Here is a 66,242-nt window from a genome sequence, read left to right on the forward strand (position 1 = left end):
CATCAACTGGAGAAAGGGAGGATCTATCAGTCAGTTTCGCCCTCCAAGGCTTGGCCCTGTGTTAGTGTCCTGGAGCTGCTGGAGGGTGGGGTGATAAAACCACAGAGATTCGTTTGCTCCGTGCTGGAGGCCACAGTCTGAAATCACCGTGTGGGCAGGTGTGTGCCCCCTCCAAAGGCTCCAGGAGGGATGCCTCTCTGCATCCGGCTTCTGGAGGCTCAGGGGGTCCTGGGCTTGGGGCGGCATCACTCTTGTTTCTGCCTCCGTGGTTATCATCCAGCTCTCGTGTGTCTTCCCTCATCTCTTACAAGGGCAGTTGGATTCAGGGACCACCTTAATCCAGATGACCTCATCTAGAGATTCCTAACTTAATTACATCCACATAAGCTTTCCCCCAAATAACTCCCATTCACAGACCCTGCTGGGCATATTTGAGGCCACCATTCAGCCCACCACAGCCACATGTCTAGATTTTTATGGGATCCTCAGGGGCTGGAGGACAGCTACATAATGGGGTACATCTCATCAGGCTGTAGCTCACCTCCCAGCTGGGCTTGGCTGGCCCTCAGGGGACTGGTGGGATGGAGGGGACACGGTCCAGGCCACCCCCACATGGCTGTGCTGCAGAGCCAGGGCTGGGCGACAGACGCCTTTATGGGGCAGCTAGCCTGTGTAACATGACCCGGGGTGGGGACAAGAAACGGCTCGTTTGTACTTTCCAAAATAAATGTAAATTTTTCCTAAACGTGAGATTCCAAAAGACTCACTGCATTCTCCAGTGCTGCTGAGTTGTGGGTCTAGGACCCCAAAGAAACTGGACAGAAGTGGGGTTCGCTCCTCCCCTGCTCTGCATGGCTGAACTGGAGGAGGAGGACTGTGCATCCAGGGTGAGGCCCACAGGACCCTCCGAAAGGCCCTCCCGCCCCCAGTCAGGCACAGCCAGGGACCATGGGGGAGGGTCTTCCTTCTGCTGCCCCCAGCTCTTTGGGATCAACTGCTGAGAATGCCCACACTAAGTTTGGGGGCCCAGGAACAGCCCAGGAGCCAGGGGGGAGGAGTGGGAAGGGGACTGGGTCCTAGGTGGACATGAGCTCCTGCCTGTGTGGACAGTCAATTGGAACAGAGTACGGGTGTCCCAGGGGCCTGGCACAGGCAGCCCTCTGAGTACAGAGTTGGCTGGCCTCTTAGTGGTCCTCACCTTTCAAAACCCACCCCATAAATATAAGTATAAATATAAATAAATATAAATATAAACATAAATATATTTTTTTGTAAATCAGGGGCTATTTAGTTTGTCAGTGTGCGTGGCCAGCGTGGGGTCTCCTGCTACAAGAGGATCTTCACTCTCAGGTCTTCTGGACGATTTGGCCCTGAGCCTGAACTAGCATTGTCCCCCCCCCACCCCATGACTACCACTCACCCCAGTTTTATAAGCAAGATTTGCATCCCAGACACAGTGTGTTATTTGGGGAATTACCGAGGGCAATGAGCACGTCATTAGCACCGTAATCAACACCGGACACCTTCCCACCGGGGCTGCCACATCTTGTCAACAGGTGTGATCTGGCAACGGCCCTGGGAGGCCTGGCACAGAGCACAATTAGCAGCTAATGAGGCTTGCACCGGGCCAGGAGCTGGGAGGGGAGGAAGGTCAGAGAGAGCTCCGTGGCCCTTCAGTGGTCCTCCCTCTGCTCCTGCCCAGGCAGGGCTGCAGGAAGCGGCAGAGAGAGCAGGTCACGGAGCGGGCCTCATGGTGCGTTGGGCATGCTCAAGGTGTTTGGGAGAGCAGGTGCTCTGCACAGGCACGCCAGATGGGCCCTGCCCCGGCCCCTCCAGGCCTAAACAGGGGACTCGGAGACTATACCTCTGTGGGGACAGTGGGCCAAGCAGGACCAGCGGGCAGGCTGAGAGCAAAGCCTTCTTCTTTGCCCAACTACGTGATGGAGGGTCTCTGCCCGTGAGCCACCTGGGCTGCTTGCTGGGGAGAGCAGGCGCAGAGCTGGCCAAGGCTGAGCCCCAGGCACACATCGACAGGCTTGTGCAGGGCGACCCTCTCCAGGGGACTTGCTCAGCCTGCCTGACTGGGGTGAGTGGCAGCAGGTTAACTGTTCTGGGCGTTTCCCCAGCCCTTGGTGTTCGCACACCATGGTCATGGCTGCCCTATCAAAGCATCAAGGCTGGGCTCGCACTCAGTTTTACTCAGACCTCAGGCCATGGAGGGGGCCATTTGGGCATCTGAGGGAACATGTGTCTTGTGACCGAATCGTGAGGTGGGGCAGGGGGCCCCCCTGGGAGCCTCCAGCTCCAGGGCCTCCACCCAGGTCCAGGACCCTGGGTGCCACTCGGTTACTGGAAGCCTGGCTGGTTTTCTCTGTGTGATGTTTTCACTGGTTGTGAAGGTCACGCCTGGCCTGCTGTCAGTGACAGGGTCCCCCTGGAAATGGTACCTTCAGGCCCCAGCAGCCCAGCCTCGGGAGCTCCCAGCCTGTGAGATTGTGGGCTCTCCCCCGGGGACCCCTCCCCAGGCTTCCTTCTCTTTACCCCACAGTCTCCGTAGGGCTGCCCCGCAACTCACCCCGTCCAGCCGCAGCAGCTGGGAGTAGGCCAGGGCCCCCTGTGCCCTGCAGAACAGGAGGTCTTTCTCTGCTGGGGCTCAGGAAACTCCAGGGGGAGCCAACCGCCTTGCTGTGGGCAGGGGTCAGTCAGGAAGCCACTCTGTGCCGGGATGGTGTCCTCCCATTGCTCCAGCCCCACGTTTGCTGAGGTCCTGGCTCTCGCCCCGTCTCTGGTCTGTGTTCTTCATGGTGGGGGTTGAGCTGGCGGCCTGGGACCACCTCCTGTCCTAGCAGTGCTCACACACCTCCGGGTCAGCCCCTGCACTCCAGCCCTGACCCCCCCGGGGACCTACGTGCCATAGGAGGGGGTCAAGGCAGTAAGGTGGATGGGTTTGTGTGTGTATGGCATGCATTGTCTCAGAGGCGGCACCATGCCAGGAGCCAGAGGACACTGGGGAAGCAAAGTCACCCTCCGACGACCACAGGGCCAGCCCTGGCGAGGCCCGGTCATGCACCCTCTGAAGCTGGCCTGGAGCTAAGTAAGGTTATCATGGGCATCAAGGGGGCTTAAGAAGGATCAGCCACATAGGGTTGGCAGTGTAAGGGCGGGTACAGGTCAAGCCTGGGGGCAGGGTGGGAGGAGCTGGGAGAGTCACCACAGGTGCCCAGGCCGAAGTGGCCTCAGACCACCCCAAGGAACCTGCCAGGGGTCAGCTGGGCAAATGGCAGCCCTCTCTCCCTGCACCCATGCCAAGGCCCACCAGGGAAGCTCCATGGAGAGCCAATCCAGGACTGGCCATGTCCAGCTCCCCGAGGCTATGGGGCTAGCAGCCAGCTGGACTGGCACGAGTCTACCCAGGACCTCGCGCAGGTACTGCCCCATCTGCTTGGCCATATCCCAACGCTAACGCCTGGCATCTGTCCTCCCAGCAGTGAGCGAGCCACCTGCCCCTCCCCAGGCACCAACCCTGCCAAGTCCCCCTCCCCTTGCTGTTCCCTCCCTTGGCTCAAACCACTGAGCCTCCGGTTCCAGTGCAGCAGAGGGCGGGTTGGTGAACTCAGCTTCCCCGGTGCTCACCCAGCACAGTGGGAAGTTCGTGCCACTGGGCACACGGACAGGGGTGAGCGCGAAGGCCCCGGGGGCTCTTCTCAGCCCACGGTGGTTCAGATCCGTGGGGAGGGACGGCCTCCAAGCCTGGGCCTTGGAGCAGGGCCTTCGGGGTCCAGGCCTGGTTTCTGATCCCATCTGTGCCCCTGAGCCCTGCACACCTGCTCCCCTGTGACTGTCCCAGGACTCCAGACTGTGTGTGTGTGTGTGTGGGGGGGGAGGCTGCGGTCAGAGGGTTAGGGTGTCCCTACTCATCTGTTTTCACCCCTAGATGCCTCGTAGGTCAGGAAGTTTCTGTGGCCCCTCACTCTGAATGGAGTCATTGGGAAGTCCTGTCTAGGCCCAGCTCCTAGGTCCCCCCCCCACTCACTCCTACAACGGATGGACGGTGTCACAGGAGCTGGGCCAGGAAGGCACCGCCCACAGGCAGCAGGAAGAGCCCTGTGCAAGCCTGGACCCGGGCTCGATGCCCTGACTGCGCTGCCTGGGAGGCAGGGCCCCGGATGTGAGGGAGAGCTCCACAGGAGGCAGCGGGGGCGGCAGCGGGAGCTGGGCCTATGAAACAGAGGTCAGCTGGGCAAATGGCAGCCCTCTCTCCCTGTACCCAACAACTCAGGACAGCCACTCATGTCATCAGCATGTCTGAGAGCAGGCCAGGGCACTGAGGAGTGTCTGGGGGGTGGGGGTCAGCCCCTCCCGGGCCAGCAGGGTGAGGGTCAGCAGGGCCCAGCCAGGGACCTGTCAGCCCCAGGATTGTGCCCCCTCCCTATCACTGCCATACTGGGGTGTCCTGGGCTCTACACCTGGCTGTGCGTGAGCCTCCTCTGCTCCTTCAAGAAGGCACTGAAGGCTGCATCCAGGACAGTCGTGGCGGGGGTGGTTTGGTGAGGGTCCAGAAGCCTAGAGGGCATGCTAGTCCTGGGGGTTCAGTGGCAATTCTCACAGGCTCCTCGGGGCCTCGCAGCCCAGAGTGTGGGCAGCAGTGGAAGCAGGCAGGCAGGCACTCACGCTGGATGGCTGCTTTGCCCAGCCTGTGTCTGTCTCGTGTCCTGGCCCACAACCTTCACCCTGTGTGCCCACCTTGGATGAAGCACCCGTCGGGGGGATGTGCATGGTCTCCAGTTGGGAGCAGTTGGTCATGGAGGCCAGGAAGAGGGTCAGCGGCCCTCAGAACCAGCCCCTGAGGTCAGTGGTGGCCACGGTGAGGTGGAATCTGACATAAGGCCGTGGAACATGGCCTCCAGGATGATGGTGCAGGCCCCTGGGAGGAGGGGAGAAGGGCTGACCTCCTAGAGGTGGGAAGACTAGGCTAACCAAGGAAGGCTTCCTGGAAGAGGCAGTTTGGAGCAGGGATCCAATGACAGGTCTGCTCCAGGCTCCAGGACAGTGGACTCTCGTCTCCTTTTCTATTTTGCCTACATTGGGAGGCAGATTTTTCCCCCCCAGAAACCAGAGCTGGAGCCCGTCTACTGAGCTCGAGGCACAGCTCCTGCCCGCTGAGAGCATGGTCCTGCTGGGGAGCTGGCTGGTGGCCCGTGGCCTCATGGGGATTATCACATTAGAGTCAAATTGTGTCCACACCAGCAATCAAACTGGCAAAGCCAGATTTCTTAGGCATGAGGTATTCTGATGAGGAACAGACTTAGCCATGTGAAAATAAAAGAAAAAAAGTTTTTTAAAAATGTGCAGTATAAACAGCCTCAAAGTTGTTTTGTTCACACAGAGTGAAAAGGCCAGCCATCGCTTGGGGGCAGGTTCTTGTAGCCACCCTCTGACAGAGAGCAAGGACAAACAGGGATCGTGTATGAGGGATGAAAGCTGTGTAAGAAGCAGCTGTGCCCAGCTGGTGTGGCTCAGTGGTTGAGCATCGACCTATGAACCAGGTGGCCATGGTTCTATTCCTGGTCAGGGCACATAGTGGGTTGAGGGCTCGATCCCTTGTGTGAGGTATGCAGGAGGCAGCTGATCAATAATTCTCTCTCATCGTTGATGTTTCTATCTCTATCTCCCTTCTCTGTAATCAATAATAATCCTATATAATGAAAGGCTAATATGCAAATTGACCAAATGGTGGAAAAACCAGTTGCTATGACACACACTGACCACCAGGGGGAAGACACTCAATGCAGGAGCTGCCCCTGGTGGTCAGTGCGCTTCCACAGGGGGAGCGCCACTCATCCAGAAGCCAGGTTCACTGCTGGTGAGCACAGTGGCAGTAGCGGAAGCCTTTCAGGGGTCCCGGACTGCGAGTGGGCGCAGGTCAGGCTGAGGGACCATCTGTCCTCCCTGTCCTCCAGTGCACAAATATCTTGCACCAGGCCTCTAGTACTATCTAATAAAAGAGTGATATGCAAATTGACTGTCATTCCAAAACACAAGATGGCTGCCCCCATATGGACACAAGATGACCACCACAGATGGCCAGCAGGGAAGGGCAGTTGGGAGGGACCAGGCCTGCAAGGGAGGGCAGTTAGGGGTAACCAGGTCTGCAAGGGAGGATGGTTGGGGTGACCAAGCCTGCAGGAGAGGGCAGTTAGGGGCAAACAGGCTGGCAGGGGAGCAGTTGGGAGCCAACAGTCCTGGATTGTGAGATGGATGTCCAACTGCCCATTTAGGCCCGATCCTACTGGGATCGGGCCTAAATGGGCCGTGGACATCCGTCAAGGGGTCCCATATTGGAGATGATGCAGGCTGGGCTGAGGGACACACCTTCCATTCACAAATGTGCATCGGGCCTCTGGTAATAATAATAAAAAGCCAGCTGTGTTCCTGAGTGCATCCTGCAAAATGCTAAACCAAGACCGGAAAGAAGCTCACCTCCAGGTTGCAAAGTTGCTGGAGTGGGAGGTGGGAACCAGGGCAACCGTCTTCTTTCCATAGTCCAAAGTTTCACCCCTCCTTTCATGATTATCACTTACATTTGCTTATTAAACCTATTGTTGGGTCTGTCTCTCCACACGGCCAGCACCTGTTATTGCCCACCTTTCTAATTTTGTAAATCTCCTTCTTTGAGTCTGAATTTCTGTGGCTACTACCAAGGTTGAGCCTGTCTCCATAAACTACCAGCCATCCAGTCTTCTTATGAGAATTCCTGCTTGTTTCCTTGACCCCTTTTCTACCAGTTTCCTGGTTTTGTTGTTGTTATTGATTTGCTTTTCTCACTCACCAAGCCATGAGTACTTTTAGTCAATGGAATTCTCTTCTCCCTGTTAGCTGCCAATTTGTCAATCAAATAGAAATCTTAAATTCTGATGAAGTCAAATTTACCCACACTTAGCAGTGTTGTGACTGTATTGGCATCTTTCTTCATCCCACCATGTCTTTTTCTATCCGTAGAGTTCCCTCTATCATACGTAGGCCTTCAATGCATTTGGTATTGACCTATACATGATGTCAGCTAGGGGTCTGCTCTAGTTTCCTTGACACAACGGGTCATATTTTTCAACACCATCTGCCCCACAGATCTGTCCCTCCTGGCACCCCATCATTGTTTCACAGAACCATCCTTCTCACGTATGAGGCTTTTTTTTTTTTTTTGCTTGAAATCTTTTGTCTGCCCCTTTGTCTGTTCCTATGTTAATTAAAGTGGCTTTGTCTTAATATTTGAGAGCTTGCTACTTCTTTTTAGATCATAGATATTTCTTCTCTTTATTTTTGAATGAATTTATTGTGTTCCTGGAAAAAAAATAACCATCTGAAGGTTTTTTATTGAGATTGAATTGAATTTATAGAATAATTTTAGGAGCACTGTCCTCTTTATCATGCCAGGTTGTTCCATATAAAGGTATTCTGCATTATTAGTGAAATAGATTTCTAGGACTTTGTGCGTTTCATTTGTTATTAGAAATGACATGTTTTTAAATTTTATTTATTATTTTGTTATTTATTATTTTATTTATTATTTTCTCTTTGTTGACAGAAAGAAACACTACTATGTTTTATGGTGGTAAAATATACATATACTAAAATTTATCATTTTAATCATTTTAAAGTGTATAATTTGGTGGCATAAGCACAGTCACAGTGTTGTACCACTGTCACCACCATCCATCTCCAGAACTTTTACACCTTCTCAAACAGCAACTCTGCCTCTTAAACATGGCTCCCTCTTTTCCCTTGCCTCTCCAGGCCCTGGCAGCCTCTGCTATACTTTCTGTCTGTATGGGTTTCCCTCACTTGGACATTTCATATAAATGGAATCACACAATATTTGTCCTTTTGTGTCTGGCTTTTTCCACTGAGCATAATGTTTTCACGATTCGTCCATGTAGTAGCAGGTATTGGAATTCTGTTCTTTTTTATGGCTGAATAATAAATATTCCATTGGAGGCATATGCCATATTTTGTTTACCCCAGTCAACGTGGGTTGTTTCCCCCTTTATTTATTGTGAATAACACTTCTATGAAGGCGGGTGTACAAGTATCTGTTGAGTCCCTGCTTTCAGATATTTCAACCATCTAAAATTGCTGAGTCATGTGGTAATTCTGTGTTTAAATGTGTGAGGTGCTCTGGCTGGTTTCGTTCAGTGGATAGAGCGTCAGCCTGGGGACTGAAGGGTTCTGGGTTTGATTCCGGTCAAAGGCACATGCCTGGGTTGTGGGTTGGATCTCAGTGGAGGCTGTGCATATTAAAAAAAAAAAAAAAATATTTGAGGAACCACCAAACTATTTTTAGTGGTTGAAACTTTTCACATTCCCACCAGCAATTCACAAGAGCTTAACTTTCTCATATCCTCACCAAGACTTATTATGCTATTGATTTTTAAATCAATTTTATTGTGGTTTAATTTATGTGCAATAAAGACATCCATTTAAAATGAAAAATTCAGGAGCATTTGAGATCTTGTTTCTAGGCATATGTCATCAGTTTGGCTCAGTAAACTCAGTAAAAATTCTCTATAGGTTTGGATGTTCCTTTCTTTTAAATTTTATTTTATTGTTTAAAATATTACAAATAGTAGTACATATGTCTCCTTTTTTCCACCCGATTGACCTTCCCCCGGCTCCCCTACCCCCAGACATGCCCTCCTCCCCACCCCGCCAGTGTCGTGCATCCAGTGGTTATGCTTACAAGTCCTTCGGTTGATCTCTTACACCTCCCCCCGCCCCCCAACCCTCCCAGCGTTCCCGCTGTAGTTTGACAGTCTGTTTGATGCTTCTCTGCCTCTGCATCTATTTTTGTTCATCAGTTTATAATGTTCTTCGGATGTTTTGAATGTCACAGCTTACTTGGCGTAGTACAGCAGGGTTTGGAAGGAGCCCACGAAGAACCACCCTGTGGACCTGGATCTGGTGCTAGGTACCAGCGAGGGCCCATTGTGCTCCACTGGTTCCCGCTTTGCAGCAAGTGAGCTTGGCTGACTTTCTCTTGGAACTGCAGCCTTCTTAGCCTCCAGCAGCAGGCCACGACTTTATGTGAGCTGTTCTTAGAAAACCCTTGAGGTGGAAAGGGTTGAAATAACCCAGGGAAAGGGGAAAAAATTGGTAGCTGCTTTTATTGTAATGTTGGTGTTTATATATATATATATTTATTGATTCCAGAGAGGAAGGGAGAGGGAGAGAAAGATAGAAACGTTAATGATGAGAGAGAACCACTGGTTGGCTGCCTCCTGCATGCCCCCTACTGGGGATAGAGCTCACAACCCCTGCATGTGCCCTGACCAGAATCAAACTTGGGACCTTTCAATCCACAGGCCGATGCTCTATCCACTAAGCAGAACCATCCAGGACTTTAATTTTGGCTTTTTAATTGAATTACTCACTAAGAATCTGAACAAAATCTTTGCTGGTAAATGAGAGGCTGAACTTTAGCTCAGAAAGAGAAAGGATACTTGGTTCCCTAGTCCAGATAGCCAACAGAGTGATAATATTGTTCAGACCCCCAAGTTCGGGTGGCAGAGATGGGGGCTAGGAGTTGACCTGCACGGCAGCACTGTCCATCCCAGAGAAGCTGGTGGGAGCCCTGGGGCGAGGGGCAGGGTGCCCTGGAGTGGGTGCATCCTGAGAGAGGGGCCCTGCCTGGGAAAGCATCGCGGTTTGGGGGGCAGCTGGTAAGCTCTTGCTCGGGTATTCTTAGGTGACTAAGAATCACTGAGTTGTTTGAGGAAAAATCTCTGGGGCGCAGAGCAGTCCTTGGGGATGTTCACTGCGTTGGCTCATCCGGAGGAGTGCCCGTAAGGGCTGGTTTTCCCAGTAGTTTATTCAGACTCTGCAGTTCTCATGGGAAGTCATGCCTCCCAGGCCAATGGGGCCCACAATCCAGCCTCCTGTTAATATTAAATCGGCCAGGAGGAGGCTTCTTTGATACTTCTCCACTAATCTTTTGTGCACACAGTTAGAAAAAGCCAGCTGTAAGATGACTGGAAAGCATACTCAATTGGTCTCACAAAGCTTCAGAAAGAGGATGAGATACATGGATCAACTTATGATGTCCTTTAGGTGTCAGCACAATTCTTTGAGGTATTAGAAGGCTGCCTTTATTTATATATTTATTTATTCCTCACTCAAGGATATTTTTTTCCCAATGATTTTTAAAAGTATGATTTTTATTAATTTGTAGAGAGGGAGAAGAAGGGAGAGAGAGAGAGATGGGAACATCCATGAGAGAGGAACATCATTGATGGGCTGCATCCTGCACAACCCCTGACTGGGAATGGAACCATGACCTCCTGGTTCATAGGTCAAAGCTCAACCACTGAGCCACTCTGGTTGGGCCACTGTCCTTATTTTAAAGTTTTTAAAAAATATATTTTATTGATTTTTCACAGAGAGGAAGAGAGAGGGATAGAGAATTAGAAACATTGATGAGAGAGAATTATCGACCAGCTGCCTCTTGCACACCCCCTACTGGGGATGTGCCCGCAACCAAGGTACATGCCCTTGACCGGAATCGAACCCGGGACCTTTCAGTCCGCAGGCCGACGCTCTATCCACTGAGCCAAACCGGGGCCGGCACATTGTCCTTATTTATTTATTTATTTATTTATTTATTTATTTATTTATTTTAAATATATTTTATTGTTTTTGTACAGAGAGGAAGGGAGAGAGATAGAGAGCTAGAAACATCGATGAGAGAGAGTCATTGATCAGCTGCCTCCTGCACACCCCCGACTGGGGATATGCCCGCAACCAAGGAACATGCCCCTGACCGGAATCGAACCTGGGTCCCTTCAGTCCCCAAGCTGACGCTCTATCCATTGAGCCAAACCGGTTTTGGCCATTGTCCTTATTTTAAAAGAGGGAAGGTCATTTGGCACTCGACTTATCAAGGACAAATATAAATTGTATATGCCTGCAAAACAAAATTTGGATACAACTATTCTGTTTCTGTTGGTCTGTGTATGTCTATTGTATGTTGTAGACGTGAGATAATTTTCTACCTGTAGATGGTATTATTAAAATTAATTTAAAGGCAAGCACTCGTAAGAATTGAATATTTTAAAATTCTCAGAAATATAGAAAGTAACTCAGATGCTTTTCAAGTTCACGTGATCTAAGATTAATCCTTAGTAAATAAAAGCTAGCTTAAATTTGATGGTTGAAATAAACCAGACTTGTCTTTATTTTGGTTGGGTTTTATAGAAATAACCCATGTTAATATTGACTTTGATGTTATTAACATATTTCTAGAGGTTATAAAATTCCTCTATAAATCTACCAAGCTAAAGAATGCTAATTGATTATTCCTTAGCTTTCATTAGACATTAAGGTTTTAAGGATTCAAATATCAACATATGTGTGAATAACTGCAGTGTTTCCAGAGGGCCCCTGGAACATTGTAAGATTTGTTTTATAACATTGTAAAATAAGTGATGAAAACGCCTAGGATAGGTGCACAGTGGTGGTAAATTAAACGAATGAGTCATGGTGTTGGTGACTGCTCCTTGGTTCTTCCTGGCTCTCTGGTATTATCATAGTGCACTTAAGCTGGACTTATGAGCTGACATTATTTTTTACCAGTGTGGTTCAGTGGTTAGAGCGTCGACCTATATACTGAAGGGTCCCGGGTTCAATTTCAGTCAAGGGCTGAACCTGTCACTAAAGCTCTCTTCTCTCTGACTTTCCCACTTTTGTTGCTTCTTCTACATTAAGCTCTTTCTTTGTTTCACACCCCTGGCTGTAAACATACTCACAAATCACCTGGACTTGTGTTGTGAAATCTTTCCTACACAATGTCAAAAACGCATATACTACCACCAGACCCTAGACAGACGGCCCCGAGCCCAGACCCCACTCAGTAATAATACAATTCACCTTCCCCCCGCCTTGCAAACAATCCAATTTAAAAAAGGGGCAGAGGATCTGAATAGATACTTCTCCAAAGAAGACATACAGATGGCCAATAGACATGAAAAGATGCTCAATGTCATTATCATCAGAGAGATGTAAATTATAACCACAATGAGATAGCACCTCGCACCTGGTTAGAATGGCTATCATCAATAAGTGTTGGAAAGGATATGGAGAAAAGGGCACTCTGGTGCACTGTTGGTGGGAATGCACATTGATTCAGCCACCATGGAAAACAGTATGGAGGCTCCTAAAATAATTAAAATTGGAAGTATTGTACTTTATGATACAGCAATTCCACTTTTGGGTAATGTTTCTGAAGAAACCCAAAACACTAATTCAAAAGAATATATGCACCCCAGTGTTCATTGCAGTGTTGTTCACAATAGCTAAGAAATGGAAGCATCTGGAGTTCCCATTAATAGACGAGTGGATAAAGAGTCATGGTTCATATATACAATGGACTATTACTCGGCCAAGAAAAAAAGAAAAAAGAAATCTTACCATTACCTCTGGGATGGACCCAGAGGGTATTATGCTAAGTGAAGTAATTCAGAGAAAAATAAATACTATTTGATTTTACTTATATGTGGAAACTAAAGAGCAAAATAAATGAACAAACAAAATAGAAATCAACTCATAGACACAGAGATCAGACTGATAGCTGCCAGAGGGGAGGGGAGATGGAGGAGCTGGGTAAAGGGATTAAGATGCACAAAACAGTCACGGGTCTGTAAAGTACAGCATAGGAAATCTTGTCAATAATGTAATAAATAGCCGAAACCAGTTTGGCTCAGTGGTAGAGTGTCGGTTTGCGGACTGAAAGGTCCCAGGTTCGATTCCGGTCAAGGGCATGTATGTTGGTTGCAGGCACATCCCCGGTAGGGGGTGTGCAAGAGGCAGCTGGTCAGTGTTTCTCTCTCATCAACGTTTCTAGCTCTCTATCTCTCTCACTTCCTCTCTGTAAAAAATCAATAAAATATATTTTAAAAAATAATAATGTAATAAATATGTATGGTGCCAGGTGGGTACTTGAAATATTGGGGGGACCAGTTTGTAAAGTGTATGATTGTCTAACCAGTATGCTGTACACCTGAAACTAATACAAAATAATATTGAATGAAAGCTAATTTAAAAAGAAAAAAAGAAAATGCCATACAAAACTGATCATATTAGTTTGTACTCCCAGCAGCTGTATTTGAGAGTTCCAGTTGTTCCACATTCGTGTCAGCACTTGTCATTGTCAATCCTTTTAAATTTAGCCATTTTGGTGGGGGTGTAGTGGTATTTCGCTGTGGATTTGATTTGCATTTCCCTAAGGAGTGATGATGATGTTGGGCATCTTTTCATGTGCTGATTGGTCATCCAAACGTCATCTTTTGTGAAGTGTCTGTTCAAACCTTTGGCCTGTTTTTAAAAACAGCTTTACTGAGCCTTATGCATTTTCTTCAGTGCTTTACTGAACGGTCCAGGTTCCATTCCAGCCAAGGTCACATGCCCAGGTTGTGGGCTCAATCCCCAGTAGGGGGCAGGCAGGAGGCAGCCAATCAATGATTCTCTCTCATCATTGATGTTTCCATCTCTCTCTCCCTCGCCCTCTCCCTTCCTCTCTCAAATCAATAAAAATATATTAAACAAACAAACAGCTTTACTGAGATAGTCACATAATATACAACTCACCCACTTAACGTGTACAGCTCAATGTTTGTCAGTATATTCACAGAGAAGACCCTCTTTTAACCTGACTTATCGAACCCTGATTATCTTTGGGATTTAACCTTTGCTTTAGACTTGGTAATGTTTTTTAATGAAGTCAACCTAAAATTACCAGGGAAAATAGCACTTTATGCAAAACACGTAATGTACTACTGTCATGTTAACAACGGGTGCCCTGTGAGTCACCAGTGACATGCTTTATACACTTCCTGTGCTGTCAGAGTTAAAACAAGTGAACTCTTCATTCCCATGCCCGTCTGCAGAGGCTGTATCTTTTGAGCTCAAACAATTGTTCTTGATGCAAGCACAAAGGAAATTTCCACATTTTAAAATCCATTTAGCTGAGAAGCTCCCACCTAACCCTCAATTAGAAGTGATTAATCCTGCTATTAAGGCCATCCAGTGAATTTTAAAAATTCCAGATTTAAAATTTTTGATTTCTGAAATTTCCCATTTGGTCCTTTAAGAAAATATTTTCCTTTCCCCTACCTCTCCATCCACAAACGCTAATTTTCCATGACCTCTGTGGGTGTGGTTGCAATGCGTGTAGTTGCAATAGCTTCTTTAAACTCCTTGCCTGGTAATTCTAATAACTGACCCGCCTTGGCATTGGCCCTTGAGGATGGGACACAATCTCCTGGCTTTTCCTGTGCTGAGTACTTTTGGATTTTCTCACAAACATGTGACTCTTATGTTGTATAGACACTGAATTGTATTCCTGTGAAGACTATTCCTGCTTTTGCTTTGTTCCGGTGGGCCATATCTTTAACTGTGAATTCTGCCACTCCCGAGGTGGGCAGAGGCCAGCCTTGGCTCATTTTTCATCTCTGCCTGAGCTGTTTCCAGTCCGCCTGCAGGCTCATGACTCAGGGGTCAGCAAGAGGCGCAGGTAAAGTCTGAGCATCCACCCCACAGTGGCCACACCTCCGGCTGTCTTCACGGCAAAGCCACGCCTCACTCAGAGAACCACTCCGTGCTGGCATCTCTCCCCAAATGTCAACCCCCCTCAGCATCTGACTTTTGTTCACTCCCGAGGGCCCTGGGAAAACTGTTCTTTCACAGTTTGTCCAGAACCTCTCAGTTGTTGTCCGGGACAGGACTTGAAGGCACTTACTCCTCTATGGACTTCTAGTTGACTCTACTGGGCAGCCTGGTTGGGTTTTGTGCAGACGCACTTTGGAGATAGTGAGGGCTCAGCTCCAGACCACTGCAATAAAGCGAGTCATAATATTTTTGCTGGGGAAGGGTCTTGGTTTCAATTTTTATTTATTTTTTGTTTTTTTTGGTTTTTTTTTTAAATATATATATATTTTTATTGATTTTGTACAGAGAGGAAGGGAGAGAGATAGAGAGTTAGAAACATCGATGAGAGAGAGTCATCGATCAGCTGCCTCTTGCACACCCCCTACTGGGGATATGCCCGCAACCAAGGTACATGCCCTTGACCGGAATCGAACCCGGGTCCCTTCAGTCCCCAAGCCGATGCTCTATCCATTGAGCCAAACCGGTCTCGGCTTGGTTTCAATTTGTAAAAAATAAAAATAAAAATAAAAATAAAATAGCAGCACCTGTGAAGCCAAATAAAACTACACATGCCTGTTTAGTCAGCATTGGTTTAATTGCATGTGTATTTCTAGCCCATGGAAAAGGTCAGGGATGGGCCAGCTGCACATACTCAGCTCGGCAAGAAGAAACCCCTGCAGGTGTGTAACCCAGAGAAGTCCGCACAGGGAGTTCCCGTTCACAGAACCATCGAGGGGTTGGAGGGGAAACGAGGGAGTCGTTTCCCCTCCATTAAGGCTGCACGCTTGAGGCTGTGATCTAAAGTCAGGAATCTCTGAGCGGTCACTGGAGTCCAGCCAGCACAGAGGTGCACGTTGTCCATCCCCAGAGGCCAGCAGCCACAGCATCAGGAGGGTGCCTTCCTCCCCACATCTGGGGACAGCCCTCCCCCCACAGTGCCGGGCAGGTGGGCTCCCACCGGCCCCGCCGAGAGCAGGCTGTGTGCTCGCTGGAGCTGGTCGGTTGGATTTGTCTCCCCCAACCCCTGGATCCTTGTAACTCTCCCCCCGCCCCTTCACCCAACCACCCCACTGCACTACCAAGAGCCCAGAACTCATTAGAAAGAAGCCACATTGTGGCCAATACTCTGGGAGTCACATCCTGGCTGAGTGGCCACCGCCTCGAATGGCTTGGTGGCTGCCTGTGGAGACTGGCCATTCGCTGAGCCTCGGTGTCTTCACCTGAGCGGCAGGGGAGTGAGAGCCCGCGGAGCAAGGCCGTGGCTCCCGACACATGCCCGGGGCTCCCTCCCACACCCACCAAGGGAAGGGCCGAGGCAGCTCCCCACCCCGCACCTCTCCTCCTGGGGCGGCCCCTCCGCAGGGTCCCCACCCACACGTTCCTGGAGCATGAGCAGCGCTGCTCTCTGCTGCACCGGTAACGCCTCACTCGCTTCCCTGACAGACCCAGAGGCTGCTGGCCCCTTGAGCACCCACTTCCCAGCTGAGGAAACCACGGCGAAGGAGGCTCAGGTTTGGTCCATCGCTCTGGAACCCCAGAGTCACTTCAGGCAGGCCCTACCTGGGCCCTGGGGAGGGCATGGGGTTTTGCCAGGGTCACCTGGTACCCAGCCACAGCCTCAGTGTGGGGGTTGGGGTGGATAGCAGCTTGGGCAGGGTGTGGGTAGTGTGTGGGCAGGCCTGCGAGGTGAGAGCCAGGAAACCTATCATCAGTGCCTCCCGAACTTCCAGCCAAGCTGCTCTGGGTGGGAGCAGGGAGTAAGCAGAGGCTGGTACTGGGGCCCACCCAGGAGGGGAACCTGGCCAGCCCCAAGCAAGAAGGCTGGGGGAGGGGGGCAGCCTTTGCCTCTGCCACCACGAATGCCTCACCCTAGTCCTTATCGCACTTGGGAGGCAGCGCCATGCCCCACCCCACCTCTCATGCTCCACTCAGAGGTGCTACCCTGAGGGTCAGCTCTGTCCCAGCACCAGCTGCTCCCGACATGCTGTGTGACCTGGGCTGGCTGCACAGCATCTCCGTCTGAGACCTCTCCTAAGCCTGCCAGCTGCTCTCTGCCCTCCCTCTCCCGGGAATGTGGTCTGACTTCATATTCCATCGCTTAAGGGGACGAGGTTGGGCTGGTGGGAGATTCTGCAGGTGGGTGGGACAGGTGGGGCAGGAGAGAGCCTCTGCCAGTGCCCTGGAGCCAGGCACCCGCCAGAGGCTCTGAGCGCATGGCTCTCAGGATGTGGGGAGGAGTTGGCCATTCCTCCATCACAGTCCCCTCCACCTCACACTCTACTACTCTGAGGGGCTTGTGGTCCCCTCAACCCCCGAGGGCGGTTGCTCTGGTGGCAGGGGCAGGGGCTGGAGGGCGAGGGCAGAGCCAGTCCTCTCTGTGGCTGGGTCCTACACCAGGGTCGTGGACAGGACCTGTATCTCCCTTGCTCAGCCTCTGACGAGGGCTCCCAGGCAGGGGGTACCAAGTAAGCATGCAGGAGGCTCTTGAGAAACAGGTGACCAGGAGGAGGCTGGTCTTAGAGGACTCATAGGACCATGTTCGGTTCTACCCTGTCCTGCCCCCGCTGGGGCCCTGTCACCCACAAGTACCTGGGCCCGGACTGGCTGCAGCACCGTGATGCCTGCTCGTGGCATCCTGGCCAGTTTGGAAGCTGCAGCCTTAAGACAGCTGAGATGTCTCTGTGGCCCCAACCTGACCTGGGGTGGGGAGGGCAGGATGCTGATTCCAGGGCCCATGGCGGCTGGCAGAGGCTCCCAGGGTGGCCCACCCGGGGTGCCGGGGGCTCCTGGTTCAGGGGGTTGGGTGGGGGCTGAGGGGAGGAGCAGGGGGAGGTGCGGCTCTTGCCTGGCCCCACCCACTGCCCATTTTCTGGTTTGCTTTTCTCCTTCCTCCTCTGGGGCCTGGTGGGGGAGGCAGAGGGATTCCCTGGGGCCTGGCCACTCCTCAGGACACTCCCTGCAGGCTGGCTTTGCACAGCTGAAAGGGGTTGCTGAAGCATGAATGTGCCCCCCCCCCCCCCCCATTTATGAGCCAGGGGTGGGGCTGACACAGGACTGGGCAAAGGTTTGGGGGAGGGGATGGCTCCCCTCCACTGGGCCCCAGGCAGCCTCCAGCCCTGGGCCTCCCTGGGCAAGAACAGAGGTGGTTTGGTCTCCTTCAGGCCCCACCCTACCCTGGGACCACCCTCCTCACCACCTCCTCACATGGGTGCAAGGGTGTCTCCACCCCCACCGGAAGGCCTACCCACTCACTGCCCCACCCAGGGGCTGGAAGGCGGGAGGTGGCATCGCCCTTTGGCACCCACCCAGGCCTCTGTTTTGAGAGGGACTTTCAGACTGGAAACCACCAGCCCTGTCCACCTGTCTGGGCCCTGGGCTTGCACAAAGCCCAGCACCTGTGGCTGTGGGTGCGGCAGGGTGTGGAGGGGCAGATGGCCGTGCCCCAGGTTGAGGGGGGGGACTCAGCAGGACCCCCAGTCCTGACCTGCTTAGTTCCCCTGGTGCAAATGGGGAAACTGAGGCCCTGCCCCCTTCTGCCCGCCCTGCGCTGCAGAAGGAGAGATGGACCAGCTGTTTGCCTGCCCCGGGAGGCAGGGTTCCAGCTGGGGGCAGGGGTGACTCAGATCCCACACCCCTGGCAGGAGGGGCCGTTTCTCGGAGAGGGGCTGGCCGGGCGGGCCAGGTGACTGCTTGGTCTCCAGAGTGGCCCGGAGGTGGCCCGGACACGGCTGCAGGGGCCTGAGACCCCATCACTGGCTGTGGGCGGGCGAGCGGTGGGACATCAGCGTGGCTGTCCTCCACAGACCATGGCCTTGCGGAGTGCTCGGTCCACCTTGGGGCCTCTCGGGACCCCCGCCCACGGCCTCCTGCTCCTGCTTCTCAGCCTCGGTGAGTACGGGGGTGGGGAGGGGGTAGGGGATGGGCTGCTGCCAAGGGCTGAGATGGAGGGCAGCCAAGGGTTCTTCGGGGATCGGGATCTCAGGAAAGGCCGGTGCCTCAGGTCCCAGGCAGATGTCTCAAACCTCCCGGCGTCCTGAATCTCAGCAGTGCCGAGTTCCCGGCAGGCTGTCAGCTGTGTGCCTTCCTGTGGTGCCCGCAGGGTTGGAGGCTGGCGCAGGCGGTGATGTTATGGGGACTCAGGCCAAAGTGAGGGGATTGGGGGACAGGTGTCTGACTGCCCTGAGCATGGTGTCCCAGGAAGAGGCTGTGGGAGGCCTGGGCTCCCTGGTGCGGGGCTGGACCTGGCCGGGTACGGGAGCCTGGCCTTCCGTTCCCGCCCCTGTGGGGTGTATTTGGGGCTGGGGGTAGGGAAGGGATGGCTTTGCCCCCTTCCTCCCCAGGGTAGGGCCTGCAGCAGGCACACCCAGCAGCCCCCAACCACCCGCTCAAACGTTGTGTCCCTGCCCTGCAGGGTGGGTGCAACTCTCCTGGGCCCAGACTGCAGCTACAGGACAGGTAAGGGCGCTCTGGGGAGGCAGGGCGGGTGCTCTGGCCTCAGGCGGTGTCCTTAGGTGCTGGGTTGTGTGGCTCAGCCGAACCCCTGCTCTGTCCTCAGGGTGTCGTGACCCCACGGCTGCCACACGCCTCCCAGGACCTGTCCCGGCAGCAGTCTGAACCGGCCGTCCTTCTCCCGAGGGCTCTGCAGGGCACGGAGCGTGAGCACAGGGCCCAGCCCGGCCAGGGTCAGGACACCTGAGGGTGGGGGCTGGCGTGTGGGCTCACCTGCTGGTGCTGGGGCCCCTTCTGGCCGCTCCGCTGGTTCAGTTGTGACAGTTTTGGAGAATGGACGGGCTCTCCCCGTGGAGCCAGTGGTTAAACGGAGGCCTGAGCGGGTCATGTGCTGCCCAGGGTCTCAGCCTGGGCGTGGGAGGAAGCGGAGGCAGACCGGAAAACCCCGACCCCTGCCTGCCCCTCAGAGAAGGCCTGTCCCGCGGGGAAAGAGGTCCACGTGGTGGATGAGAACCTCGTCCTCTACACGGAGCGGGAGCTGGAGGCCTGTGTGGACGGGGCCCGGCTGGCGGAGCAGATGGGCCGGGTGAACGAGATTCCCTTCACCTACCAGCAGCTCGCCGTTTTGAAGCGCAAACTGGACCAGGTAGCTCCTGACTTGGGTCCCCGCCGCCTGCTTGCGGTGCCACAGCCTTTCCCCTGGGACCGGCCGTGGCCCTCACGGTCAATTTCCCGGGCAGGTCTACCCACAGGGGTACCCCGAGTCCCTGATCCAGCACCTGAGCTACTTCTTCCTTGAGCTCACCCCCGAGGACATCCACAAGTGGAATGTAACGTCCCTGGAGACGGTGAAGTCCCTGCTTAAAATCAGCAAAGGGCGGAAAATGGATGCGCAGGTGACCACCCATTGGGAGGGGAGCACCGCAGCGGGGGAGGGGGGTGCAGGCCCGAGAGGATGTGTCTCTTCCTGCCCCCGGGCATCTCACTGGGATCCTCCCGCAGGTGGCTGCCCTGATTGCCCGCTATGTGGCGGGCGGGGGCCAGCTGGACAGGGCCACCCTGGACCTGCTGGCCAGCTTTCACCCCGCCTACCTCTGCTCCCTCAGCCCCGAGCAGCTGGCCTACGTGCAACAAGATGTGGTTTGGTGAGTGCCCGGGGCCTGCTGGTGGGACGGCGTGCTGTGCTCCCAGCTCACCGCTTGGCCCCCGCGCTGCCTCCCCAGGGTGGTCAGGCCTCAGGACCTGGACGCGTGCCGCCCACGGCAGATGGACGTTCTCTATCACAAGGCCCGCGCCGCTTTCCAGAACATGAGCGGCTCTGCCTATTTTGCAAGGATCAAGCCCTTCCTGGGTGAGCCAGGAGGACGTGGGGTGGGAGTGGGGATGCCTGAGGGCCCCCTCGGTGCTGCCAGCTTCTCACCTCCCTGGGCTTCCCTCTAGTGGTGTGACCAGGGGTCAGGATGTCCTCCATTACCCTCTAAGCCAGTGGTCGGCAAACTCATTAGTCCACAGAGCCAAATGTCAACAGGACAACGATTGAAATTTCTTTTTGAGAGCCAAAATTTTTAAACTTCTTCTAACGCCACTTCTTCAAAATAGACTGGCCCAGGCCATGGTGTTTTGTGGAAGAGCCACACTCAAGGGGCCAAAGAGCTGCATTGTGGCTTGCGAGCCGCAGTTTGCAGACCACTGCTCTAAGCACAGACAGGCTGAGGCCCTGTGTGTTCTGACCCCGGCTCAGGCACCTGGCCAGCTCCAGCCTCCACCCTGACTGGGAGAGTCAGGGGGTCACCAGGCACATCAGGGGAGTCCCAGTACAGGAAGGGGGCTCCTCCTGGCTTGTGGTCAGAGGGTGAGGGTGGGGGGACGTTGTGAGTCTTATGCGTGGGCCCCTCTCCCCGAGCGCAGGTGGGGCCTCCTCGGAGGACCTGCGGGCTCTTGTTCAGCAGAACGTGAGCATGGACGTGGCCACATTCAAGAAGCTGCGGAAAGAGGCCTTGTTGGTGCGGCCCCCAGAGGGGTGGGGCCCTCGGAGGGAGGGTTGTGGGAAGGGAGGGACCACGGAGAAGGGCTTGTCTTGGAACGGGGGTCTTGCGAGGGCAGGGCCCTGAGAGGGTGGGGTCTTGGGAGGGGCAGCCATTGAGCCAAGGCTTCGAGACGGAGTCTGGGAACACTGGGTGGTTTGGGCACAGCAGAGGCCAGCAGCCTCTGCACAGAGGCGGGGAGGCCCTGACAGTCGCCTGGGGCCTCTGGCAGCCGCTGACCGTTGCCGAGGTGCAGAAACTTCTGGGCCCAAACCTGGCCGGCCTGAAGGCAGAGGAGGCGAGCAGCCCCGTGCGGGACTGGATCTTGCGGCAGCGGCAGCAGGACCTGGACAGCCTGGGGCTGGGGCTCCGCGGTGGCACCCCCAATGGCTACCTGGTCCTAGACCTCAGCTTCCGAGGTGGGCGGGGCGGCCGGCGGGCGGGGCTGGGGCAGACGAGGTGGAGGGTCTGAGTCGCTCCCTCTCTGTGCAGAGGCCCTCTTGGGGGGCTCCCACCTCGTTGGACCCGGGTCTGCGTTCACCGTGACCCCGGCTCTGCTCCTGGCTTTGCTGCTGAACTGAGCACGCGGCTCTGGATGCTGAACGGGCCCTGCCGTGGAGATTCCCGCTGGTGGGAGCGGCCTGGGTGGTCCCTGCTCCATCCCAGGGGGTTGGGGCTCAATAAAAGAGAACCCCTCCCCCCTCCAAAGAGGTGACCTGTGGTGCTGGGGATGGGGGGCCAGGGTGGGGGTGAGGGAGGCCCTTCTGGCTATAGTGTTCTGAGGGGCAGGGTGGGGCTGACAGCGGTGGTGTCCTGGGCCCTGGTGGCTGTGTGTTTGCGGAGGAGGGGCTGACTGGCTGAGGTGCTCTCAGGGGTGGGGCTGGGGACATGGCTCCCTGAGTTTCAGTTCTTCTGTTTGTACTTGGAAAGGAGGGGAAGCAGGGCAGGGACTCCAAGCAGGAGGAGGGGAGTGTGAGGTGGGATCTGGGGCTTTCCTGATGCTGTTCCACTGCCCCAGCTCGTCCAGGGCCGACGTGTTCAGGCTGTCGAGCCAGGAGCTGGTGGTTGGGTGGCTGCGTGCCTTCTGCAGGTCCCCCACGTTTTGGCCCAGCCGTGTTCTCACATTGTCAACGCTTAGGTTCTTCGAGGGAAGTGGGGGCGAGGGGAGGAGGGACCCAGAGTCATGAAGGGGCCCAGCTTTAGGACCAAGGGGAGGCCAGCAAACCCAGGGGGCCTTGGTGACTCCCCCGGAGACAGCTAAGAGGGTCTCTGTGCCGCTCCTCGGGGCCAGAGCAAAGGGACACACGCAGGAAGATCACCTTGTCCTTTATTAGTCAGCAAAGTAAAAGGAGACAAAAAGCCAGCGAAGTAAGTGCCATGGAGCCCACTCCCCAGCCCCAGTTCTTTGTCCTGAAGACCAGCGGGCGGGGCATGTCTCCCTCAGCCGGCAGGGGGGCAGGGGCTGGGACCCAGTTGTCACAGCTCTGCCCAGGCCCCCTGTGCAGCTCCAGGTGCTGGGAGCCGGGCGTGGCAGGCTCCTGCCCTGCAGCGAGGCTTTCCGTGCCTGGGGCTTGCCCCTTAGCCTGGGCTGGCGGCCAGTCACCTACCAGCACAGCCCCGTCTTCAGAGGACATTGTGAGTCCCAACAGGCCGCAGGGCACCCCGATACAGCAGCCACAGGAGGCTGGAGGGCAGAGCCACAGCAAGTGGCAGGGGCCCCAGGTGGGCTGGTGGGCTGCCTGAAGGTGCAACATGGAGAGAATGCCCATCAGTCCTCGCTGGGAGCTGCACCCAGGGCCATCCCCTCCCCCTGGGCTCCAGGCTCACACTATCCCTACGGGCAGGCGGGCGGGGAAGACCATGTGTGGCCACTCTCTGGGCCCCAGCAGATCTCAACGCTCCCCGCTCCCTGGGCTTCGGCCTCTGCTTTCTGCAGGTCAGCGGGTTTTGGAGGAGGTGATTGCACCCTGCGATAACTCAGTGGGTGATGCAGGGTGAAGCCAGTGTCGCACAAATGTCAACTGAGAGGCAAATGGGAGAACTGTTGGCCAACAGAGTCTGAGATCGGGCACAAGGAGCCATTCGGGGTCCACGGAGGCCCTGGGCAGACAAGGCCAAGTAGGGGCAGGGGAAGGCCTGCCGGGGGGGGGGGGGGGGAGGGCTGGGTGTGGGGCTGTACCTGAGGTGCGGGCGTCCTCCCCAGGCCCTTCCCGTGTGGAAGTCAGATGGGATGTCCAGGGGGTGTTGTGAGTCCTGGTGGGACTGGTGGGGCCGGCGGGGCCCCTGTCCAGGCCCAGCTCGTCCAGGGCCGACCTGTTCAGGCTGCGGAGCCAGGAGCTGATGGTTGGGTGGCTGCGTGCCTTCTGCAGGTCCCCCACATTCTGGCCCAGCAGTGTTCTCACATTGTCAACGCTTAGGTTCTTCGAGGGAAGTGGGGTCAGGGGGGGAGGGACCGAGAGTCATGAAGGGGCCCAGCTTTAGGGCCCAGCTTTAGGACCAAGGGGAGACCCGGCAGGAATGAGCAGGGGCGAGATGCGGCAGAACCAGCCTGAAGGATTGACCTAGGGCCCAGGGCTCCCTGGGTTGGCCAGCCTGCCCACGCCACCCCAGGGACAGCCCCCGGGGCCCACCTGCAGCACGTGGGGGTTCAGGTTGGTGAAGGTGTGGATGTCCATGGAGACGTTGGCCTGGGCCAGGCGCTGCAGCTCCTCGGTGGGGGCACCGCCTGGGGAAGGGAGGGCTGAGGAGGGGGCGGGGCTTCCGGAGGAAGGGGGTCTGCACACGGGGCGGGTGGGGTCTTACCAAGGAAGGGGCGGATGAAGTCGTAGTAGGCAGCTGTGATCCTGGTGCTGCTGAAGGCCTCTCGGGCCTTGACGAAGAGCTCGTTCTTCCTGCTCTGAGGGCAGGAGGAGGTGTCCAGGGCCCCGGCCAGCCTGGGGAGGGGAGACAGACAGGCAGGCTGGGAGCCCCTCCTCCTAGGGATGGCTGGCCCTGGCCCTCTCTCCCTAAACCACAGGTGTCCTTTGGCCTGCTCTACTGGGCTGTCTTCCCAGAACTTGTGTCCACCCCAAACCTCAGAATGTGATCTTATTTGGAAAGAGGCTCTTCGCTACGTAGCGATATAATCAAAGTAAGATGAGGTCCCACTGGGTTAGGGTGGGCCCTAAGACCTAATGGCTGGTGTCATAAAAGAAGGAAATTTAGACATAGACACGGCGGGAGATAGTGATGACAGAGGCAGAGAGAGGGTGATGAGGTCATAAGCCAAGAAAGGCCAAGGGCTGCCAGCAACACAAGAAGCCTGGCCCTCTTAACTCCAGACTCCTGGCCTCCAGGCTGCGAGAGAATACATCTCTGTTCTCTTCAAACTCAGTTTGAGCTCTGACGGATATGGCTCAGTGGTTGGAGCACTGGCCTGCGCACCAGAGGGTTTGCTGATTCCATTCCTTGTCAAGGGCACACACCTGGGTTGTGGGGCGAGTGCAGGAGGCAACCAACGGATATGTCTCTCTCACATTAATGTTTCTCTCTCTCTCCCCCTCTCTTCCCTCCTTCTTCCTTGCCTTGCATTCTCTCTGAAAATCAATGGAAAAAGTATCCTTGGGTGAGGAATAACCAGAAATAAATTTTAAAGAACTCAGTTTGGCAGCTGTAGGAAACTAAGACACCTGGGGTGGGCGGCCTGGCCCAGACCCCTCCTGAGCCTCAGCCTGCCCCTCAAATTCTGCCTGGTGAGGCGCTGGCTGACCCGGGTGCAGCGAGCCTGTCGCTGGGCGGGCTCACCGGAACTCCGAGGGCTGGATGGCCTGGATCTGCCGGGGGCTCATCCAGCAGAGGCGGCCGCCCCCGATGGCCACCAGCAGGGCGCTCGTGATGTTGCCTTTGTGGTCCAGGAACTTCTGCAGGATGGCCTGGGGGCAGTGCTGGGTCAGCGGGACTGGGATTGCTGGCCTCATGGTCGGCGGGTTCCCCTACCCCCAGCCTCACCACCTTCCTGCACCCTCTCCAAGCATGCTCAGGCCTCGCAGAGGGGATGGGCCCCACCCACCCAAGCACGGTCCTCCCACTGGTCAGCAGTGTGTTGAGAGCAGCCAGGGGCAGTGCTGCAGGTCCTGCCCTCACCTCCGTCTGGTTCTCCAGGGCCACGTCCGAGGCCAGCAGGGCCACGACGGTGTCCCTGGAGGTGATGTTCCACTGGCTGATCTCCACGACAGAGTACAGGTAGACCAGCGAGCTGATGAGCCGGAGCTGCTCCTCGGGGACGCCCCTTGGGTAGATCTGAGGTGGGCAAGAGGGTCATGCCCACCCCTAGCGCCCGCCACCCACCTGCCTCCCCCCAGTGTCCAGTGTATACCCGAGCCAACTTGGCCTTGACGACCCGCTGGCACTCAGCAGGCAGTGGGTGCTGCAGCAAGGGGTCCAGGTTGGCCCTGAGCACGTGGCTGCCCAGGCAGGACTCGAGCTGGGAGCAGTTGTAGTGCACCAGGAACAGGTCGTCCTGCAGTGTGGCTGCTGTGATGTTGCCTCGGACGCAGGGTCGCCCTGTGGCTGGGGGAGGGGTTGACTGCAGGCTCCACCCTCCCTGCTAACCCTGACCCACCCGTGACTCTCTCCCCAAGCTTGACCCCTCGCCAAGAACTTGGCTCACAGCAGACCAAGTCAAGCCTGACCTTGACCTCCAGCCCAGCCCTGGCCCAGAAGCCCAGCCTCACTGCCTCTGGCCGGCCTATGCTGGGCACAGGCTCAGGAGGCTGGGTGGCAGGGGTGGCCGTGTATTGGGTGCCCCCACCCAAGGATCAGGAGTCCAGAGCAGCGTCCCCAAGGCCATCGTGGCCACACTGACCTGTGCCCCGCTTGGGTCGTGAGGACATCAACTTGGCCTTGGCCCTGGCCTCAAGAAAGCTGGTGACAAAGCGCCTGGTGTCACGCTGGCTGAGCCGCCCTGCCCGACATGCAGCCACCATGCTGCCAAAGAAGCCCAGGCCCACGGCCTGGCAGGGGGTGCTGAAGACTCCGGCTCCTGGTTCCTCCTCCCATCCCACAGCTAGGAACTCTATGATGGCAGCAACTGGGGATGCCCTTCAGGCACTGGACGGCTGAATGGTTAGCCCTCAGGCCTAGAGGGTCTGCCGGACAGCCCTCTCTGTGTCTGGGGCCAGTTCACATCCCGCTCCCCGCGCCCCCCCTCTCTGCCCCAGGGCACCACCCTACCTCCTGCACCTGCACCCATAGGCTGGAGCTGATGTAGGTGGCCAGTGGTCCCAGAGCCTGCAGCCCCTCCAGGTTCCAGGAGATGGGGGGCCTGGTGTGCAGGAAGGGGCAGCTGGGTCTGGAGCAGCACCCTGGCCCTTGGAGGCTGCCTGCCTGTCCCTGAGTGCTCAGTTCCCAGGGCCTGCCCTGCTGGGGACACTTTGCCGCCCAGACACTCCCACCCAGGCTTCAGGGCAGGGGTTTGAGGGGCCCAGTGGGGGTTGGCAGCACCCCCAAACCTGTGTGCCCCGAAGGCTGTGAACGATGTTAGAAGAGGGAAATCAGCAGGGCTGTGGCATTCAGTGAACTCTTGGGCCCACACCCCAGGCTGCCTCCTGCCTCATCTCCGGGAGGGAGGCCTCGCAGAGGGGATGGGCCCCACCCACCCAAGCACGGTCCTCCCGCTGGTCAGTAGAGTGTTGAGAGCAGCCTGCTGGGCCGGGGTCAGCCGGGGGCAGCACTGCAGGTTCTGCAGCACGTGGGGGTCCGAGGCCACAATGCTGGATGCCTCCATGTCGCACACCAGGGCCCCGAGGAGCAGCAAGTCTGAGGCGCTGAGCCGCGGTGGGTGGGACACACCCTGCGGGAACGGCAGGTCAGCGAGGGCCCGGCCCACGTCCCTCCCACCTTCCTGCCCCGCCCCGGGGCCTACCAGGCAGGCCAAGGCGGAGTGCTGCAGGGCGGCCCTCTGGTCCGGAAGATTGGCCAGCAGCTCCGTGTCCCCCTGGGCAGCCCGGCGGGTGAAGGCCCGGCAGTCGGCTTCCCTTACTTGCCCCAGGCTGCAGGCAGGTGGGGGGCTGTTGGGGTGGCCCAGGTGCCCCTGGGGAGCTGGGGTCCCCAGGACCCAGAGGAAGCATGCTCAGTCTGCTGGGTGTTGGGAGGGGCTGGGAGTGGGGGGACGCTCACTTGTAGAAGAGCAGCAGGTCAGGCGGGTGCAGCGGGAAGTCACTCTGGAGGCCATGCAGGGCGGCCAGGTTGGCCAGGCAGCTGAGCTGGGTAGGGCGAATGATGCCTCACTCCCTCGCCAGCCCCTTCCTCTCCGCCATGTCACTCCCCCTCAGTTAGGCCTTTGGGACCAAGACCCCTATGTCCGGCCCCATAGCCTTCTAGTTCCCTCCTCCCACCTGCCTGCTCTGTGCCACCTGGACTTGATGGCTTCCTCTGCCTGCCTCAACCTCCACATCAGAATGGCCTCAGATGGGTCAAACCCAGCATGAATATAACTGTCCCCCCAACTCAGGCCCTGTCCACCCCTGCCCATTGCACCATGAGGCTCCTTCCAATGCCACCCCTGTCCTGACTCCCTGTATGGCCTGGCCTCCTTTGAGGTCATTTCAAATTTATTGCTAGTTGTTTTTCTTCTTTTATTTTTGTATGTGTTTCTTCCTTTTATTACTAACTAGAGGCCCGGTGCACAAAATCCGTACACGGGGGGGAGGGGAGAGTATCCTTCAGCCCGGCCTGCACCCTCTCCAATCTGGAACCCCTCGAAGGATGTCCAACTGTTGGTTTACAGGGATCGGGCCTAAACCAGCAGTTGGATATCCCTCTTGCAATCCAGGACTGCTGGCTCCTAACTGCTCGCCTGCTTGCCTGCCTACCTGCCTAATTGCCCCTAACCACTTTGCCTGCTGGCCTGCTAGCCCCTAACTGTGCCCTGCCAACCTGATCGCCCTCAACTGTTCCCATGTCAGTATGCTCGCCCCCAACTGACCCCTGCTGGCCTGCTGCCCAAACTGCCGCCCCCTCCCCCCATGTCCTGATCACCTCCAACTGACCCCCACTGATGGGGTGAGGAGCTGAGGGCTGTTTTCAGGCTGGCCATGCCCCTAGCAATCCAGGCTCCCAGCTCCTCCTTTTTTTTTAGTGCCTCCTTGAGTGGAGGCCAGGGCTGGCCAGGGTGGGCGGAAAGCTTGGCTTCCTCATTGCTAGGGGAAACCCAAGCCTCCTGCTCACTCCAGCTCTGTGGCTGCCACCATCTTAGTTGGGCTAATTTGCATACTCACTCCTGATCGGCTGTGGGTGTAGTGGAGTGATGGTCAATTTGCACGCTTCTCTTTTATTAGTGTAGATTTATATTAACTTTATAATGAGAATGATGGATATCCTTTCTTCCTTCCTTCCTTCCAACTCAGGGCAGGCCATGCTTATGTGAGCTGTGAATTGAGGTGGGCTCAGCTGGCCCCCTCTCATGGCCCAGGTGGGGGAAAGGCCAGCAGGCTGGAAGATATACCCCAAGGGCCAGAGGGAAGATCTACCTCAAGGAGGCAGCACATGCCAGAAGGAGGCAGAAAGAGGCCAGTGCAGCCTGGTGAACAAGCCCTCACCCAGCCACAAACAGGCTGGGGTCTGTGGGCAATTGGCAGAGTCCTGGCAACAACCCAAAGTGGGCCATACTGGAGGTGGGCAGGCTCCTGTCACCTCGGAGTCAGCCTAAGAGATACCTCTTAGTTGGTTGTGAAATTGGCAGGTTGGCATAGAGACCAGCCCGGCCAAACAGTCCTGGCCCTTGCTGGCCTGTGTCCTCTGCGGGGGACACTCTCCCTTCCTACCCATCACCAGGGCCCTTCTCCTGGGAGCCTGTTCTTGCCCTCAACACCCCAGTCCACTCATGCCAACCAGGGCTTCTTACCTGCCAGGCTTTGAGGAGCACCTGCTGCGATGCCATCCTCCTGATCAGAGCTGAAAGCTGGTCCTGGGACAGCTGGCTGGCTGCCTGGCACCGGAAGCCTTGTAGGAGGGAGGTGTTGGCACTGAGCAGAAGGAGGCAGGTGGTGAGGGTGGAGGGGGGGGGCGGGAGGGGCAGCCCAGACGGCAGCATGCAGGGTGGAGGTTAGACTCTCAACACCAAAGGAATAAGACACAGGAAGTACGGCAGGCAGGGCTTTAACCTGGGTCTCTGGGTCATGGCTTTAACCCAGGGGTCTCTGGGGCTTTAACCTGGGTCCAGTGGTCCAACTGGGCCTCCAGCCTTGTCTGGTCAGTCAATTGATTGATCAGTTGATGGCTAATCAATGACCTCCAACTCCCCAGGAAGGAGAGGACAGCCGAGCCTAAGCACGGACCCCCCGGAAAGTGCACGGAAACAATGTAGGGTTTGTTTGGGGCCTGAGGGGGCAGCAAAGCCTCAGCGTTGAAGGAAGTATTAGGACTCAGGATGAGCAGTGATCACCTGCCAGGCGGAGGGGAACAGTGGGAGCAGAGGGGGTCTCAGGAGGGACCCTAGCCGCAGCCAGCTTTGGTGGCCTGGGCACATGAGTCTGATGTAGGACACTGAACTCTGGCCATTTGAGGGCAAGATGGATGAGTGACCTGGACCTGAGTGGGTGATGGCCAGGCTCCCGGTTCAGAGCCGTAAGTCGGGGGCCCGGCCACAGCCAGGCCTGGTCATCATCGGCAGCCCCTAGAAGTGGTCCCTCCTTCTCACCCACCCCCTCCTCCAGGCCTGCCAGGGAGCCAGCTGCAGGCGGGCAGGGAGGGCACTCACCTGGCCCACAGGTCGGCCCTGCTGGCAGCCCGCCCTTCCTGGGAGAAGGCCTCGGCGTAGGGACCAGCGCAGTGAATGGTGAGCCACATGCAGAGGACCAGGCCCCGGCTCAACAGGGCGCCTGGAACAGAACAGGCCATAAGCGGAGGGCTGAGCCCTGCTGAGGGAGCACGTGTGGGAGGTCCAGCAGGGGGTTGGCCCAGGGACCCTGTGATCCTGTGTCCTGGGTGGACCTGTGACTATCCCAACTTGGAGACCTCGGATGCCATGTGGCCCTGATCACCTGTGTGTAGCAGCCTAGGCCTGAGCATGGTGTGTCTGACTATCCATGTGTCTGTCGGACATTGCATGCGTGTGTTCCCAATGGCATGTACGTGTGATGTGCACATGTGTATGGTGGCACATACACGCCTGCGGTGGCATGTATGCCCAATATAATGCATATCTGGTGGTGTGGCAGTTTACATGTGTGTGATGATATGTACCTATGTGCAGCTGGTGGCGTGTGTCCTTTTGTGTGTGTCTGGAAGCATGTGTACACATACGTGCCCTCCCATGTTCACATATGTGTGATGAGATATACATGGGTGGACTGTGTGTACCAATGCACTGGTACTTTCTATCCTTGTGGCTCTGTCCTCACAGTTTGAGACCCAAGACCCTCAAACACAGGGAATGGGGGCGACCACTTCCTCCTGAACCCCTTCTAGCCGTGACCTCTCCTTGTCCCCTCTAGGACTCTCAGGCCCAGTGCCCTGCCTGCCTTTCTCCTGCCCTTCCCTGAGCCCCAGCTGGCCATGGGGCGTCCTGGGCAGGGCCTCGATCGCAGGCTTGGGAGGACATGGCGGCCGGCGGGTGAATACGCCCACCTCTGCCGCCATGCCGCCCGGGAGCCCCTTCCCTGAGAGCGTCAGCACACCTGCTCCGGGGCCCATGGCTGTGCACGGTGCACGGCGGGCGCTGGGGTCACAGGCAGCGGGTCCAGGACGAGCTGGAGAGGAGACAGGAAGTGATGAGGCCGCCCCCACTGGCTTCCCCACCAGCCTTGGCCGAGGGGCACAGACAGGAAGGGCTTCTGTCCAGTGTCATACAGGATGGGCGCCCTGCAGAGCAGGCAGCCTGAGCCAGGCTGCTGCTGTGTCTCTGCCTTTGGGGAGGGGTACACCCCACAAACAAGCATCTTTGGAACAAAAGGGAGCCGCTCTAGGGGGAGCCAGGCCTTTTTTATAGCAAGTTGGGGCTCAGGGGACCCACCGGCTGTGGCTTGGGTTGTGGTGTCTCCAATGAAGAGATCTCTTGACAGCTACAGGGGAGGGGGCAACAGTCCCGGCGAGTCCCCACAGGTCGCTGGGGGAGACCTGGTGGCTCCCAACCTTCCCCGAATGGCCATGGCTTCGCTCCCCATCTGGGCGGCCCAGGCAGCTCTCTCCCCTTCTCTGGGCCTAAGTCCTGGTCACAGACACAGCCCACAGTGCAGCCCCCCCCCCCCGCCCTGGGCAGGCCTGTCTGTGGTGGGACCAAAGCTCTGAAGCTTGGGGACTCAGGTCTTGGGAGGTGAGGGATTTCTGGGAGGCTGGTCCATACTGCCCACTCCTGGGCACACCCTTGCCCAGTCTCACAGTTTGGGGTGCAAATGGGCCTCCAGATTCCACATGGACCAGGAGCAAGACAGGGAGGTAACCCCCACGCGGGGGGCATAATGGAGGCTCAGCTAACTGCCCAGGCCTGCAGATACCAGACTAGAAGCCTGGTCCTGGGGTCCAGCTGGTGATGGCCCCACCCCGGCCCCTACCCCTCACCTGAGCACAAAGAGCTTCCGGTGGAGGGTGGTGCTCTGGAGCCAGGCATCGGCTGTTGGATGCAGAGGGCTGTAACCAGGTGCCAGACACTAGCCGTCCCAGCCTGCGGAGCATGTCAGCCCTTGCAGCTGAGCCCTGGGGCACGGGGCTGGTGCAGGGTTGGAGCGCCAGGGTCCCCGCTCACCTCCATGCCTCACCAGCACCCTGTCTGTCAGCCACCCGCTCCCGCAGTGACGCTCCCAGGCCGGTGCAGGGGAGGGGCTGGGCTGTGCCAGGTGATGCTCCTCTATTGGCCCCTGGGGCCCCAGCACTGTGGCACCTGCTCCTCAGCCCCAGGAGAGAGAGATGCTGAGACGCGGTTGGCAGCTTCCCAGCATCACCCCTTCCCATGGAGGGGTCCTGCCTCGAGGGTAGTGTGTGTGTTCATACACAGGTATCTCTGCCTTCACCGTGTGTGCCAGTGTCTGCTTGTGCACACAGGTGCCTGTGTGTGTGTGTGTGTGTGTGTGTGTGCGCGCGTGCCTGGGAGCATGCACACCTCTGAGCGTGTGTCCCCTGCAGGGGCATTAGGCACACGTGGACTCCATGTGGTGCCTCGGTTTGGTGCCGTGTGTGGCAGTGTTTCTGCGCTGTGGGTGCTGGAGCAGAGCCAGGCAGGAGTAGACACACAGCTGAGTACCAGGAGCGGGGAGGGCATGTGGGCACCAGGTGGGCAGCCTTGATGGTGGAGAGTGTACCACACCTGCTCTGGGGCCAGTCCACCAAGCAGACCTCCAAGGCTGAACAGGAGGGGTGACTTCTGGAGGGACTTCCCGACCTGCCTACAGCCCGGGTCCAGCTGCCGGATGACCACCATCTGCATTACGGGCGGCATGTGCCCAGCCAGCCAGCGTCATGGCCAAGCGGAGGCACTGACCCGAGCCTGGGGCTGGCAGCTGGAGGGGTCACTCTTGGCTCGTGCACAGCCCCATGGGAGTCCAGGTCTGGCTGAGGGCTCTACAGTGAGGGATTTGGGGGACTGGGCTGTCATAGGTGGTGGGGTCTTCTTGCTTCTGGGGAGGGAGGCTCCCACAGTTCAGAGTGGGTGGGAGCAGGAAGCAGCCAGTGAGTACAGGAGGCCACCTGCTGGCCTGCCCCCTGCAGGCTAAGCCTCCAGGGCAGCCCCAGGCCCAGGCCAGACAAATAACCACACAACACTGCACCTGCCAGGCTGCAGAGCCACGGCCTGCCCAGCTCTTCCCTGGACTGTCTCTCTCGGTGAGCCGGCCTTGGCTCATGGCACAGCTTCCGTGCACCTTTTGGAGGAAGAAACTCAGGCTCAGAGAGGCTGAGCAACCTGCCTGTGGCCACAGAGCAGCGAGTGGGAAGCATGACCAGACCCGGTGGCCAGGCTGAAAACTGGTGTGTGCTGTCGGGGGCCTGCAGGGGCAGAAGGGGAAAGGGGGGGGGGGGGCAGGGCTCAGCAAGGTGATGTGTCCTGAAGTTGAAGGTTCAGCAAGTGTGAAAACGCGGAAGCAGGTGAGCCGGGATGGGGACTGGGGACGTTATCCCATCGCACCCTGGCCAGTCATGCTGGGTATACCACAGTAGCCACCTGACCGTCTGGGTCACCACTGTGGGCATCCTGTGGACCCCTCTGGTTTGCTCCAGCTCCTCCTGTTACAGATGAGGGAGCCAACGCAGGGAGCAGGGACCAGCTGGCCTCTGTTGAGACCCTATGGTGGCTGCTTCTGGCTCCATCCCAGCCAAGACCCTGATGTGGTCACAGGTAGGTCCAGCCAGGAAGCCCATGACAGGACCTGTGTCAACTGGTGAGAGGAGGGTCTGGCCCAGCTGGGTGCACGGATGTGGCATGTGACCCAATTGGCTGGTGGCCCAGGCAACAGCCCTCCCATGGCATTGACACGTGGAAGGCCCTAAGGCGGTGTGAAGGTGGCCACGGGTAGTGGCTCTGAGGGGTCCTGGTGAGACTAGTTGGATCCTCCCACGTGTTCAGTCGGGAGGGCCAGGGATCCTCCAGCTTTCCCCCAACCAGGGCAGGAGTGTGCCTGCCGCAGAGGGGTGCAGGTCAGCAGCCAGGACCTCGAAGTCCTGGTTGGGGTCCGGCAGGAGGGCTTGGGACAGAGGTCTACCTGGCGCAGGAGTCTGGGCTCCCCTGGAACCCCCACATCAGAATTACTCATGGCTGTGCACAGGGTTAGTCACTGAGCCTTTATTCTAAGTCCCGGAGCCCTGTTGCGGCTGGAATGATGGGGCGTGTTGTAGGGGACAGAGGAGGCGGAAGCTGGGCTGCCCTTGCTCCTAGGCTAAGGTCTGATAACCAGGGCTGTGTGGGAACTCCCCCCCTCCCCCCGAGCACTTACATCAGGCCAGAAGGGATGGCCCCAACCCTCCCCACATGGGATGGCTAGGATGTGCGTGGAGGTGGGAGACCCACGGGCAGAGTTCGGCAGAAGCCAAGGCACAAAGCAGGACCGGCCAGGCAGGGGACCAGTCAGGGTTTGCAGGTGGAGGGGGCTCAGCCAAGCTGGGGTAATGGCAAGAGGGTCTGAACAGAGTAAGGAGCAAGGTGCTCTGGGGTGGATGAGGGGCCCAGCAAGGGCTGGCCCGGGCAACCCCTGGGCACGTCTACAAAACAGGCCCTGGGGACAAAGCTATGGAGGCAGAAAGGTGCTTGGGGAGGACTGGCAGGTCTTGGTTCCCTTGGGGGGGGCCTGGTTCTACCACCCTGAGTTCATCCTCCTTAATTATGGCTGCCTGGCTCCCCCTGCTGGACGTGGGTCCCTCTGCAGGTTTGGCTGCTACAGTTGGGGTGGGGTTTCAGTGCTCTGTGGCTGGGACACCTCGCCTCTGGATAAGCTTAGGGTTCTGACCCGCAGTCCCCATCCACCTGGCGGTCCCAGTCTTCACCCACACATCAGGCCCACACTCTCAGTTGTCTGGCTCCAGAGTCCACTCTGACAGCCACTGAAGGTACGAGGCCCGCTGAGCCTCCGTCTCAGGGGGGTGGGGCGGTGGGGGCCGGCCTGGCCTGGGCAGGTGCGTGGAGTGGCCCCCTTCTGCGGGTTCAGGGTCACGGGCAGCCCGCAGCACCTGGATGAGCTGGCTCAGTGGCTGTACCACGGTGTGAGGGCTCCAGCAGGCGTCAAGGGCGGGCACGAACGGGTCTGGCGTGCAGGCCTCCACACACTCCGCCTCCGTGGGAATCCGCAGGTAGAAGGCGTGCAGCATCATGCGGAACGGCTGGTCCTCCTGGCCCGAGGCCTGCCCGTAGGTCAGGTCCCCCACGATGGGGTGGCCGAGGGCGCTGCAGTGCACACGCAGCTGGTGTGTCCGGCCTGTGTGGGGAGCAAGGGCCCGTGAGGCGGGGTGCCATTCCACGATCACCACCCACCGTCCATGCCACTGTCCCCAGCCGCCAACTCAGAGGCACATGCAATAGCCCTTCCTGCTTCCTGCTGCAGGTGAGGGCACAAGGACTTAGAAGGGAAGCCTACTTCTGGGGTCACCTCTGGCAGAGGCAGGGCCAGGGTCGCACTGCCTTCACATCCAGACCAGCAAGAGCCGCCCGTTGTGGGGTGAAGTGTGTGTGAGAGAATCAGCTTTGCCAGCATTGTTTGGGGTGGCCCCCAACAGGCCACTCTGCCTCTGTGCCTCAGTGTCCTTTCCTACCTAAAGGGGACACTGTGGTGCAGGCTTGAGGAGATGCTGACACCAGGCCCACCCCACCCCAGGGGGCAGGTCACTGTGTGGGGGGAGGGGGCGGGGCGTGAGGAGCCTGGGGGGCTTCCTGGCCCCGCCCCTGAATGTACCTGTGAGGGGCTGCAGCAGTACTTTGGAGACGGGGTCGCCTGCATAGAGCCCATGTTCTAGAACCACCAGCTCCGTGAGGCTTGGTTTCGGGTTCTCACAGCCTGGGGGGCGAGGGGGGAGGAAAAGAGGCTGTGAGGGTTGACTGGGTCAGCCCCGGGCCTCCGTTCACCTCAGCACAACATCCCCTTAGAGGAAACAGGTCCCACGGCCCCTGCCTCCTTGCCCACTGTACCCTGGGTGCCCTCGATGCACATGGTGTGGGTCCGACCCTCCATGCTGTTCCTGCCGATGGCATGGCTGATGGTTATCCGGCTCTCCTGGACGTGCCCCCGGACCTGCGGGTCAGGGGAGCCCACCTGAACCTCAGGGCCTGCCCACGTGGGCGGAACACCGGCGTCCCCACGCCCCAGGCCTGGCCAGGCCTTACCAGAGCCAGGTAAGCCTTGGTGACCCGCCGCTCCTTGAAGCACCTGTAAGCGCTGCCTGCAGCTGCTTTGTTCAGGGCCACGCAGAGGGCTCCGCTGGTGGAGAAGTCCAGCTGGTGGCAGAACCTGGCTCAGAGCAAAGGGACAGAAGAGGCTGGGAGGGGGGCGGCCCCTTCCCTCCAGTGGAGGCTGCCTCGGGCTCCCTGGCTGCGCCCCCCGGGTACCTGAACCCGTAGCAGGTGTCGGGGTCGGCCAGCTCCGGGAAGCGGTGCCGCAGCTGCTTTTGGAGGGTCAGGGTCTCCCTCCACGTCTTGCTATCGATGCGCACGTCCCAGTGCTTGTTCACCACCAGAAAATCCCGGCTCTGGTACACGATGCACAGGTTCTCCACACTGCCTGGCTCCATGGTGGGGCCTGCAGGGCAAGCATGTGGTTCATAGACAACCCCCCCTCTCCGGAGCTCTGGGTCTGAAGCCACAAACGCTGAATATCGGGCAAACACATGCACCTACTCTGTGCCTGCATCCACTGGGCTCCTGACTACTCTCACCCCTGAGCCACGTAGGAGAGTGGCAACTGGGATGCAAGTGTGGTCAAGGTGAGGGGAGCCAATGATGCTTGGACGTGGGGCAGTCCCACAGTCCCGGCCGGACCCAGGCCTTGGGAGAAACAGTCTTTCTCTCCAGCCCGCGCCCACGACCCCTGTCGCCAACACATCCAGAACCTTTTCCTGGCAGGGGAGGAGGTCTAGGAGAGGGGCTGCTACGGCCCTCGCATCCGGGGGCGGCACACGTCAGCCGGGTGCAAGGGGGGGGGGGCGCTGGGTGCAGGGGTGGAATTCACTCTCACCCACCACCCTCCATGCAGACACCCATTCCCTAACTCCCCTCCGCGAAACCCCTACCTCCTACGTACGACGGCCCAGGGGTTCTGGGTGGATCCCGGCTGTGAGCCCGCCCCCGCTCACTCTGGAACCGACCTGCAGTCGGGCCACACCGTCCGGATCCCCGATGCCGCTGACCCTCCCCGATCCAGCTCCCGTGTCCCCGCACCTCGCGACCCACCACCCTGGGACTTTTCGTTCGGGCCACGGAACCACTTCTTTCCAGGTCCGGCCTGCCCGCAGAGCCCCGCCCACGCCCCGGCCACTCCCCGCCCACGCCCCCAGACGGGCAGCCGTGTCGGCCAATAGCGAGCTCTTGGAATGTGCCTTTCGGCCGCCAAGCCTGGACTCGGCTCCGCCCTGCCTGCGCGCGCAGCCCCGCCCCCGCCGGCCCTGCCTGCCGACCAATGGCTGAGCGCCGCCGGGCACGCCGGCTGTCCATTGGCGGCGCCGGGACGCGGGGGCGGGAGCGGCGCGTAGCTGGGGCGCGGGAGCTTTGGAACCCACGGCGGCTCCGGCGGGCTCGGCGGGGCCGCGTGGCCATGGAGGACTATGAGCGGGAGCTGCGCGGCATCGAGGACGACTTCCACAGCCAGTTTGCGGACGAGCTGGAGGTGCTGGCGGAGCTGGAAGGTGGGCGCGGGCCCGGGCGCGGCCTTGTCACTGGCAGCTCGGCGGGCCCGGCCTGCCCCGGGAGTTGGGGCGGGCTGCTCGGGGATGGGGGCGCGGCGGGGAGGGACGGCTGCCCTGAGGCGGTTGCTGTGCATCTTCCCCCTCAGCAGGGAGAGAGGCTCTGTCACCCTGCAGGGACAGGGTCCGGCCGTCGTTTGAGGAAGCCATTGCTGGAGGGGACGCTGCGGCGCCCTGTTCTCCCGATGGACGCTCAGGGAGCCGCAGGGGTGCCAGGAGGAGGCAGCTGGCCACCGACGCCGAGAGGGACGGACTCCTCAGTACGTCCATCATGGAAACCCCAGGGATGGCAGGCAGGGCGGGGGAAGCACCTTGCTTCTTCCCAGAGTGTGTGTTTGTTTCCCCAGCTCCCAGGGTCAAGCGGCCCAGGCTGGAGGCGGTCAAGAGGCTGAACTTCGGGCAGGATGAGATGGAAGAGCCGCCGCTTCCCGACTCCCCTCCTCGGGACATCACCCCCCCACCCAGTCCGGAGGTCCCCGCTGAGCTGTGGGGCGAGGGGTGTGTGGCTTGCTTGCCTGCCGTAGAGTCTTGGAATCGAAGGGGCTCGTTTTTTCAGACCAGGTCCCAAGGCCTGGGGCTGTGGGCCTGCGGGAGGGTGGGCAGCAGAGGGTGAACCCGGGCTCCTTGCCTCAGGGTGACAGGAAGCAAAGTGCAAGACAGCCTGGTCCTTTCTCAGGACCGCGGACCCTGGTGCTGACCTGGGGCTCAAACTGGCCTCCCCGGCCCCTCGCAACCCGGTCCTGAGGCGACCCCCTGTCCTGGAGGACTACGTCAACGTGACCTCCACGGGCGGAGACCGGGCCTTTCTGGTGCTGCGGGCTGACCCCGGGGGCACTGGGGTGCAGGTGGGTGCTGTGTGGCCATGGGGGGGCAGAGAGTCTGGGCTGGCCACAGCCTCCCTCCTATCCATAGGAGGACTCTTCCTCTCTTTCCCTTCTTCCCCCTCTGCTTTTCTCCTCCCTCCTGGAGCTGCCCCCTTCCTAGTGGCTTTTCCTCTTCCAGTCCTTAGAGAGGGGCTCCTCCATCCCTAGGCCTGCTGGTGCTGGGGGATGCACCTAGGCCTCTGAGCATTGTTGGGAGGGGGTCGCGGGTAACCGGTGTCTGGAGGTGACTGCTGCTCTCTCTCCCCCACAGAGCCCTTCCTTGGACACCCACTGGCGTGGCCGGGGCCGCCTGGACCTGCTGGGCGTGCCTTTCGCTTCTCTGAAGGAGCAGGTTGACAGTGAGGTGGGCTCTGCTGGGGTTGCTGGGAGGAGAGGGGCAGCTCTGGGGCGGGCGGCTGGCCGTCGGAGCCGTCCTGACCCCATGCCCTGTTGTGCACAGCGGCGGCAGCGATTGCTCGAAGAGGCCCAGCGGCTCTCAGACACGCTGCACAGGTGCTGTGGTGGCCCTTTTGCTCCTGGGACCTTCAGCAGTTCTTGAACTACTGACCCCCAGCCTGCATTCCGGGCGGGGAGCAATCCCTGCTGGGGTGAAGGCCCGCGGCTCAGGCCCAATGCTCTTCAGCCTCAGGACGGAGGAGACGGAGGGGGAGGCCCCGGAGGAGGTGCCGGCCGACCGCCAGGAAGACACGCAGCACAGCCTCTGGGTGGACGAGTTTGCGCCCCGGCACTACACGGAGCTGCTCAGTGACGACGTGAGGCCTGGCACCTGCTCAGTGTGCCTGGCTCTTTTGTTGCCAGGAGGGGGGGGGGATTCAGGGCCCAGCAAGTAACGTGTCACCAGCCCACAGCCCTGTTGGAAGGGAAAGCAGGGCTCTGGTGTGCCTTGCTGAGTTGTAGATGGGGAAACTGAGGCAATATTGAACCGGCATGCTGCTGGTCACCTCTGCTGTGGGCTGAGGACCCAGAGCACCCCGTGTCTGTAGCCTTTGTGTCCTTTCCTCTCAGCAACTGATGCCCCTGGGTGGGGTGCCCCTGGGGCTCCTGGAGGGGTCAGGGCCAGGGCATGGGAATGGAGGCCCCTGTGTGAGCCTCACTCTGCCGCTCACCAGTAGGATGAGTGGGGGTCACCTGTTACTCAGCCTCAGCATCCCTGTGTGTCCTCGGACAGCATGAGGGGAGGACTGGGAGTCACTGGTGGTCCTCCCAGGCAATACCTCCCTCCCCACAGTTCACCAACCGCTGCCTCCTCAAGTGGCTGAAGCTGTGGGACCTGGTGGTGTTCGGCCGCGAGAGGCCGGCCCGGAAGCCCAGGCCGGGTGTGGAGCCGGCCCGGGCTGGCAAGGAGGCCCCCGCTTCCGGCAAGTGGAAGAGCCACGAGCAGGTGCTGGAGGAGATGCTGGAGGCCGAGCTGGACCTGAGCCGGCGGCCCCGGCAGAAGGTGAGCCGCCCTCTGCCCTGCACCTGTCTCTGAGCCCAGGTTACACTCACTGGCTGTGCCTTGTTCCCCTGGGGACCACAAGGCATGCGCAGTGTGCTCCTCAGCATGGTGAGGGCATGATGCCGTGATGGTGTGGGGGTCAGTGATGGGAGTGGGAGTTGGTTGAGCTAATGACTTAGGTAAGGTCAGTGTCCCTTAAAGGGCCCAGTACCTCCCGAAGGATATTGTGGCAGACAGTGAGTGGTTTTGAGGGGTCAGTCATGTCAGTATCGGCCGTGGCGCTGTCAGGTCTCCCCATCACTGTCTTTATTCAGGGTTTTCTCTCGTTCCAAAGTGCTCCTTCTGAGCCATGGGCATGCTGGGGTTCTCACTGGATGACCAGGTGGGTGTGGGGTGATATGGATCTTCCCTGGCACCAAACCTCATGGCACAGGATTAGCAGCCTTGGTGGTTGGGTCAGATGCTCCCTCACAGGGTGCAGGTTGCAGCCTGTCTTATGTCTTGGTTGCAGGTAGCGTTGCTATGCGGACCCCCTGGGCTGGGCAAGACCACTCTGGCCCACGTGATCGCAAGGCATGCTGGGTACTGTGTGGTGGAAATGAATGCAAGGTGAGTGGAAGGGAAGGCCTGGCCTCTGGGCCTCCTGTCTGTCCTGATATGTCTGGTGGAATCTGGGACGCTGGGTCCTGGGGGCATTGGGATTTGGAGCAGTCATGTCGCAGGGTAGCCTCGAGGTGGAAGTGTAGCAGCTTGGCCCTGGGGGACCATCCTGCTGGGGACACTGGCTGCTGCCCTGGCCGAGGCCACTGCCGCCCTGACGGCCCCTCCCTGCTTTATGGTTACAGTGACGACCGCAGTCCCGAGGCCTTCCGCACGCACATTGAGGCGGCCACGCAGATGGAGTCGGTGCTAGGCATTGGCGGGAAGCCCAACTGCCTGGTCATCGATGAGATTGATGGGGCCCCCACGGTGGGCCTCCTGGGTGCCTGGCCAGAGGGTGGGCAGGCGGGCAGTCTGGGCTGTGGCTCACTCCACCCCCTGCATGTCCCCCCAGGCTGCCATCAACGTGCTCCTCAGCATCATTGACCGCAAGGGCCCGAAGGAGGCAGAGCTGGGGGGCCGGGCCGTGTTGGCGGGTGAGGCGCGGCGGCCGCGGGCACAGGGGGGTCTCCTGATGAGGCCAGTCATCTGCATCTGTAATGACCAGTGAGTAGGGTGGGGCAGGGTTTTGAAGGTGAGGGCCTGAGGGTGCTCCACCGGGCGGGGTCCACAGGAGGCCCCGGGCCCTGAGATGGCACATGCTAGCCCCACCTGGCCACCCAGTGGGTTTGAGGCTGGGATTTGGATGAGAGTTTCCCCCACACCCTGTGCCCATCCTGCAGGTTTGCGCCCTCTCTGCGGCAGCTGAAGCAGCAGGCTTTCCTGCTCCACTTTCCACCTACGCTACCCTCCAGACTCGTCCAGCGGCTGCAGGAGGTCAGTGGGGGTGTGGAGGTGGAGGTGGAGGTGGAGGAGGAGGTGGAGGAGAACGAGGCTGGGGCTGCATGGCTGACGACAGGGTGGGGGGTCGTGACTCCTGTCATGGTCTCACCTTCCCCTCCTCACCTCTCTACACCCCTCCCCTCTGCCATCCAGGGCACTACCCCCTCTCTGTTGCCACTCCCTTTCCCCCATCCCAGGTCTGGGGTGAGGGTGACTGGATCACTTTGCTCTCTGTTGGTGGGTGGTCCCCAATGCCTATAGTTTTTGTCTCCTGTGGATCAGAGCAGCTACTCACCTATTTCTAGGGAGGAGGTGCCTACAGGGTGGAGCTCTGAGAGGGGGTGGTACCCATGCTCTTGCCTCCTGCAGATCTCCCTGCGGCAGGGCCTGCAGGCGGACCCGGGCGCCCTGGCAGCCCTCTGTGAGAAGACAGACAATGACATCCGAGCCTGCATCAACACCCTGCAGGTGGGCGGGGAGGAAGCTGGCTGTTGGGGGTGGCACGGGGGGCAGCCACCTCTCAACCCCTGCACCCTGTCCAGTTCCTGCACGGGCGAGGCCAGCGGGAGCTGAGTGTCCAGGCCGTGCAGACCACACGAGTCGGCCTCAAGGACCAGCGCAGGGGGCTCTTCTCCGTGTGGCAGGAGGTCTTCCAGCTGCCCCGGGCCCAGAGGTAGGTGGGTGGCAGAAAGAGGGCGGGCCAGGCTCAGCCTGGACATCCGTGGTGCCCCAGCCCCGGACAGAAACCCTGTGTGTACAGCCGGCCCCTCTTTTTGCCAACAGAAACCAAGGCTGCTTGGGCCCTGCTTTCAAGGCTGTGCCTCAGCCTCCCTCACCGCCGCCTCCTTGGGGCGGCCTCGAGGCGGGAGGGCGGCCTTGAGGCGGGAGGGTGCTGCCACCGGGAATAAAGTGGGTGGGGGCTCCACTCCAGCTTCAGCAACCCTCCGCAGGCAACGTGTGGGCCAGGACCCAACCCTGCCTGCCCGCACGCTCCTGCTGGGCGATGGGCCCGTGGGGCTCGGGCCCCAGGCCGCCGAGGCGCCCCTGACCATGGCCGCACAGCGCTTCTACCACATCCTGCATGTGGCCGCCTCCTCGGGCGAGCACGAGAAGGTAGTCCAGGTAACTACACTCTACCTGAACCTTTTTTCCAGGGCGCCGGGGTGGGGTGTTCCCTGGTCCCCAGACAGCGAACAGGAGACAGTTCGGATAGCGCCAAGCTCTAGAAGCAGCAGGTGGTATGGGAAGGAGGTGGGGCAGACAGGGCATCAGAGAGGCCTCGGGATCTGAGCAGCACCGAGGACCGGAGGAGAGGCCGGCTGGTGCTGGGAGGGGGGTGGCTGCCAGCATGGCAGTGGGCTGGGTGTGGGGAAGGGGGTCGTTTTGATTGATGGGGTCACCGGCTATCAGTTGGGAACCACTGTGCAGTGTGGCAGCAGCTGGGAGCCTGTCCAGGCTGGAGGGGGGCTTGGTTCTGGACATGAGCTGTGGGATGGGGTGCGATTAGAGAGCAGGTAGGGATTTTGGCCTGAGCAGGTGGCAGAGATGCACTCTCAACCTTGAGAGCCCGGCCTAAGCCTCCTCCCTAACTAAGCCTCTTTGGGTTCGTGGTTAGGGATCCGCGCAAATCCAGAAGCGCCTGGCTGCAGAGGGCAGAGCAAGTGCTGAGGGGATGGGATGTCTGCGTAGAAGGAGGGTGTGGGCTCTGCCCATTAGGGTGGACAACACCCTCTAGGGAGGGATGGAGGGGGGTTCTTTCCTGCACATCCCAGGATCTTCGTCAGACCAGAGTGGGGACAGCAGATGGGCCTTCCTGGCACCCTGTCAGGGCCATGTGGCCACTCACTGGTGCTCGGTGCTATCCTGAGTCCCCAGACTTGGCAGGGTAGATGGGTAGTGAAGGGTCCCTTGTGCTGTGGGGAAGTGGGGGCGGGCATGATGCTGGAGGGACTCAGAGACCCGCTACTCACAGGGCCTGTTTGACAACTTCCTGCGGCTGCGGCTGCGGGACTCCAGCCTGGGCTCCGTGTGTACAGCCCTCGACTGGCTAGCCTTTGAGGACACGCTGGGCCAGGCCGCCTACCACAGCCAGAGCTTCCAGTTGCTGCGCTACCAGCCCTTCCTGCTTGTGACCTTCCACTTGCTGTTTGCCTCCAGCCATGTGCCTAGGATCGCCTTCCCGAACAGCCAGCAGGAGGTGTGCCCTGCACCGTGCCCCTTGCCCCTTGCCCCTTACCCCTTACCCCTTACCCTTTGCCTCTTACCCTTTGCCCCTGTCTCAGCCGGGCCTGGGATCCTAGGGGGTCCTGGCTGACCTGATTCTGGTTTACCCTCCACCCCAGGCCCAGAACCGGACAAATCAGGTGCAGAACCTGATCCAGACACTGGTATCAGGTATTGCTCCGGCCACTCGCAACCAAACAGCGCCCTCGGCCCTCGTCCTGGACACCCTCTGCCTGCTGCTGGACATCCTCGTCCCTAAGCTCCGCCCTGTGAGTGCCTCCCCCAGAAGGAGGGTGCGGCTTCCTGCTGGACTGGGTTCCTGGCCTGTGCTCCGTGTTCCTACCCGTTGCCTGCCTGCCCGCAGGTGAGCACGCAGCTGTACAGCGCCCGTGAGAAGCTGCAGTTGAGCAGCCTTGTGGGCACCATGCTTGCCTACAGCCTGACCTACCGCCAGGAGCGCACGCCCGACGGGCAGTATGTCTACAGGCTGGAGCCGTGAGTCTGCAGCACCTGGAATGAGGGTAGTGGGGGGCTGGGCCGGGAGTGGAAAAGCATGGCCTTGGTGAGGCGTGTGAGCCTCAGTTTCCCCATTTGTCAGAGGTTGGCGGGAGTGTTGGTTCTAGCTCAGCTCCTGCCCACAGTGACTGTTGGGCAGAGAGAGCCCAGGACCTGAGGCTTCTACTATAGACCCTCTCTGCCTCAGTGGTCCCCAGGAGCCCCACCAGCGGGTCCTCAGCTCCCTAGGGCTGTCCCCTGTCCTGAGACGGCTGTGGGGATGGACCACGGGCCTAGGGTCCTGCTGCCCAGTGTCTGGGAGGCTGATGGCAAAGAGGCAGTAATGGCGGTTTCTGAGCACGGAGCCCAGCCTGAGCCCCAGCCCTGCCATGTCTCATTCCCTCCCTTTGTAGCCCTAGGGAGGCCCCTGTCCTGCAGCTTTCTCGTTCTGGCATCTGGAGTCATTGTGGTGGGGTGCCCCTGCTGCGTCACCACTGAGCAGGTGCCCGGCTGTCTTGCCCCCCTCCCCCCGCACCCCGCCCCGAGCAGGAACTTGGAGGAGGTCTGCCGCTTCCCTGAGCTGCCTGCCCGAAAGCCCCTCACCTACCAGGCCAAGCAGCTTATTGCCCGTGAGATCGAAGTGGAGAAGATGCGGCGGGCAGAGGCCTTGGCCCGGGATGGGGACAGCCCCCAGGTGAGCCCACCTCTGGCTTGGGGCAGAGCAGGGCCTCAGGATGGATACTGCCCTTGGAACGGCCCTGCCCCGTCCGCTCTCATCGCATCCACGTCCTGCAGGTGGATGGCAGTCCCTCCAAGGCCAAGGGCCCACAGGGGACCACTGGGGGGAAAGGGCCACAGCCACCCACCCCACGCAGTCACGAGCAGCGGCTGGAGAGCATCCTGAAGAGAGCAGCCCTGGAGGACCAGGTTTGGGGGCTGAAAGGGGGCACGGGGTCAGCTGTGTTACCTGGTAAAGGCTGGTTCTAAGCTCTGGGGGTCCCCCTAAACATCCAGTTCCCTGCTGCTCAGCAGGGTAGGGCTTCACCTGGGCTGTTTTCCACTTGGGCAGGAGGCTGGGTTCTGTTGGCACCTCCTGCCCTGGCCCCGATGCACCAGGAGCTGAGAGGGTGGTAAGGGGCAGAGGGGACACTTGCTGAGTAGGTCAGTGCAGGATGAGGGGAGCGGGCTGGGAGAGGTGCCTACTCCTCAGCTGTGGGCCATGGTTCAGAGGTGCCATGACCCATCCTCCTGGGGAGAGCTTCCCTCATGGCAGGGGGTGTCCTGGATATGTCTGTCCCCATGAGTCTGACCACCACCCTCTGCAGACCGAGAGGGATTTCTTCGGCCGCGTGGTCATCAGGAGAGCAGCAGCCCCGAGTGCAGGTGTGCGTGGGTGTGGGAGCTGTGGAGGGAGGGGCTGGGGTCGGGCAGAGGATCAACCCTGTGGTCCCCACAGAGGACACGGCTCCTGAGACTGACGCGGTTGAGCAGCGCATGGGCACGGCGGTGGGCAGGAGCGACGTCTGGTTCCGCTTCAAGGAGGGCGTCTCCAACGCTGTGCGACGCAGCCTGCACATCCGGGACCTGCTGTAGCTGGTCACAGACCCCAAGCCATGCCAGAGGCTCGCACCACTCCTCCGCAGTCCCCAGGACCCTGCTGGACGCAACCTGCACATCTGGGACCTGCTGTAGCCGGTCACAGGACACCTGGTTATGCTAGAGGCTCGCCCCACTCCTCCGGGGTGCCCAGGACCCTGCTGGATTCTCTGATTTACACCGGATGCCCCAGAATCCACACTGGACACTATGGTGGTGCTTCCTGTTATTTTTAATTTCCATTTTGAGAGTACATTTATTAAAGCTGGGGACAGTGACAAGGAATGTCTTAGGACTCACGCAGCAGCAGGAGGGAGGGAGCCCAGGCAGGGCTGCTTGGCTCACTGAGAACTAAGTGACAGAAGTGAGCCAAGGCCCAGCTGCTGCCAGCTCACTGCAAAGTCCGGGAAAAGGGGGCCTTGGGGACAGGTTCGGGGTTAGCCCCTGGCCGTTGTTCCCTGGCTGCGAGTCTCCTGGGGCCCCTTAGATTAGGAGAAGGAGCGGGAGGGGAAGGCTATACAACTCACACCTTCACAGAGCTGTCCGCTCACAGGCATGAGCCGGGCTGTGGGCTCACAGGATGGCACACTTGCCTTTCTCCACCCACGGGTTGTTCTTCATGAGGTCAGGGTTCAGGAAGGGGTCTTTGGGGATCCCATCCTCGATCCACTTGAGGAGCCTGTGGGTGGGGAGAGTGGGGTGAGCAGGTGGGCACCTTGCCCCTCACGTGCTGCCCAGTGTTACATGTGAGGGTCTGAGCTTAAGTAAATGAGCCCAGGGCATGGAAATGAGGTGCAAATCAACAGCTGGCCCTGGGGGGTGGGGGGGTGAGGCTGAGGCTCGGGGTCCTGGGCACTCACTCAGGGATGCTCTTGGATGACATCTCCCTTTTGAAGGCCAGCTGGTACTTGAGACTCTCCACCTCCTTCTTCATCTGGGGCACGTCCCACTCCTCCATGCCTTCGGGGGCTTCGGAAGTCGCCAGCCTGAGGCTGGAGGACACGAAGAGGCAATAGAGATTCCAGCCTGCAACGGCCCCCAGATGGTCCCTCCCACCGATAAGACCCCTACATGAAAGGAGGGACCCTGTCCTTCACACTGACAACCCACTGCCCGGGGAGGTGCACCACCAGCCCCACATGCTTCCCCAGATCCACACGGCAGTGCTGGGGTGCAGGGCTGGATCTGAGGCTCCACTAATGAGGTTCCAGTAGATGCCCTACCCCAGGGGCTAATTAACTGCAGAGAAACTTTCCACCCTTAGCTCTGTCCCCACCCAATCAGCCTCACCATGGCTGGGCCTCTGGGTCGGAGACATGGGGCACTGTCCCTGCTGGGAGATAGCAGGACCGACACACCCCAGACAGGTTCCCAAGAGCCCACACAAACCCTGCCTCCTGCGAGGCCTGCTTCCCATGCTGGCTGTAGAGGTGTATGCAAAGAGGTGTAACCTTTGCATGGACAAAGCCCCCACCGAGGGCATGTGAATCCTGAGGCTGGAGGATTTGACTGCATTTTGCATCTCTGGCGGGGGGTTGGGGTGCCGGGGATCTTGGAGGTCAGAGGCTGTCCAGTAGGTCAGGACTCAGAACAGCTGCCCCCTCCTGCTGCCCAGTGTCTACCCTGGAACTTCACAAGCATCGTGACCCAGTTTCTGCTTGTGAACCAACTGGCAGCCTCTCAGGAGATCCGGCAGTTGGGGACACATGAGGGCAGGTTGCTCTGTAAGTCCCCCACCCAGTTCACTCCAGGGGCCCAGGGAGTCCCTTGTTGCCCCTACTCCTTCCACTCCCACCCTCACTGAGGCTGGGAGACAAGGGACTGGCTTTCTTGACTTGGGGCAGGTGGGCAAGTGGTCCGCAGGCTGACAGAAGTATGACCCTGTGGCCTCAGGCTGTCTCCATGGAGACGTGTGTGTGTGTGTGTGTGTGTGTGTGTGTGTGTGTGTGTGTGTGTGTCAGTGGGAGGGGATGGGTTCTGGCCATTGTGGTGGTTGGGGAGTGCACAGACTGGGAGGGGGTTCTGGGATGGTCAGTCAGGAGTGAGAATGAGAGCCCAGTGGAGCAGGGTATCTGAGGGACAATTGGTATCTGAAGGGGTTTGCAGGCTCCTCTCCCAGAGACCCCAAATTCCAGCACCCCAACCCCCCACACCAGGCTCTCAGACAGAAATGGGGGCATCCCCGCTGTGGAACTGCAGTGGCCCTGTCCACAGCCCCCTCCAACTGGCCCTCCCTGTGTGAAGCCGCTGCTGAGCCCGGCCTCAGTCCCAAACACTGCCCACCCCACAGCCCGCCGCGCCCCCAGCACAGTGCTTGGTGGGCACTGCGGGGCAGCGAGCCTGGTGCACGGAGGGAACCGGCTCCCCTGCCTGTAGGCTGCTCTGCCCCACCCCCCTGCAGACGGGTCTCCCCCACCAGGCCTGGTCCATTGGGACACTCAGGGCGGCCATCCTCCACTGGAAGACAGGCAGGCAGGGCCATCTCGTCTCTGCCTAGGTCTGTCCAGGTCAGCCCAGTGGGACATGGCCAAGTCCCAGAGCCCTGGGCTTCCGTTCCCTGCTCAGCCTCAGGGACCAGTTCATCAGACTTACCTTGGGTGGTGACGGCGAGGGAGAAGTGATGCGAGGGCCGAGTGATGACAAAGTGACTGAAGACTAAGTGATGGGCGAGTGAGCCTGGCACACAGGCAGGCAGAGCCCAGCAGGTGCCCGCCCACTCCTGCCACCTGGGGCCGGTCCCTGGCACCGCCCCTATCCTCCACCCGCCCTCCTCAGCTCTGAGCTGGCCCTGGGGACTCGGCCTAGCCTGGCCAGCCTCCAGGGGTGGGGGATGCAGTTCCGGGTCGGCTTTGGTTCTCGGTGATGAAGTTCTGGGCAGACGCTGTCAGGACCGAGGCTGCACCCCTTCTCTGACAACGCCTTGGGTGTGCCCCTGGGCCTGCTGCTCTGCTCCCCTCGGGGAAGTTGTGTCCCCAAGGTCCTTGGGTGATGCAGGTGCCAGGCTGCATCCTGGGTGGGCCCCCAGGTAGCAGGACCCAGCTCCCTAATCGGTCCGTAAGGAGGCCAGAGCCCAAGGCGCCCTGGGCCTTTGCGGTGCTCCTGTGGCCTCTCCTGGGCCAGAGCCTCTCGGTTGGTCACTGCCCACCTGGAAGGTGGACGCGGTGCCCCTGCCCCTTTAGACACTTGGGTCCTTTGTGGTGATTTTGTAAAAGGGGTCAGTGGCACCTCAGCCCCTGGAGCAGGCACATGACAGCTCAGGCGGCGCTCTGAAACTGGGGCAAATCGGGGAAATTGGGGATTATTTTTATTATGGATTTGGGCGGGTGCGGCTTAGAGCAAAGGCATCCGTGTTCTCGGCAGATGGCTCCAGTGCTGGCCTGTCTCCACCCCCACCCCCACCCCCATCTCATGCCCCAGGGCCTGTGCCCATCTGCCTGCCAGCCACTCAGGTGCCCTGCCTGGGCTTCCTGGGCTCGCTGGGGCTGGGGCCCTGCTCACACTGGTGGGGGGCTCAGGGCAGGGCTCCTGGTCGACCCTCAAAGACTGGCTCAAGGTTGGGACTGAGACCCAGGCCCCACTACCCAGTCATGCCTTGCCCTCAGGGGCCTGGGTAGACCTGACACCCAGGAAAGGCTCTGGCTCAACAATGCCCCAAGAGAAGCCCTGGGGAGACTTGGATATGGATGGGCCCGTGGCGGCTCCAGGAGCCTGCTTGCAGGTGTGTTTGGAATTCTCCGAAGTGGGGTTAGAAAGCTCAACGTGGTCACAGCTGAAATCCACTGAGGAGCACCACAGGGCTCAGAGGCCCCGACCGAGTTCACCTGGGCGTCCTCCGCACACTGGGCTGGCCTGCAGGTGGGAGCTTTCCCAGTCTGTGCTGAACAGTCCCGGACGGCCATGGGGACCCTCGGGGTCAGAGCGTCATTGTGCTGCCTCGGCAGGTGCGCGTGGTGGCCGAGCTGAAGGAGCCCGTGAGCCCACTCCTTGGTGAGAGTTGGGGAACCCGTGACTCCTATTTCTCACCTTCCTGGGGGTCCCAAACGCGCCCAGGTTCTCAGGAGCCTCTGGGGGCTGGCAGGTCCAGAACGCTCAGAGGCCCAGGATACTCTGGGAGGGGGCACTGGAGGGGCAGTGGCGCTTGCCCTCCCGCTGGGCGCCATCTTGCAGGCTCCCAGAGTGGGCCCACGGGGACCAAACAGCTTCTGAAATTAGCTCCACTAACGGCTCTTCCCTGGCCTAGAAACTGCGGCCCGAGCCCCACGCCTGCAGGGGCCCCTCCTGGGACAGGGCGATTGAGGCCAGGCCTCCCAGGGGGCGGCGAGACCCTGGCAGTGCTGCTGTCAGTGTTGGGAAGAATAAAAACGGTGTGTGGGTCCCTCTGACACCTTCCAGGTAGGGTCTCCGAGGAGGGCTCAGAGAAGAAGGGGAGGAAATGCCCAAACAGACAGGACCCACGGATGGGTGCTGTCCCTGCCCGTTCCCGATGTGGCTCCCACCTTCGGCCTGTCCCTCACCAGGTCACCTCTGAGCTACCCAGTGCCACCCCCGGCTGCTGTCAGCTCCAGCTCCATGTGGGGGACAGTGCCACTTGGCTTCTCCGGAGACTGAGGCTCCTCCTCATGGTTCCCCACGGAGAGGGCAGGCAGCCCGGGCAGAGGCGGGCAGAGGTGAGGAGGCGGTCAGCAGGAGAGCACCTCACCTGGCTACACAGCTCCTGAAAGCCTGTAGGCAGTGTTCACATTTTCTTTGAACGTTTGAAAATGATTTGCAAAAATAACGTAAGCTTCTAGACCAGGGGTCTGCAACCTTTAAGACAGGTGTCTTCAAACTACGGCCCGCGGGCCACATGCGGCCCGCAGAGGAGTCTGATCCAGCCCGCCAGGTTTTTTGGGCAGTGAGCGCAGCCGAGGTGTTACAGTAGGAATTAGTAGTTCATATAGTCCGGCCCTCCAGCTCTCTGAGGGACCGTGATCTGGCCCCCACTTTAAAAAGTTTGAGGATGCCTGCTTTAAGACATAAAGAGCCACTTGGACCCGTTTCTGAAAGAAAAAAAAACCTGGGAGCCGCAAAACCATTGCGACATTTAAAACAAATATAACGCTGCATATATTGTTTCTTACCTTCATGCTATATACCGGATCGTGCAGTTAGCTGTCAATCTGAAGAAAAAAAGGACTTTTTCACTTAACAATGTAAAATATATTTTTGCAAATTAATAGCTAATTAAAATATTTAATTTACCTGATTAATGGGATTTTTGCTCCTGAACCTCAGTGCACAGTGTCAGCACATCAGGGCTGTAAGACGTTACCTTCACTTTCACACGGGCTTGCAAGTTGTCGGAGCCGCGGTGAAGCTTCAAGAGAGCCGAGTGTGGCTCTGGAGCCGCAGGTTGCCGACACCTGGGCTAGACCCACAAGTGCAGACTCCTGTTCTCTGTCAGGGGACAGGGGTCTCTATGGGATCCAGGACTTGCATCCCCACCCTAGCAGGGCCTGGGCTCAGTGTGGGGCTCCCTCCGCCTGCCTGGACCCTGTCGGCTGCCTTCCTGGTGCAGAACTTGGTCTCAGAGATAGACACTAGATTTACAGGAATCTGGACATCATTTCCCCCCTCTTAAGTCTCCCAGGCGCGGATCTGTCTGACAGGAGGGAATGAAGCTGACCCCTGTCCTGATTGGCCAGAAGGGAGCCACTTTCTGGTAGGTGAAGAAGCTGATTGGGTGGGGCGGGGTGGGGGTGGGGAAATAATATTAGGTCTAGTAATAATTAATGTCGTTTTCTAATACTTTTTTAAATCGAATTTATTTAAACAATACAACAAAATTTAATCAACAACATAGTTGCCGTTGTTTTCTACTACTTGTGCCCAACGCTCAGGAAGCATTTTAATCCCTCTGTTGTAAAATTCTTGTGATTTTGATGCAAAAAATTTGTTCAATGCATTTTTGAGGCATTCTTTGTTATTAAATTTTTTTCCAAGAAGAAAGTTTTGCAAAGAATGAAACAAATGGTAATTGGAAGGGGCAATAGCAGGAGAATATGCAGGTTGAGGGAGAACTTCCCATTCCAACTGGCGCAGTTTTTCAGCAGTGATTCTTGCAGTATGCGGTCGTGCGTTATCGTGGTGAAGAATTACGCCCTTCCGATTAATCAGCACGGGTTCTTTTTCTCTTAAAGCTTGGGCTAACCTTTCCAATTGGGCACTATACACTGCACTTGTAATGGTTTGGTTAGATGGTAAAAGTTCATAATGAAGAATTCCTTTAAAATTCCACCAATCACACAACATCACTTTTTTCGCATGCAAGTCAGGTTTTGGTGTGGGCTGCGGAGCCTCATTTTTGTCCAACCATTGAGGCCGCCTTTTCAAATTAACATACAGCACCCATTCTTCATCTCCGGTAACAGTTTGCTCTAAAAACGGCAAACGGTTTTGACGAGAGAGGAGCGAACTGCAAATTGTGACTCTTTGATTACGGTTGTTGTCGGTCAACTCATGAGGAACCCATTTTCCAAACTTTTGGACTTTGCCAAGTGCACGCAATTGATTGGAAATTGTTTTTTGTGAACAATTTAAAGTTGTCGCAAGCTCTTGTTGGGTAATTTGAGGATTTTGCACCAAAAGAGCTTGAAGAGCTTCTTGATCAAAATTGGACACATGGCCTCGACCACTCTTGTTATCTAACAAAAAATTTCCCTCGCGAAATTTCTCAAACCAACGCTGGCATTTTCTGGCGCTAACTGCATCTTGACCAAGAGCACTACAGATGTTTTTTGCAGCCTCACTTACTTTTCTTCCTAATTGGAACTCGTAAAGCATGCAGTGCCGAATATGCTCTTCATCCGCCATCTTCTTAGCCCTAGTTTTGCAACAAAAACCAAACCAAACACAAACTTTTTCAAGCAAAACTTGTTAATTGCACTTCACACGTTCTGTAGATACCACGTGTTTGAAGGTTATGTCAATACAAGTCAACGCCAAGCAAGATTTTAAACGAATGTTTGAAAAAGACATTAATTATTACTAGACCCGAAGAAGCTGATTGGGTGGGGTGGGGTGGGGGCGGGGAAATAATAGCTACACAGCTCTGATGGGGTATGGAAAGCCTCCATGCTAATGGTTGAAATAGGATTCCGGGAGCTCCTTTATAAGGCTGGCTCCGAGGCAGAGCTGCAGTACAGGCGGGCGGTTCGACGCAGGCCTCCCCTGCCTGCAGTGTGCATGACGGGCTCCTGTGTAGAAATGGCCGCTAGGCTCTATTTAAAACAACGTGAGCCCAGCCAGCACAGGGCGGTAGATATCTTCTCTCCAGTTACTGTCAACACCACGCTCTACAAATGTAAAACTGAGCTCGAAGGCCTAACTATGACAGGCCCCGCCCGCTCCAGCTGGAGGATGTTTAGAAAAGTGGGAGGCAAAGGGTCTGTGTGCTCTGTCCATGCTGCAAATTTTGGCAAATGACCTTTGAGCGGGCCAGACACGTCCACTAGCGGCCTTGGTGGGCAAGTTGGGCTGTGAGACTCCGCATAAAGCCGGGCTGTGCTGGAGAAAGGTGACAGAGCTGGGCAAGGCCACACCCAGCTCTCCTGCTCAGGCCCTCCCATCCCAGGTTCCCACAGGTCTCCTCAGACCCGGCCTCCTCACCCAGAATCCCTCACCCCAGGTCTCCTCACCCAGAATCCCTCACCCAGGCCTCCTCACCCAGAATCCCTCACCCAGGCCTCCTCACCCAGAATCCCTCACCCCAGGTCTCCTCACCCAGAATCCCTCACCCCAGGTCTCCTCACCCAGAATCCCTCACCCCAGGTCTCCTCACCCAGAATCCCTCACCCAGGTCTCCTCACCCAGAATCCCTCACCCAGGTCTCCTCACCCAGAATCCCTCACCCAGGTCTCCTCACCCAGAATCCCTCACCCCAGGTCTCCTCACCCAGAATCCCTCACCCCAGGTCTCCTCACCCAGAATCCCTCACCCCAGGTCTCCTCACCCAGAATCCCTCACCCCAGGTCTCCTCACCCAGAATTCCTCACCCCAGGTCTTGCCCAGGTGTCCCCACTCCAGGCCTCCTCACCCAGATCTCCTCACTCAGATCCTCTCACCCCAAATCTCGCCCCACAATGCCTCTCCAGTGGCAAAGCCATGAACACTCTGCTCTCCTAAAAGAGTGTTCTAGAAACCTAAGCAAGCTACATAGTTATTGCTCACAATTTCTGGAAGGCCTGCCTCAGAGACAACAGGCACCCAAGTGCAAAATGCCAGGCTGGTCAGGATCCAGGCGATGTCCCTGAGGGTCCGAGGAGGCAGGAGTGGGGGCGGGTGGGGGGCAAGCGGGGAGGGGTGGCTTGGAGACAGAATGGCCTAGTCAGGCATTTGCACCCTGTGAAGCCTGGTCTCCCCAACCCCCATCCCATCCTGCCCCGCCTCCATCTGCCACAGTGTCACTGGGGATCTGGCCCACAGGGGGTCCGGGCAATGTCTGCATGCACCTCTGCTTCTCATAACTGAGGTGCTGCTGCATCTAGGGGTGGGGCTGGGCCGCTGTCCCCACCTCTGTCCCATCCTGGACAGTCCCGAGTCCCTCTGTTCCCACCTGTCCGCACGCCTGCCTTCCCTCCTGGAGCCCCGGGCAGCCCTGTGCGAGGCAGGGATGTGACGTCCCAGCTTCTGGGGGTCCCTGTGTAGCAGCAGATGGGCCAACAGCAGCGTGGAGTGGAAAAGGCTCCCAACGTCTGGAGGACCCTGTGCTAGGCCTTGGGCCTAGGGGTGCTGGGCTGGAAGTTAAAGGAGGGTCCCAGCAGCCCCGTCAGGACGGCATCTGATTTTACGGTTCACCTGAACCCCAAAGGGCTCCTCCTCCTCTTCTTCTTCTTCTTCTTCTTCTTCTTCTTCTTCTTCTTCTTCTTCTTCTTCTTCTTCTTCTCTTCTTCGTCTTCTTCTTCTTCTTCTTCTTCAAAAAGTGCATTATTATTTTTCATATATATTTTATTGATTTTTTTTTTTTACAGAGAGGAAGGGAGAGGGATAGTTAGAAACATCAATGAGAGAGAAACATTGATCAGCTGCCTCCTGCACACCCCACACTGGGGGTGTACCCACAACCAAGGTACATGCCCTTGACCAGAATCAAACCTGAAACCCTTGAGTCCACAGGCCGACGTTCTATCCACTGAGCCAAACTGGTCAGGGCGCAAAGGGCGCTTCTTGAGGACTTTCTATGGGCACTCACTTACCTGGGGAAAATAGAAGCCGGGAGGTGGAGTGATGGATGGTGTCAGCCGTCAGTGGTGCCCCAGGCCTGCTCTGGCCTCTAGGTGGAGCCACAGGCCCGAGGCTCGCACAGCACGGCTCTGGCTCCGGGTTGGAAGGGCTGCAGCCATTGGCAGCAAAATTCAGGGCCTTTAACTCCTACACATTCCAAGCTTCGGTTCTGTGCTGACATGTAGGGGTACTCACTGTGCTAGGCATGAAAGTGGAGGGCCCGGTTTCATTCTGCTTTTCCTTTAAAACCGGCAATCAGAAGTCCACTCACTGGAACATTGCATCTTAACACAAACAGCCGTCTTTCCCTTAACAAACTGAGAGGCAGCATCTGAGGTTTGTGTAGACCTCTAAGGAAGGGCTGCGTTCTGCGCTCTGTTCCGCCTCCAGTCTGTCACCACGTTGCCCCTTGACCGGAATCGAACCTGGGACCTTTCAGTCTGCAGACCGACACTCTACCACTGAGCCAAACCGGTTTCGGCTGCTTTTTAAAAATGACGACCAGACTTATTTTCTAGAGAAGTTTTAGGCTCGCAGGAAAACCGAACAGCGAGGACAGGTTTCCCAATGCCCTGTCCTGCTAGCCGTGAGCACGCTGCGCGGCATTTGTCACAGTAATGGCCTGGCACTGCCAGTGCTGTGACTGAGGCTGGCACTCGCTCAGATTTCTTTAGTTTTTACCCAGAGTCCTCTTCTGCCCAAGGACCCACGTGATGTTTGGCCCTCACGTCTCCTCCGGGCTGGGGGGACCCTTAGCTGGGGTTTGTCGGGTGTTTTTCTCCAGTCAGGTGGGGAGATGGTGGCTGCTCCCTGGGCCATGGCCTCTCTGTAGGTGCTGCCTCCCTCCCCTGAGGCGGCGGGGGGCTGGGAGGGGGCGGTGGTCCTTTCTGTCCTGGAGGAGAGGGAGGGCGTGGAGGAGGCAGTGGGGGCCCCAGCCCCGGGCTAGGGTGCACGTGGCGTCACAGGAGCAGCGACGACACAGGAAGGCTGAGGGAAACGGGGCCACATCCTAAGCCCCCGTGGGACCCCTGGTGGCCGAGCCCGTGAGTGAGCCTGGCTGAGCCCCCGGGGAGCACCTGGCAGGGACCAGCCGGAGGGGAGCTCGTCGCCCCTGCGAGCCGGGGCCTCAGCACAGGGGGAGCAGAAGCTCTGCTTTGGCAACGGACGGTCCAGGCCCCGGCGGCCCCGGCCCAGCTCACCAGTCCCCCAGGAGCCAGGGGGCACCCAGCCGGCCGCCATCTCCCACTGGGCTTGCTCTTCAGGCAAGCTCCTGCCAATGTGCGCCCAGGCCCCTGTCTCCCAGAGTCCTTTGGCTTTTCTACGGGCTTCACCCTGGGCGTGTCTCAGGGCCTCGAGGTGCTGCTTCACCTCTTGGCCTCTCAGGGCCCCAGTGAGGGATGAGGACTCTGGTTCTGCTGGTGTGGAGCCAGCACAGGGGGCTCTGCTCACAGCCACGGCTGCGCCTGGAGGCTGGCTCTGGTGGGGCTGGCTCGGCAGGAGTGGGAGGAGGAGGGAGGGGGTGTACTGGCAGGGATGAGGCGACACTCTGGGCTGAGTGGCTTGAGTTGGACTTGGAGGTGGGGAAGGTGCTGGGAGACCTGACACTTTTGGAACCCACTTAGCACTTGGGGGTGGGGGGGCAGCCTGGAACCCCATGGTCTCCTGAGCCTGACATCCCGTTGCTGCAGCAGCTGGTGTGTGAAAAGCTGTTTTATTCCGAGAAACAGTGCGTTGGGTTCCACTGCCGCTGACTCATCTTCAGCCGAGGGACGGCGGAGGTTCTGGCTTTAACAGACGCTCCCCATGAGCCTCCGTTGCCTGTTGTCCCTCAGACGGGCTGAGGGGTGGTCTGCAGCCCCGTCTGCAGGACCAGCAGCCGCGGCGCCTCCGTGGGCCTGGGGGGAGCGAGCACGGCGGCTCCCGCTGCGTTCGGTGCGAGCGTGTCTTGACTCTTCATTTCTGTCAAGTCACAGCCTGTCCCAGACCCGCCTCCCTGCGCCCCCGCCCCCCGCCTCCGGGCGGTGGTTTCCTACACATTTAAAGCAGAAGCAGAGCCTGCGCCCCAGGAACCGGACTTCTATGGTTTGTCTTCAGAAAAGCAGACCGAATGCTAAGGGGGTTCTGTGGATTGCTCCATCGGTGGGTGAACAGCCAGATCTTCCCATTTCAACCCCCCACCCCCTTTCTTCCTCCCAGGGTGTGTGTGGGGGAGTAAGAGGCAGGAAGCAGGTTGCCCCCTGCTCACCCTGCACCCATGCACCTCCTGTGCCCAGGAATGGGGCTCACCAATGGTCTGGTGTTTCAGGGACGGGCCTGCGTTTTTTGGAAGTGGAGTGTGTGTGTGTGTGTGTGTGTGTGTGTGATTTATTGACCTTATTCCAAGTGGAAGAACTCAGGTGTGCCAGGACAGAAATAGTGACTTTTGTTAATGTCACAATAACTTATCAGGTGCCCTAAACACAACCCCAGCATCACTGAGCGAACCAAGCCCTGGTCGGGTGGCTCGGTTGGAGCGATGTCCAGGACACTGAAAGGTTGTGGGTTTGATCCCCGTTGGGGTGTGTATGGGAGGCAACCGATCCATATCTCTCTCTCTCTCTCTCTCTCCCCCTCTTCTCTCTCTCTCTCTCTCTCTCTCTCTCTCTCTCTCTCTCTCTCTCTCTCTCTCTCTCTCTCTCTCTCTCTCTCTCTCTTCCTTTCCCTCCCTTTCTGTAAGAGTCAATCAAACACATCCTCAGGTGAGGATTGGGAAAAAGAGTGAAGAAGCAGAGTTTGGGGTCAGAGTGCGGGAAAGGCAGCCCACGGGGGGTGGGGAGTGGGATGTTGTGTCATTTTGTGGCTGGGGCTCCAGGAGGCCGGCAGCTGAGCAGCTTCAATCGTGGACGTTCCTGTGACTGTCCCTAGGGGTCTGGTCTTAGAACAGTGTTTCCCAAAGTGTGGTATGCTACCCCCAGGGGTATGGGAAGAGTTTGGTGGGGGTACGCGTTGCACCGGAGTTTAGTGGAGATATGCACTGCACCGTGCTTAGCTGCGCCTAATTCTATGTTCTCATGAGTTTGAGGGGTACTCAGCGTTATGAAAATTATAGAAGGGGTACCCATGTGTCAAAAGTTTGGGAAACACTGTCTTAGAGGAAAGAGCAAGCAGAGGGAGTTCGCCCAGCAGTGACTCCTGGTGGCCAGGAGGAGTTGGTGACAGTGCTGGGCCATGGGGTGAATGTGTCATCAGGATCTGACACCCCAAAACATCACTTTGGCGTGAGGGTTCGTCAGAGCGAAGTGGGAACCTGGGCTTCAGTGCCTGGGCCCCAGGAGAGGCCAGGGCTCAGGGAGCGGCCTCCCAGGCCAGGAGGCTGGGGCAGCCCTGCACACAGGCAGCTTCTTGCGCCCCCTCCTGGCCGCAGGCTGCCCTGTCCCATGGAGGTGTGCAGACAGGGCTCTGTGGTTAGAAACTGCGTTTTTAGGTAGTTGCTATGAGGACCCATATGTCCATGTAGATTAAGGTGACCAGATTTTAACATTGGTAAAGCGGGACACCATCGACTGGGAGGGAGGGAGGGTTCCTGATGAAAAATTTGGTCTATATGGAGCAACAAAAATTTTCATAGAATGTAAAAATAGTATTGTAATATATTTTTAAAATTTTCAACATAAGTACAATTTACAAATATAATAAATAAAAAAATTATGTATAGTCATGTCACTTTCAAGGCCGGCGCTAGACTTTTTGCCGCCACTATAAAATATAAATAATACGAATACTATCTGCTAAATTCAAGAAAATGTATGTATTTATGAAATAAATAAATAAATTACTTATCTAAATTATCTGAATAGCTGATTTGTAATGACATCACTTGTTTAACTAGCTCACTAGCACACAGTATGTGTATCGTCTGAAAACAGTTACAAAATGTTTTCGTCGTTGCCAATCCCAAAAAATGCCATTGTTCATTAAGTCCAAACAATGGTGGTCGAATTCTAACAACTGATCAACAATGTGAACTTTGATAAGCGGTTCTCGATGATCCGTTCTCAACAATTATTTATTATTATTAAAGTTTAACATTACAAAATTAACAAAAATAATATAAAACTCATATCCTGGCTAAATAGCCACATGGCCACCAAAAACCTTATATTCCCTTCCTGTTCTCCCGCCGTTCCCTAGCTTGTCGTGCATTCTTTCCAAAAATTGGGACTTTTTTAAAATGCCGCAGGACACAGGACAAATTGTTAAAAATCGGGACTGTCCCGCCAAAAGCGGGACGTCTGGTCACCTTAATGTAAATGCAGAAAAACAAGGCTTCGGGACTCGGGGAGGCTGCTCGGGAATCAGGCCGGCTTTCCCGGGAGAGACACTTTAGACTGAAAATGCAAAGTGTTGGACGTGCCGAGCGGGCATCTGCTGAGAATTACACGGGCCTGCCTTTGTGGAAATGAGTCCAAATGGCCCGTTTAACCCCGGACAGAAAATTAAGGCAGTGGTGAGCCCGCCATGCGAGCAGGAACAGTCTGGGTGTCTCACCTCTGAAAGGGTCGAAGGTGTCTTTCGCATTTGCCGTTTGCCGCTGTCTGTGTCCCCGTGACATCTGGTGCTGCTCCATGACGCCTGGCGGAGGCCGTGACCTTTCGCCCTCCGCATGGGGGTGCCTGTTGATTCTCAGCAGGAAGCCCTCCCCAGGGGGTGAGGGTGCAGGAAGGGGGCGGCCTTCTGATGGGTGGGGAGCAACTGGCTGGCGCTGCTTTCCTGGCTCGAGGTCTCGGCCTGGCCCTGGGTCCGACCTTATGCTCTGACCTTGGGACCCTTTTCTCAGAAAATGAAACGCGCCGGACAGTAATGTCCTTTGATCCAATGGTCTTAACAAGGGGAGGCCCAAGAGAGTGCGAAAAGGCTGAGGCCCCTCCCACCTGTTTTCAAACATCCACCAGAGGGGGGTGCCCCTCAGGCAGCCGGCAGGCCTCCCGGGTGGGCCGTGTGGGGGCCCTGCGACCCCTCACTGAATCCTGGCGGTCCCTCCACATCCGGGCCCTCAGAGGGGCCACCCACAGCCCGTGCTTTTCAAGGAAGACGAGTGGACACAAGAAGACCGGCACCCAGTGAGACACTTCACCCAGGACGTGGACAGACACTTCCCTAGAGAAGACAGACAGACGGCCCACAAGCACCGGAAAGACACTCCCACACGCGGTCAGGACCCTCACAGGATGCGGCTTCACACCCGCTGTGGTGATCACAACACAAGACGCCACATACATGTGCTGGGGGGACCCGGGGTCACGGACCCCGTGTGGGGACGCAGACAGAGCCGCTGCGGTGGGAGACAGCCCGGCGGTTCCTGAGGAAGTTACACGAGGACCCACCACAGGCCCAGCAACTCCGCGGGCAGGTCACGGCCGAGAGGACCGAGAACAGGGACTTGAGCGGGTACTGGCGTGCCATGTTGGTTTCAGCAGAGCTGGCAGTGGCTAAAGGTAGATACAGCCCAATGTCTCTGGATGGATGGATGGATGGATGGGTGGGTGGGTGGGTGAGCGGGTGTGGTACCCGGTGCTGTGGAATATTACTCAGCGGGGGAAAAAGGAAGTGCTCACACAGGCCTTGACAACATTAAGTGAAATAATCCAGACACAAAGGGCGGTATTTGTCTGAGTCCACGAACACGGAACGTCCAGAACAGGTCGGTGCACAGAGATGACAGTACGTTAATGGTTTCCAGAGGTTGGGGAAGGGGGTGGGACTGCTCATGGGCACAGCCAAGATTTTGGGGTGGAACTGTTTGGAACTAGGGAGCAGGGGTGTTAGACAGACGTAGTTACCCATCAGAGAAGCTTTGTCTGAGTGAGGGAGCTGGTAGTGGTGTCGGGGGACAGCGGATGGCTTGGAGGGGCCAAGCCAAGATTTGGCCTCTCCCTGCCCCCCCTTCCCGCCTGCTCCACAGACTGAGAGTTGTAAACTGAGGTCTGGGAGGAGACCCCACGCCCCCAGCCAGAGGATGCCGGGAGACGGAGATGTGAGTGCACCGTGGCCTGTCTCTCAGGGATGTTCCTCTCGACTACAAGGGGCCCCGAGGCCAGAGCCGTCTCACAGCCTCACGGCCGCAGCCACACGGCCGCCCGCGCAGCCCTGCTCTCGGCGGCTCGGCTGCTAGACGTCTTCCCGGCAGGATCCCCGGAGAATTCTAACTTTCATTCACACTCCCTGCATTTTCATTAAGAGCTTTCACCCAGAGAAAATGACGGATTTGGCTTTCGTGTTGGAAAGGAGCCAGACAACATTAGCTGCCGCTCAGGCCCCGCCGCCCACCCGCACCCCGGCTCCTCTCCGCGGCCCCCGGCCCCCGGCCCCGGCCCCGGCCCCGGGCGCCTGTGCGCTGAGACCCCGGAGCGCTCCCGCCGGAGCTGCGCTGAGTGTGACGCTGCGCCCACTCAAAGGTCAGGACGGCTCCGGCCTCGGGCTCTGCGTCTGGGGTGTGGCTTCCTGTCCCTCCTAGAGCTTGTTAGAATTGAGGGCTGTGAGCTGGTAGAACAAAAGGAATTCATCTGCCTCTTCTGGTCTCTCCCAGGTTCTCACTCTTCTTGGCAAAGCTAACCGGCCGTCCCTTCCATCTAGATACAAGTTGAGAGTTTATCTCCTACCAGCCACATTGTAGCTGTCTCCTGCCACTGTGCATGGACGCTCGATTTTAAAACAGTTTTTAAATTTAAATTCTTTATTGTTTAAAGTATTACATATGTCTCTTTGCCCCCCGCATTGACCTCTCCCGGCCACCCCCACCCCCCAGCACACGCCCTACTGTCTGTGCCCATTGGTTATGCTCATGTGTAGGCATACAGTCCTTTGGTGGATCTCTTACCTTCCCTCCCGCCTTCCCTCTGAGGTTGGACCCTCTGGTCGATGTTACTTTGTCTCTGGATCTATTTTTGTTCATCAGTTTATGTTGTTCATTATATTCCAGAAATGAGTGAGATCATGTGATATCATATCTATCTTTCTCCGACTGGCTTATTTCGCTTAGCATGATGCTCTCCAGTTCCATCCATGCTGTTGCAAATGGTATGAGTTCCTTTTTTTTTTTTTTTTTTTTTTTTTTTTTTTTTTTTTTTACAGCAGCGTAGTATTCCATTGTGTAGATGTACCACAATTTTTTAAGACACTCATTTGCTGATGGGCACTTAGGCTGTTTCCAAATCTTAGCTGTGGTAAATTGTGCTGCTATGAACATAGGGGTGCATATGTCCTCTCTGATCAGTGTTTCTGATTTCATGGGATATATTCCTAGAAGTGGGATGACTGGGTCAAATGGAAGTTCCATTTTTAATTTTTTGAGGAAACTCCATACTGTTCTCCACAGTGGCTGCACCAGTCTGCATTCCCACCAGCACTACAGGATGGTTCCTTTTTCTCCGCATCCTCTCCAGCACTTGTCATGTGTTGATTTGTTGATGTTGGCCATTCTGACATGTGTGAGATGGTATTTCATTATTGTTTTTATTTGCATCTCTCAGATGATTAGTGACTTTGAATATGTTTTCATGTGTCTCCTGGCCTTCTGTATGTCCTCTTTCAAAAGGTGTCTATTTAGATCCTTTGCCCGTTTTTTGATTGGGTTGTTTATCTTCCTTTTGTTAAGCTGTATGAGTTCCCTATACATTTTGGAGATTACACCGTTATCGGAGATGGCATTGGCAACTGTGTTCTCCACGTGGTGGGCTCTCTTGTGGTTTGCTGATGGTTCTCTTGCTGTGCAGACAGTTGTTACCTATTGCCTCACGGAAGAAAGGAAAGGTCACTCTGTGTGGAAACGGGCTCAGATCCATCGGCGGAGCCCGCTGAGGCGGTCACCGGCTGCTGTGGGGGCCAGAGCCGCTGATGTCTGCGTCCTTCCCGTGAGGGAATGAAATCCCATGTGGAACGCAGCAGAAACCTGGAGCAAATCTCAGACAGCCTCACCCCCACAGGGCGCAGCAGCTTAAGCAAATGCATTTAAAGCTCAGCATCGCGGAGGCCGAGGAGCTGCCGCTGCAGGGGGCGCGGTGCTGTGTCCAGATGGGCGGGCAGATGCCTCTGCAGGCCGAACTGGGCGCTCGCTCCCCTGGAGGGGAGAGGAATGTGCGGTCGGGGCGCGCTGTGGTCAGAGGACCTGGCCATAGACGGGCTGACTTTCCCAGGGACGGAGACCTCGCGGTCCTCTCTGAGCCTCCTCCCGCGGCACGGCTGCGGCTGCAGACACAGACGCCCCCTTCCGCCCCCGCCCCGAACTTTACTGTCCCAGCGGGTGTCGCTTGGCAGCGGAAGGAAAGCTAAATGGGCAGTTTCGCTGGTGTCTTGGTGCTGCTGCCCAAATACCATAGACATTTTTGGGCGCAGGGGGCCCTGGGGAAGCCCCGGGGCCGAGGCCCTGGGCCGAGGAGCTTGGCCAGTGACCTGTGGCCGGCCTGGCTGCCAGGGACTCTAGGTGAGACCGTGATGGCCTGCCTCCCTCCCTCCCTCCCTCCTCTCCCTTCTTCCTTCCTTCCTCCCTCCCTCCCTCCCTCCCTTCCTTCCTTCCTCCCTCCCTTCCTTCCTCCCTCCCCCTCCCTCCCTCCCTCCCTCCCTCCCTCCCTTCCTTCCTTCCTCCTTCCTTCCTTCTTCCCTCCCTCCCTCCCTCCCTCCCTCCCTCCCTTCCTTCCTTCTTCCCTCCCTTCCTTCCTCCCTCCCCCCCCTCCTTCCCTCCCTCCCTTCCTTCCTTCTTCCCTCCCTTCCTTCCTCCCTCCCCCCCCCTCCCTCCCTCCCTCCCTTCCTCCCTTCCTTCTTCCCTTCCTTCCTTCCTCCCTCCCTCCCTTCCTCCCTTCCTTCCTTCCTTCCCTTCTCCTCCTCCTCCTCCTCCTCCTCCTCCTCCTCCTTCTTCTTACTTTAAAGAGAAATCCTTTTATTTCCTTGTTTCACCAATAAAGCTGGCTGACCCAGTTGCTGTCTGGTGGGTAGTCAGAGGCCTAGTCCCTTATCCTTGTCCGACTCCTCGACCCCTCTGCCCCAGCCCTGGCTGGGCTGCGGGGCCGCGAGCAGCTGACGGTGCAGCCGGACCCCCAGAACCCGGCCTCGGCTGAGGGGGAGGTGGGACCCGTCTCCACAGACAGCACCGGGCCGTGTGCCCGCGGATGGCAGGAGGGCACGGATGCCACACTGGGTAACCCATCGGCAGACACCGCGGCAGCGTGGCGGACCCTCCGGGAAGCGGGGTTCCTCGGAGATGCCAGGCTCTTTGGGCTGTGGGTGTGCCATCGTCAGCACCGGCTGGATAACCCGACCGGGGAGGGGGCTGCTCAGCATGTCCTCAGTGTGGCCTCGTCCCCAGCGCCATCGGCTGCTCTCACCCAGGTCTCAGTGGTGCCCCTGCCCCTGTAGAGAGGAGCCAGCTCGGCCGGCCCAGTGTTCCCGGCTGGCCAGTGGCCCCCGGGCACAGCGGAAACCTTATTGGCGGCAGTGAGTTCCTGAGGTCAGGGAGGCCTCTTGGGTAAGGTGACCAGATGTCCCGCTTTTGGAGGGACGTCTGGCCACCTTACTCTGGGAGGCCACACAGCCCGCCTTCCCCGAGCAGGCGCAGTTCCTCCTGAGCGGCGGCTGCCCCGAGGCCTCGATGGCCTGTGTGCCACCGAGTCCTGCCTGTCAGCACCACCCCTCCCTGGGGCATGCGGCTCTGCGGCTCCTGCTCCAGCCCGCCTGGCGCTCCACAGGGAAGCATTTGGAGGGTCACCCAGCCGTCGGGGCTCCTAGGTCCTCAGAGGGACTCCCAGGTCGTCCGTCTTCCTGCTGCTTCGGGTGGAGGCCACACCGGCTGGAGGGGGGCTCTCACGGGGCCTGCCCAGAGCCCGGCCGGTGCAGTGATTGGTCCTTCACGGCCGGCACCTTCAGGGCAGTGCTGGCGCGCGGACTCGCTGGGTGTTGGCTGCTGGGGAGAGGAGCATTGCCCACACCGTTTCCGTTCTGCAGGCGGGTTCTCAGGACCCAATGCCCTGGGCAACCCCTCCGCCCGCCCAGCGAGGCTGCACGTTGAGCTCCCTGCCCCCCTGGCTGCTGACCGCGCATTTCAGAGGAGCAGGAAGTGCCCTGAGGAAAGCCGCAGCTTTGTTTTTATTTCATTCCAGCTGCTCTGCGGGTTTTGGAGATGGCCTTCAAAGATTTGCTTTTGATTTTTATCTCAAAGAGAATGCAGAGAAGCCCTGGGTCGGCTCCAGAGAAAATATGGAGGAAGGACAGAAGTGGGTATCTCGGCGGCAGCTGCAGGGGGGCCAGGAGCAGCCCCGGGAGGAGCGGGCTTGGCTGCCCATCTTGCCCAGAGCCCAGCACCTGCTCCCGGAGGCCCGGCCTGGCCAGCAGGGCCGTCCCCACGGGGAGCCAGGCTGTGCGGGGTGAGGGGAGCCAGGCTGTGCGGGGTGAGGGGCAGCCAGGCTGTGCGGGGTGAGGGGCAGCCAGGCTGTGCGGGGTGAGGGGCAGTCTTTCTGTTGGCACCGCGGGCTGGTACTGCGGCGAGGGTGATGGGGTCTCGGGCTCCTGTGCAAAGGTGAGTACGGAGAAATCGCTTCCCAGAAAACACCGAGAGGCACCCGCCCGCTGTGGGCAAGTCGGGGGCTGAAGAGAGAGGGAGGACGCCCTCCTGGGCGAGGGAGCAGACAGTCCCCCCAGAACCTGCTCTTCCTCCGGAGAGGGTCAGGGCCGGACCGCAGACCAGCCCTGACCTCGCCCTGACCCCCAACCACCATGCTGTGCGCGGGCCCCTCTGAGAGCAACCCTCCAGCTGAGCACAGAGGCCAGCCGGGCCATCCTCGGCCAGGACACCCGTGGACACTGAGATGAGTCTGTGCCGAGCGGAGGCACTAAGTTCCTGGGAGAGGCTGTCCGGCAGGGAAGCTAGTCTGCTGCAGGCCCGCCGGGGAGGGGAGGGCCAGCCAGGCCAGCCCCTCCCGCCCCCCAGGAGGGCACTCGGAGGCCTTGATGGGCGTGTTGTGGGCTCTGGGGCCAGGCCCGTGTATGAGCCCTCCCTCCGGGGACAGCCAGCGTCCGGAGGGCAGGCCCTGGCCCGCGGCGCCCCATGTGGTCTGTGTGACGTGCGGGGATGGGCGGCTCCTCTCGGTGCCTCTGAGCAGGGCACTGCCTGCACGCCCCATCGGAGCGCACACCGTGTGAGGGCTCACGCCCTCGGCCACGTTGGTCACTCCTCCCTGGGGTGACCTTGGAACTCAGCAAGCGTCCTGCTCCCTCTCCTTCCCCTCGTTTCCCAGTTTCTTTTCACGCTCTGCTGTCCAGCCTGGTCTGGTGGGGCCCCTGGTTCTCGGGGGCCTCCCAGGACCCAAAACTGGGGTCCCCGCCCAG

General features: G+C 58.3%; 5 protein-coding genes across 10 annotated transcripts; 2 read left to right on the top strand and 3 right to left on the bottom strand.

The window, feature by feature from the left end:
- The first annotated feature begins 16,072 nt into the window (after positions 1-16,072).
- Positions 16,073-21,872, top strand: MSLN (mesothelin). Its single transcript, XM_036460238.2, has 11 exons — positions 16,073-16,202; positions 18,495-18,579; positions 19,103-19,146; positions 19,247-19,346; positions 19,608-19,786; positions 19,881-20,036; positions 20,143-20,285; positions 20,364-20,491; positions 21,049-21,143; positions 21,397-21,583; positions 21,657-21,872. Exons 1-11 carry the CDS (start codon positions 16,080-16,082, stop codon positions 21,743-21,745), a joined length of 1,329 nt encoding a protein of 442 aa, XP_036316131.1. The 5' UTR covers positions 16,073-16,079; the 3' UTR covers positions 21,746-21,872.
- A 525-nt stretch (positions 21,873-22,397) lies between these two features.
- Positions 22,398-30,132, bottom strand: LOC118731584 (mesothelin-like protein). The gene is made up of 14 exons (XM_036460237.2): positions 29,902-30,132; positions 29,047-29,167; positions 27,321-27,406; positions 27,067-27,193; positions 26,801-26,994; positions 26,376-26,466; positions 26,008-26,155; positions 25,519-25,712; positions 25,287-25,442; positions 24,948-25,075; positions 23,967-24,097; positions 23,795-23,889; positions 23,344-23,584; positions 22,398-22,903 (listed from the first exon to the last, which is right to left on the bottom strand). Exons 1-14 carry the CDS (start codon positions 30,039-30,041, stop codon positions 22,788-22,790), a joined length of 1,968 nt encoding a protein of 655 aa, XP_036316130.2. The 5' UTR covers positions 30,042-30,132; the 3' UTR covers positions 22,398-22,787.
- A 3,758-nt stretch (positions 30,133-33,890) lies between these two features.
- Positions 33,891-37,089, bottom strand: RPUSD1 (RNA pseudouridine synthase domain containing 1). 3 transcript variants are annotated; one of them, XM_045570347.1, is made up of 6 exons: positions 36,843-37,089; positions 36,163-36,352; positions 35,941-36,064; positions 35,746-35,848; positions 35,513-35,614; positions 33,891-35,038 (listed from the first exon to the last, which is right to left on the bottom strand). In XM_045570347.1, the coding sequence occupies exons 2-6, from the start codon at positions 36,342-36,344 to the stop codon at positions 34,632-34,634; spliced, it is 918 nt and encodes a 305-aa protein (XP_045426303.1). In that variant the 5' UTR covers positions 36,345-36,352; positions 36,843-37,089; the 3' UTR covers positions 33,891-34,631. The 3 variants fall into 3 exon arrangements, with proteins under 3 accessions (XP_045426303.1, XP_036316069.1, XP_036316067.1); XM_036460176.1 differs by having other exon boundaries at positions 36,918-37,088; XM_036460174.2 differs by having other exon boundaries at positions 36,991-37,078.
- Positions 37,090-37,268: 179 nt separating this feature from the next.
- CHTF18 (chromosome transmission fidelity factor 18) lies at positions 37,269-45,831 on the top strand. Of its 4 annotated transcripts, XM_045570345.1 has the most exons (23): positions 37,269-37,454; positions 37,601-37,771; positions 37,859-38,009; positions 38,188-38,356; positions 38,646-38,738; positions 38,835-38,887; positions 39,018-39,147; positions 39,624-39,833; positions 40,345-40,442; positions 40,679-40,802; positions 40,888-41,039; positions 41,216-41,309; positions 41,685-41,783; positions 41,858-41,988; positions 42,266-42,437; positions 43,288-43,512; positions 43,658-43,807; positions 43,903-44,033; positions 44,583-44,727; positions 44,829-44,960; positions 45,359-45,416; positions 45,490-45,659; positions 45,761-45,831. In XM_045570345.1, the coding sequence occupies exons 1-22, from the start codon at positions 37,364-37,366 to the stop codon at positions 45,624-45,626; spliced, it is 2,916 nt and encodes a 971-aa protein (XP_045426301.1). In that variant the 5' UTR covers positions 37,269-37,363; the 3' UTR covers positions 45,627-45,659; positions 45,761-45,831. The 4 variants fall into 4 exon arrangements, with proteins under 4 accessions (XP_045426301.1, XP_045426300.1, XP_045426302.1 ...); XM_045570344.1 differs by lacking the exon at positions 45,761-45,831 and having other exon boundaries at positions 45,490-45,731; XM_045570346.1 differs by lacking the exon at positions 45,761-45,831 and having other exon boundaries at positions 45,359-45,411; positions 45,485-45,731.
- A 12-nt stretch (positions 45,832-45,843) lies between these two features.
- On the bottom strand, positions 45,844-48,390 carry GNG13 (G protein subunit gamma 13). Its single transcript, XM_036460177.2, has 3 exons — positions 48,222-48,390; positions 46,490-46,621; positions 45,844-46,308 (listed from the first exon to the last, which is right to left on the bottom strand). The coding sequence occupies exons 2-3, from the start codon at positions 46,585-46,587 to the stop codon at positions 46,203-46,205; spliced, it is 204 nt and encodes a 67-aa protein (XP_036316070.1). The 5' UTR covers positions 46,588-46,621; positions 48,222-48,390; the 3' UTR covers positions 45,844-46,202.
- Positions 48,391-66,242: the final 17,852 nt, after the last annotated feature.

Source organism: Pipistrellus kuhlii, unplaced genomic scaffold (genome assembly GCF_014108245.1).
Source record: "Pipistrellus kuhlii isolate mPipKuh1 unplaced genomic scaffold, mPipKuh1.p scaffold_m20_p_31, whole genome shotgun sequence".
Taxonomy (NCBI): Eukaryota; Metazoa; Chordata; class Mammalia; order Chiroptera; family Vespertilionidae; genus Pipistrellus; species Pipistrellus kuhlii.

Coding starts and splice junctions, on each gene's coding strand:
- MSLN (XM_036460238.2), top strand. CDS start 16,080: ATGAGCAGCGCTGCTCTCTGCTGCACCGGTAACGCCTCACTCGCTTCC. Junction 16,203..18,494: donor CCACGGCGAAGGAGGCTCAG/GTTTGGTCCATC, acceptor TGTCCTCCACAG/ACCATGGCCTTGCGGAGTGC. Junction 19,787..19,880: donor TGAAGCGCAAACTGGACCAG/GTAGCTCCTGAC, acceptor TTTCCCGGGCAG/GTCTACCCACAGGGGTACCC.
- LOC118731584 (XM_036460237.2), bottom strand. CDS start 30,041: ATGGCCTGTTCTGTTCCAGGCGCCCTGTTGAGCCGGGGCCTGGTCCTC. Junction 26,995..27,066: donor ACTCCGCCTTGGCCTGCCTG/GTAGGCCCCGGG, acceptor CCGTTCCCGCAG/GGTGTGTCCCACCCACCGCG. Junction 23,585..23,794: donor TGAACCCCCACGTGCTGCAG/GTGGGCCCCGGG, acceptor CTTCCCTCGAAG/AACCTAAGCGTTGACAATGT.
- RPUSD1 (XM_045570347.1), bottom strand. CDS start 36,344: ATGGAGCCAGGCAGTGTGGAGAACCTGTGCATCGTGTACCAGAGCCGG. Junction 35,615..35,745: donor GTGCATCGAGGGCACCCAGG/GTACAGTGGGCA, acceptor CTCGCCCCCCAG/GCTGTGAGAACCCGAAACCA. Junction 35,039..35,512: donor ACTGCTGCAGCCCCTCACAG/GTACATTCAGGG, acceptor CTCCCCACACAG/GCCGGACACACCAGCTGCGT.
- CHTF18 (XM_045570345.1), top strand. CDS start 37,364: ATGGAGGACTATGAGCGGGAGCTGCGCGGCATCGAGGACGACTTCCAC. Junction 41,989..42,265: donor CAGCTGCCCCGGGCCCAGAG/GTAGGTGGGTGG, acceptor AACCCTCCGCAG/GCAACGTGTGGGCCAGGACC. Junction 44,961..45,358: donor GAGCAGCCCTGGAGGACCAG/GTTTGGGGGCTG, acceptor CACCCTCTGCAG/ACCGAGAGGGATTTCTTCGG.
- GNG13 (XM_036460177.2), bottom strand. CDS start 46,587: ATGGAGGAGTGGGACGTGCCCCAGATGAAGAAGGAGGTGGAGAGTCTC. Junction 46,309..46,489: donor TCATCCAAGAGCATCCCTGA/GTGAGTGCCCAG, acceptor CCCCACCCACAG/GCTCCTCAAGTGGATCGAGG.